Below are 72089 nucleotides of genomic sequence, written 5' to 3'. Positions count from 1 at the left end.
CTCCTGCCCTCTCTGTTGTCATGAACACATACAAAACAAGACAACAGCCGGATAAACTCCGGTGAGAAAACAATCTTAGTATAACCAACATATAAAAGGCGTTAAATAAATCATATCGACTCTATTTAAAACTCGACTCAACAAATAGAGTAAATTAACGCTTCGAATAAGAATTGATTCATATAACTTCGTGCCATCAAGATTCGTAAATGATCTTGACATGGATATCCATCTAACGAGTTCGTAAACGACTCGCAAATAAGGTTAACCGCAACCTTGGCATAGAATCGATTCAATATAGCATCATATCAACTCGAATATAAAGATCCACTACCTGAGATGGATCGATAACATCACAATCAAATCAAAAACATAAACAAGTATGTGGTTTTTGCGGGCCAACTCAAGATTAGTCGTTTTTGAGTTTCAAAGTCCCTACTTCACGATGTCGTCATTATAACTTCATTTATTTTGATTCTGAACTCTTCAAATCTGAAAGATACAACCAAAATACATATATCAACTTCATTCCAATCTATCATATCAAAATCGAGTCAAAAACAACATAAGATCATCGATCAAACTCATTTCAAACCTCAATCCAACTTCTTCAGTTCAAAGTCGTTGTCTCGAGTCATTGGCCTATAACATTCACATCATCAAGATAAGTGTTTCAGCTTAGCTATCGAATATCAAAACAGTCCAAAAACTCGATTAAACAGCGTATCGATTGAAAATCGGTAACCGACGTAATCCCGACTTCGAAACTTGTAACTCAAATTCATATATCAGCATATATCTTATAAAACTCAGTCACATAACATCATATCAGCAGCTAAACTCATCGATATACATGCTAGAAGTCATAACCAATCCATTCAATCATCCAACTTCGATCCGATAGCGCATATACAATCGATAGAATGTTAAGAACATAACAAACACATAAAATCTGATCTCTGCTCAATAATGGATTTTGAAACCCATATAAAACATCATAAAACTTTCACGAGATCGAAGCCTTCGTCGTAAGGATTCCAGAACAATTTACGGAACCAAAATCGGACAACCGGTTCAAGAGATACGAGACTTTGAAGATTGCAAATCCAAAAGAAAAGAAAGGATCTCGGCTTCTCTGTTCTTATTTTCTGAATTGAAAAAGGAATTACACGTGCACATGCTGATGAAGCAATATAATCTGATAACTTTCAATTAAAATTGCACTTTAGTTCCTCAATTTTTCAATAATTGCAATTCGGTCCTCGGCCCTTATTTTAATTCAATTTCAATCCTAAATATTTTAAGAATATTAGAATTTAAATTGAAACTCTAAATATTCCCAAATTAAATATACTCGGATTAAAATTAACTAAATTTGGATTAATATTAATTAATCCCGGGCCTTACATAGGCTCTTGAAATGGTAGACACTATCTACAAGCTTCCAAGAGCACACCTTACTCAAAATTGATTCAACACTTCAAGCCTTCGAATTAGGTCCACGACTAGACAATCTAGATCCGCTCTAAATATGCACTAGAATATTTAGAGTATTTTGCATTGAGATTTCCTTTTCCTTCTTCCTCAAAAAAATTGAAAGAAAACTTGGAGAATAAAGTTGAGAGTGTTCGGCCACTTCTCTTGGAATTGGAATTGATATGTGTGTATATATTATTCATAATAATATATTAAATGGATACAATTAAACCATGCATGGAAAAGTGCAAGACTTGCATGGAAAATTGCAACCCTTCTTCCAACCCTTCAAATTCCACCACACATATATATAACATATATATATATATATATATATAATATATACATGTTTTTGAACTTATTTAATTAAACATTAAACTTAATCCCAATTAAGTTTAAATAATAAATTAAATTTAATTTGAACTCATTCAAGTGCACTAGTATATAATTATTCAACACTATATTAATTTTGAGCTCTAAAAGACTCAATAATGTTTAATAATTCAACACTTGAATTAATTTAATTATTTGTACATTACAAAGTCTACTAGTATTAAATTAATTCAACTCTTGAATTAATTAATTAAGTTTAAAATAATAGTTTAGAAAATCAACATTTTCACAAACTAATTATTTTAATCAACTTTTAATCTTGGAACACATTCACAAATTAAAAGTTATTTTTCCATTCATTCTCCAATTTAGAAGTCAAACTTCTAATTTATTTTACTTATAAACTCCTTTATAAGTTGTTCAACACATTGAACTAATTTTAATCTCAACGGGATCTAGAAAGCTAGTACTTGTCTGACCCTCAATGGTTCATTGATACAACTAGCAATGAGTTCACATCTCCATGTGATTCGGGATCAACAAGTCCCTTATATGAGCGTACCCTAAATAACTTCATTCTTATTGATCAACTCCTTGATAATAAGAACGTCAGAAAACTCAATTCTGATAGTACCAACTAGTCATGTGAAACGTCTAGCAACATCGCTTACATGACTCTCTAGGTATCAAATGATAGTGCCTGCAAGAACCAATCAATTATGGTTAGCGTACAGTACTGTCCCTTCAACTCATATATCCCGACCGATTCGACAACAATTGGTTTATCGAAAGTTGTCATTGAATCGATAACTATATGTCATGCCGTAGTTGCATCGAAGGTGTAATTCAAGAAACCCCTTTCTTAATTACCACCTACTCTGATCAGAGATTTCAAGCTACGTATACATGAGATCACATAGGATATACATACCCGTAGGTATGTGGTGAATCCCCGACTACAATGCATCGACTCCTATATGTTTCGTCACAACATCCAACATTGCCACCTGATGACCCCAGTTGAGTCGGTAAACAAGTCAAAGTGAAGCACTAGGATATAGAGTCTCCATGTTGTCCTGGGTCATAAGTACTAATGGTGTACAACCATAAACTAGGACTTCTCCACTCGATAAGTGAGAACCACTTGAAAAGTCCTTTAGGGAGGGTTGTTCAGTGCACTCTACAAGGAGCACCTATTTGCATGCTTGGACATCTCCATGTCCCCTACCAATAAAACATGGTACTCACATCGCAAATACTAGTCTCAAGCTCGAGCGGCCTTTATCCTTCTTTATGGCGGCTGAATCGACTAGGAACATAATATTTCAAATAAAACTAATTAATTCTACTTATAAGAAGTACCTGGCCATCGTACCACCCTGTCTCTTCATCTGCCAAACGACCCACAAAAGAGAATTATATAACTAACCAAAATACAAAAACAGAGATGGAAAAAATTAAACTAAATGCGTGCAATATTCATTCCCTCACATTCAACGGTGGCGCTAACCGCTAAGCAGCCGATTCCCAACATAAGCCCAACCCAAGTACATCCTAACAACAGCAAGAATCACCACAAAAGCCCAGCCCAAGTACATCCTAGAACATATATACTTCGGCTCCTTGGCTTTTTCTACCAAAAAAAAACTAAAAAACAAACCTGTTTTCTTGCTCGAGACCTGGAAGCCGACTCTCTGTTCTTCATCAATCTGATCCTTTTCCTGTCACTCGCATTCTCATTGCCGCAGGAACTTGTTCATGGTTCACCCCAAGAAAAACTGACCTTTTCTTTCAAACGATGTCCATCACTTCCCACAGAGGTGAAGTTAATTTATTTGCTAATTATTATTATACATAGTTCTCCAGTATTTTTTTATGCAAGTGGTAACTCAACTCAAGCTTGTTGCGGGGAGGGGCACTAATGCGAGGATATTTGGGATTTCTGTCCTTCTTCAATGTCCTTGGTCGATGAAATGTAACTTTTGTTCGTATCTTCTTCGAGGTCTTCTTAAAGGTTGTTGAACCTGATTTTACAGCCTTCGAAGTTTTCAAGGTTTGAACCTTTGGGTCTGGCTTTTTCGCTTGATCAGCTGCGATAAATGCAAAGGTAAAACTATTATTAACAAAAAAAAGCCATTCTCAACACTCCACAAATTTAATATCACAATGCTCAAGACATACCATACATTTTAATTCATAACAATTGATCTTAAATAAGAAAATCACAACCAGTAAATGTTACGCAGAGACACTGAAATCAAACTGATGCAGCATATTATTTTTTCTATTGATGAATAAGCACACGAACACGAGGCGAGCATTGATATCACTTATCAGGAGCCAATATAGGTTGACGGTTTCACAAGTAAATGCACAATTTCAAGTTGGTGGCTGTTCCCCAAATACCTTAGCGGATAAAGAATCGATAAATCTTAAAGACCCAGTTCTTAGCTCCTAAAAAGACAACTTCATGGGGGATTCCCTCAACCAAATGTTAATATTCTCAATTATAATTGCAACTTTCGGGTCTTTGACAACAAATACAAATCAAAAAACAATTCTAGCATGAAATAGGTATGCGGCAAACATATTAAACGAGCATTTCAGAAATCTACTAGCTACAAATGTCTTCCAAATATTAGAATTCATTCCATACTAATAAATCCAAATAGCAACAAATTTATATGAATCTGAAACAAAGAAAAACGTTACAGTGATCCTGGTAAATATAGCGTATACAAAGATTGAAGCTTACAATGAAAAATTCATACTATAACAGAAACATTCACTCATTGAATCTGGATAGACACGTACCTTTAGTGGGAGCCATTTAGCGACGCCTTACCTGCAAAATAAATCGATGGATTAACTACAAATCGTAAATCAACGTAAAATACATGTGCAGAGCAGAAACCCTGTGTTTCCATATATACCAAAAATCGATCCCACCCTGATTTTCATCCGCAGAAGCACCTCCGTGTCCAAGCAGTTCTTTGGATCCACAAAGCCAACGACGTTTCACCCATGCTCTTGCGACAAGGGTTCGAGTAGGGCAAAAATGGGGGGAAAAAGTTTCGATTCGAGTCATATTTGAAATCTTCTATGGCTGTACTAAAAGGTATGGTGGTCGTCGGTCCTTCCCCCGCGAAGTATGACGGTTAATAAATCGTGCAGAAATGAAAGAATGTTATGCACTAGTAGTATCAATGAGAACGAACGCAGGAATATCACATAAAAGAAATGTACCAGCGATGCCATTCTCATTCTCTTTCTGAACCTGATATTGGCTAAATTCTAAAAGCTGTCCTTGAACACAAGGTCTCTGATTGGTGCTCCCAACAGATTGTCCTAATGGCCTCTGCAAAACTGAAGTCTGGGACCAAAACTAGACGCTGACCCCCCCAACAGATTGCGGACAATCTCTCTTCATGTGGCCAACTTTTCCACAATGAAAGCAAGCTCCTGCTGCACTATGGCACCTGTCAGACGGATGTCTTCCCCCACATTGCTCACACTAACTCTTCTTCTTCCCAAAATGGAAAAAACCTCCAGAACCCGAAGAAGATGCACCAGACATCTTGAAGGACTGGGGTATAGGCCCCAAAGAACAAGTTGGTCGAGAGGAAGAAAAGAACCTTTTGCGCTTGAGAATATTACCACCTGTCGACATCGATTTACTGATCCCTCCTACGACGTCGGATCATCACAGACAAAAACTCGGTCACGGATGTGAGACCTCGATTCTAAACATCTAATCTCGGATTAAACAGTAATTAAGCATACTAGATCCAAGACTAAAAGACAAAAGAAATTTTTTTTTTAAAATGGGCCTCGATCGATCGGTAAGATTCAACTGATCGAGCGAGCAACAATGTGCAAACCTTCTGCCCGGCTGAAACACCAGCACCGATCGATCGGTCAAAATCAACCGATCGAGCGGGCACCCTGAATCAAGAACAGAAACATGGTAACATGTCACTCGCTCGATCGGTCAAATCTCACCGATCGAGCGGTGACAGTACAGATGCAAAAATACAGCAAAAGACTTGATAAAACTCAATCCAAAACATTCAAATCATAATCATGCATTACAATCGCAATCTCTCCAAATAATACATGATGTTCTAGAGTTGATCAACTGCTCAAAAGGATAGAACATGCAACGACAACATTCAACCATAAAGCTCGCATATTCGATACAACATAAACAACGAAGTTCGAGATCTAAACATGTTCCAACATAAAGTAGATAGACATGTTGACACGACTTCTAAACGAGTCTCACTTCTATCTCTCACTCTTGATGCTAACCAGGTGTTCGCTGAGTTGATCATGCCCCTCCTGTTGCCAAGTACACATATAAAACAAAGCAACAGCCGGATAACTCCAGTGAGAATAATATTCCCAGTAAAAGCAACATAACAAGTAATACAAGTAACATATCAACAACATGATTTCAAGACAACATAATCAAATCAAAATGAATGATATGCATGTTTTTAAAATAGGGATATAAATTATAATAAACAAGGGATTGCTTCTCTGCTTTTGGGATCCCGAGGATGAGATCACGTAATAACTCACCGACTCTTTCAATCGAGGTGGTGCCACGTATCCCAATCCCTTAGACTTTGGTGCGACTATAAGGAGTATGCTGACAGTAGGTGAACTTCTACAACCCAGACCACTCACAACATAGCCCCCAAAACATCTAATTAAAAAGGGTTGTTCTGCCCGGTGAAATCAAAGGTTTGACTCAAGATGAATGCATAAGAAAACATAAATCATTAAGCCATATAACAAAAGCTCAATCAACAACAAAATACAAGTTCCACATGCTAGAACAAGTATTGATGCAAGTATGTGATTTTAAGGGAAAACTCAAGAACCATCTGTCTCGAGTATGCTATCTCGCTAAATGATGACTGCTTGTACCTTTCAAAGCAAGTAGCTCCAACTCTGGATACGCTAAAAAAGAGGTTATATCAAAATCTATACAACCTAAACAACAACAAGGCTCAAGGTAAACTCTTTACCGCTCTACGTCCAACTCTTCAACGATCGAATGCTTCTAACACAGGGCTCGACAAACTCCAAACAATCCGTACAGAGGCAAATAAGATCAACAACGACGATCAAAACTCAATAGCCAAAGTTCTATAACTCAAAAATGGTTCAAAATCTCAAAAACTCAAACCGGCGGCATAACGGCTATAAACTGATCAAACCGGAAATGCAGACAGCAGTACAATATCGATATCAACTCATATCAATGCTAAGACAAAAATTAAGGCTCAAAACCAACAAATCTCAAAACTAGATTTTCGAAATAGGCTTCCAAAAATCATAACAAATCCGAACGACGCTCTAATTCAAAACCAACTGAGAATAAACGATCAAAACTCTGTCAAGAACAACATAACCGAAACTCACTCGATTCTAACAACATCCAAAAATCAAAGTCTAGCTGATCGAAGAAAAACATACGATATAATGAAGCTTTCGCTGCTGTGATCGCTAAACTGCCTTCAGAAATAAATTCCAACGGACGAATCGAGCTCGGGGAGAAATTTGAAAGCTTGAAATCTCAAATGGGGCATCTACAATGGTGGAGGCATGCTTGGGGAAGGAGATGAAGGGAATAGACCAAGTCAACCAAGTGTAGATAATATATAAAATCCAATATTTGCGTTTTAGTCCCTGAAATTTCCAAAATTTGCAAAATATACCCTGATCAAAATCAAATCGGCCCTCGACTTCTGGAAACTCTGATTATCTAAAATAAGCTCAATTAAGATAAAATCGGGGCGTTACAATTCTCTCCCTCTAAAAAGAGATTTCGTCCTCGAAATCAATAAGAATCACAACTCATAAGATAGAATAAAGAACTAAACACAGTAAGAAGAACTCACCTCATCCGAATAACTCAGGAAAATGTTGTCTCATGTCGGATTCTGTCTCTCAAGTTGCTTCTTCGACTCCGTGACGGCTCCACTGCACTTTCACCAAAGGAATCAACTTGTTTCTGAGTTGTTTCTCCTTCCAATCAAGGATCTGAATCGGTCGCTCAAAGTAGCTCAGAGTCTCGTCTAACTCAGCTTCTTCAGGCTGAAGAATATGAGAAGGATCTGGATGATACTTTCGCAACATAGAGACGTGAAAAACTTCGTGAATACAAGATAAATACGGAGGAAGTGCAAGTCTGTAGGCAAGATCGCCTAACTTCTCGAGAATCTCGTACGGTCTGATGAATCTCGGAGATAACTTCCCTCTCTTACCAAATCTGATAGTGCCTTTGAAAGGAGAAATCTTAAGGAAAACTCGGTCTCCCTGCTCGAAACTCAGAGGTCTACGTCTGATATTCGTATACTTTGCCTGTCTATCTTGAGCTGACTTCATTCTCGACTGAATGATCTTTACTTGCTCTGCCATATCTCTAAGCATATCCGGTCCCAAATCAGGAGACTCAGATAAATCATCCCAAAAAAACGGAGATAGGCACTTCTGACCGTACAAAGCCTCAAAAGGCGCCATACCGATACTCTCTTGGAAACTGTTGTTGTAAGAAAACTCGACAAGAACCAAAGAATCATGCCAACTAGTGCCAAAGTCTAGCACTACTACTCGAAGCATATCCTCCAACGTCTGGATAGTCTGCTATGACTGTCCGTCGGTCTGAGGATGATAAGCTGTACTCAGATGTAGTCAAGTACCAAGTTCCTCCTGAAGACTATGCCAAAAGTGCAAAGTGAATCTAGGGTCTTGGTCTGAAACGATCGACTTCGGCACACCATGTAATCTCACAACGTTGCTAGCATAACACTCAGCCATCTGATCGTGACGATATTTCATCTTGTACGTAATAAAGAAAGAAGACTTCATCAATCTATCGATCACTACCCAAATAGCATCGCATCCTCGAACAGATCATGGGAGCTTCGTGATGAAATGCATAGAAATGTGATCCCACTTCCATTCAGGAACAGATAGACTGTGCAACAGACCACCCGGTCGCTTCCTCTCTGCTTTCACTTGCTGACAGTTCAAACATCGAGATACAAACCTCGCAACATCGCTCTTCATTATCTTCCACCAAAACTGATTCCTCAGATCGATGTACATCTTACGACCTCCAGGATGAATACTGAACCGACTGCAATGAGCCTCTCGGAGAATACGCTGCCTCATCTCCGAAATATCAGGCACAACAATACGGTTATTCACAAACAAAACATCATCTCTAACCTGGAATTCAGACTGATGCCCATATTTGACTTTCTCTACTGAAATCTGAATGCTCGGATTAGACTTATGTGCTTCTTTGATCGAAATAAAAAACTCCGGCTCGGCTTGAATAGCAAATACTCTGATGGTCTTCCTATCTGTTTCAAACTCCGAATCAAAAGTGCAACAATCGTCGATCAACTGAGAAACACCGATAGTGGAAAGAGATAAAGAACATAACTTTCGGCTCAAGACATCTGCAACTGTATTCGACTTTCCCAGATAATACTTGATCTCACAATCGAAATCCTTCAATAGATCTAACCACCTCCTCTGTCTCATATTCAGCTCTGCCTGTGAAAACAAGTACTTAAGACTCTTATGATCAGAAAAGATCTCAAAGACTCACCATACAGAAAGTGACGCCAAATCTTCAAAGCAAATACAATCGCAGCGAGTTCAAGATCATGCACTACAACAAAAATGGTCATTAAAAACGGTTGAAAGACAACGCCTTTTGTAAAAAGCGTTGTCAAAAAAATAAACACAACGCTTTTATGAGAAAGCTTTGTCTTTTTTTAAAAAAATTTATAAAAGACAACGCTTTATTTGTCAACAACAACGCTTTTTAAAAAGCGTTGTGTATGAGCGTTTTTTTCATATATACTACAACGCTTTAATTAAAAAAATATTTAAAGCTTTGTTTCAAGCGTATAATCTAAAGCTAAAACCCTGCACCGTGGAAACCCAAATACCAATCTTCTTCCCATCCAGCCCTCTTCTGCCGCCATAGTCATCCGTATGTTCTTAGATTAGATCTGCGATTTCTTTTGTTTTGACACTACAAGAAAAAAAAAAAAAGGTTATAGATCTGCGAAGCCCAATTAACCCTAAACCCAACCTATGCCTCATTCTTCCTCCCAGCCGGCAGCCGCTGGTCTAGGGATTTTGCTTCAACAGAGCCTGCAAGCGATTGTGAGAAAAACAGATCTATTGTTCTATTTTATCTATGGATTCCTCTTCTCGATGGTCTAGGGCTTCCGATATAAGTTAGGCTTCCTCTTCTCGCTGGTCTAGGGCTTCCCCTTCTTACCGAATTTGGATTCTACAACCCCTACTTGCTCCTCGACATAGCAAACGCAGTGATCTTGATACACTTAGCAGGAGCTTACCAAGTCTACTGCCAGCCACTCTTCGCATTTCTTGAAAAATAACATCCAAAAAATGGCCTGATAGTGGATTCATCACTCACGAAACAGGTATCATGGTCCCCTTTCTCAAGTGTTCATATAACCTGAACTTGTTCCAGTTAGTTTGGAGGTCTATGTTTGTGGTGATCACTACTGTTATTTCTCAATGATGTGGTTGGGATTCTCGGGGCTTTCGAGTTCTCGCCTTTGACGGTTTATTTCCCAGTTGAGATGTATATCGCGCATAAAAGGATAACCAGGTGGAGTACTTGATGGATTTGTTTGCAGATGCTGAGTTTTTCTTGTAAACCTGATTTGTGGGTCGCTAGGTAATTTCCACTTGGTAGTTTAGCTTTGTCACTTATTCTTATTTGTATGTGCTTAGATTATTATTCCATAATTTATATTTCCATGATTTAAGTTATATCATATGTTATTTTTTATAAATTCTTTCATGGAGTGTATAAATTCTTTCATGGAGAGTGAAAACTTTTGGAAGCATATGCAGGCGCATAAGCTATTTGTTCCAACAGTTATACAATATTCAGCATGTGATTGTTTAGGATTCTGATGCATTGATTATCTGTCATTGAATTGGCAACCTTAACTGTTGACAGATATTCCTTATTTTAGAGAAGTTTTTGGCATGGATTCCTCTTGCGATGCTTGTGGTTACCGTAACTCTGAGGTATGCATTTGTGATTCGTCAACTCTAGCTCTATTTTATATATCGATGTTAGTTCTCTTTATTTTATTCTCTCTAATTTATTTTTACCAATGTCAACTCTAGATCTAATTTCATGTGCTTTGCAGGTGAAGGCCGTCGGTGGACCTATTTCTGAAAAAGGTAAAAAGATTATAGTTCATGTGTAGAATGTAAGAGACCTTAGCAGGAATGCCATTAAGGTAGGCAATTTTGGTAAGTAGCTGGGTTCTCTTACAAATGTTTAATGCTTGATGACTTTTGAATCAACTGTTAATGCAATTTACTTGGATAATCAAAGTCTATAATTGTTAAATGCATCCGATCTGGCATTGTGTTGAGTGGCCTCCAGAGTTCTGGATGCCACTTACCCTACATGATGTCACTTTGAAAGTTGTGCCAGTGCTGTTCTCCATCATATTTGTTGATGTATGGAATAGGATTGATGATGTTCGAGCCATTTAACTCTTTCCACAGGAGCTCTGCTATTTTTTGCTTTGTTGGGCTTATCGAGGTGCTTCATTACTTGTTATGACAGAAGAGTTAAATGACTTGTTTTTAGCATTTAGAGCTAAATATGAAAATCCTCATTTTATGCATAATTTAGCTGAATTATTCTAAACCCATTGATCCTATCTTGCCTTTGCTCAATATAAAAGAAATATGAATTTAGTTTATTGGTGATCTTGAGATCTTGTTCGAGCATTTTACCTATCTATAAAGTTTGTTCAAGTTTTCTTGTAATTTTTGGTAGTGTTCAAATCTGTTTTGCTATGCATCAAGATTGCATTTGGGACATATTTTCTAAAGACCTGATGCTTCAGTGAGACAGAATCTAGACTTCACCCATAGATGTAAGGCCTTAATCTGGTTGATCTGGATGTGGTTATGGGTTGGGGCCAAGTGGGTAGCATTGATGATGATTGTTTTTACTAGACATAAGTTCTAATTTTTTGACTTCTCGATCCGTATGTATATTCTATAGTCTTGTGCAAATTATGCGTGTTCAATATTTATATCTCGCAGCCTTATGTGTTGTAAATATTCCTCATGTGTAAAAAAATTTAACAAGTCTCTATAATTCTTTGTTGTGTGCGCGCCTCTTCTATATACGTGAATTAAGTCAAACCAAAGATCAATGAATGAGTCAATACTAATGTTGATAATGAATGCTTAGCTCTTGGCTTGAACCGTACCTCGATGTCATTCTTTTTCATTTTACTGAATCACTGATATACGTGAGTGCTTAGGGTATGAAAGTTATTGAACTATTGCCAGATTATCTTGACATGATTATGATTATTCCAACCTCTCCTTTCCCTGGCTTAGCTTGCCTTGGACAACCTTGAAGTGCCAGTGGGGTAAGTTTCTTAAGTTGTTGTCCTTTTATACAATTTTTTGCAAGTATACTGATAAATTCAAATTCAAATTATATAAATGTCTCATTTTCTTGCATATTTGTTTGCATTTTTTGTTGTAGAGCTTATTACTCTGTTCTATTTTCATTTTCATATCTTTTTCTGCTAGGGTTACGAAACTGTTGCGATTTATGTTTGTGAGTTCAATTTGTGAGCAAGCGTATGAATCCCATGAACAAAGATGGTGGTCTGATGTATTTTTTAATAATGAAACTCAAATAAATAAGTATTTTTAAAGTAGCTATCACCTTCGATTTTTGCTATTGTTTCAGGCACTTCGAGGGTTGGAGGTGTCTTGGCAATGTCTCGTGCGTTTGGAAATCACATGCTCAATCAATTTGTAGTGGTTGAGCCTGAAGTTCAGGTACTCCCTTGAATCAGAATCGTTAAATATTTTGGTTTCTCCATACTGATGAATTCAGTTGGTCTTGCATGATTACCCGGATCTCACTGTAGTAAGAAGTCCAATGGTTTACCTTTTAAAACCCAAATATAGGTTATAGTTCGAGTATGATTCTTAATACTTTAGGTTGCATTCTTTCGGCCTTGAGGAAGTTGATGGTGTCTGCCTGCCGTGTGGAGAAGGCAGAAAGTGAGGTTATTTTAATGCATAGCCCTTCCGAACCAGTTAACATGAGGTGTATTTTTTGAAATAAAGTAATTAATAACCTTTGCTGATCTCAAAACATATTTTACGGTGACACTATTTGAAATCTAAATTTACTTGAAAACAAAGGTTGTTTATACCTCCCCATCCAAGTAGTATAAGAATATTACATTTCTTTTCCTTTTTCTCTGTGTAAAGATCGATTAGGCATGTATAGGAATGTAATGCTTTAGTTTTTTTCTACTTATATTTGTTGCAGAGTTTTGTTGATCACGGGGATTCAATAAATTAAATTAGGACCCAGCCACTGAAACCATCACTGGTGGTGTCAGCAAGCAAAGTAAGTGTACTACTAAAAACTTGTTCTTGTATATGCCAGTCCGTGGCTTCCAGAAAAAAAATATTGTATATGTTTATGATAATTAATCTGTCTCCTGTTCTATTCAAAGAAGTTAAGATTATCATACAATATCTTGCATAAAAGTTGATTAACGATAAAACATGGGCCAGGATGAATCAGTTCGGCTATGGAACATCCATAATGGAATATGTATTTTGATATTTTCTGGTGCTGGGAGACATCGTAATGAAGTTCTTAATGTGGTATGTTCTATCCAACCTTTTGTCTTCCCTCGTGTAGGACCTTTAGGTAGAACTTACTCTGAGCATCTATCCTTTCATTTGTTATGAATATTGTAGGACCTCCACCCTTCGGACATGTATCGTATTGCAAGCTGTGGAATGGATAACAATGTTAAAATCTGGTCATTGAAGGTAAGAGTAATTAAAATTTCTGCCAAGATGTAGAGAAATTTTTGCTAAAATTTCAAAATGTCTTTGTGCAAGGATCAAGCTATTGAGCCCTTAAATTTAAAAATAGAGGAATTTCATTTTATTTTAATTTATTTTATATTTTATCATAGTTTTGATACATGTCGTGCAAGGATCAAGCTATTGAGTCCTTACATAGTTTTTCTTTTCGCCCCTTTTCTCCTTTTAATTTTTTCCCTTGAATGTCAGGTAGCTGGAGTGAGTTATATTTCCCACTGATCCGAATCAACATTCTAACTTCTTGAATCTCTTTGTTGTTGAGTCTATACCTTTCACGCTAAGTTAGTTCATATTCTACTTTATTATTATTATTTTTTGTTTGACACATATTCTGAAAATGATTTTCGGTACCGAAAGGTTCATAATTTACCAAAAGTGTTGTCTTGGTTATGATTATGAGAAACCAGTACAAGTAAGATTTCCTGATATTTTTAAAATGGTCGACTGTTTTGGCACTTGAACACCACAAAAACTGATTCATTTTGAGATTTGAGCAGATTAGAGGAGATGTTCGAATAATTTTCTATGAAAAACTAATTGGAGGGCGTCTCTTCTATGCTTGCTTCAACACAGCTTTCATTACTAGCAGTTTGTTGCAGGTACCTTCTTCACCTGTACATCTTACATTCCCAACAGACTCTAATATTTACAGATTTATACACATCATAACTGCTGCTATGAGTTTTTATTTTTGAATAAATAGTTCATTTGGTGCCATTTTTGTCCACTGATTGTTGTTTGGTATAGGTCACGATTGTTGTTGTTGCGGTTCTTGGAGGGCTTCCATTGGCAGTAACCTTGACGTAAGTGTGTCATTAAGTTCTCTGTTATCAGGCACCTACCATTTTACCATCTCCAATCTTGTTATTCATGAGCTTGATTTCTCTTTAATTTCCTACAGTTTAGTGTACTCATGAAGAAAATGATGGCTGACATGGCCTTGGTATGTCATTAATTATGGTTCTTTGTCAGGCTTTGTTCAATGTTGATATTGTATTCTTCAAGAAATTGCTGATACAAATTGATCTACAGGTGCGTAGAATTTCAGCTTGTGAAACTATGGGATCAGCAACTACCATTTACAGTGATAAGACAAGAACTTTGACATGGCCGAGATGAACATGAAGAATTCGATTATTTGTTATATTTGAATGATTTTTGTTATATTTGAATAATTTATAATATTGAAATATTGTATATTAGATTTAATTTTTAAAAATTTTGAATATTGAGTGATAATATTGAAAATTTGTGAATTAAATTTTTTTTTTTGTTTTTTATTTGAGAAAAGACAACGCTTTTTAAACGTTGTCGTAAGTGGAAAAAGCGTTGTCGTTACTAAAAAAGACAACGCTTAAAAAGCGTTGTCTTTTTCAAATATCACAACGTTTTTTATGCGTTGTCTTTGCTCAAAACGACAACGCTTTTTAAGCGTTGTCTTTGACCGCGGCCTTTCACAATACTGGCTACGACAACGCTTTTTTGTGACAAAGACAATGTGGAAAAAGCGTTGTTGTTTTTAGATACGACAACACTTAAAAAAGTGTTGTCTTTTCCAAAAACGACAACGCTTTTTCCGCGTTGTCTTTGAGCGTGGTCTTTTACAACACTGGCTACGACAACGCTTTTTTGGGGACATTAACAACGCGGAAAAAGCGTTGTCTTTGGCCGTTTTTCTTGTAGTGATGAACCGGATAACGAGTCTCGTGCGGCTTTAGCTGCCTCGATGCATACGCTATCACATGCTTATGCTGCATAAGAACACATCCCAAGCCTCGGTTAGAAGCATCACAATAGACTATGAAACCTCCAGTACCTTTTGGAATAGAAAGAATCGGAACACTGGTCAGTCTCCTCTTCAGATCAACAAAGCTAGCCTCACAATCTGCAGTCCAGATAAAAGGCGCATTCTTCTGAGTCAGCTGGGTAATCGGCTTGGCAATAGACGAGAATATTTCGATGAATCGGTGATAATAACCAGCTAAACCCATAAAGCTTCGGATCTCAGGTACTGATGTCGGTCTAGGCCAATTCATAACCGCTTCAATCTTGCTGGGATCGAGAGAAATCCCATCTCCAGAAATAATATGACCGAGGAAGACAACTCGGTCCAACCAGAATTCACACTTAGAAAACTTGGCAAACAACTACTCAACTCAAAAAATCTGCCAGACGGTCCTCAAATGCTCTGCATGGTCAGTACGGTTCTTCGAGTAGATAAGAATATCATCGATGAAGATAATAACAAACTCATCTAAATAATGCTGAAAGATACGGTTCATCAAACCCATAAAAACCACTGGAGCGTTAGTCAAACCGAACGACATGATTATAAACTCGAAATGACCATACCTCGTTTTGAATATGGTCTTAGGAACATCTTTCTCACACACTCTCAGCTGATGATAACCCGACCTCAGATCAATCTTTGAATAGACAGAAGAACCCTGTAACTGATCAAAAAGATCATCTATTCGGGGTAAAGGATACCCGTTCTTTACTGTAGCCTGATTCAGTTGACGGTAGTCAATACAGAGCCGCCTAGAACCATCCTTCTTTCGAACAAACAGAACAGGAGCACCCCAAGGCAACACACTAGGTCTGATGTATCCCTTGGCAATCAAATCCTCAAGTTTCTCCTTCAATTCTCTCAATTCGATCGGTGCCATACGATGTGGATATTTGGAAGTAGGTTAAGTACCTGACAATAAATCGATGCTGAATTCGATCTCTCGAATAGGCGGCAATCCAGGAATTTCTTTTGGAAACACATCATCAAATTCTCTAACCACTGGTATATCAACCAATTTAGGGCTATATTTCAGTACATCAACTGCATAAACCAAAAATCCCTCTGCACCTTTCTGTAACAAACGAGTCATAGATAACACTGAAATTAAAGGAATTCTAGATCGAGAACCCTTACCAAAGAATTTCCACTCATCTGCCATTTCAGGTCTGAATCTGACAACCTTCAGAAAACAATCGACGATTGCCCTGTACTTGGTTAAAGCATCTATACCAACAATACAGTCAAAATCTGACAACCCAAGTACAATACAGTCGAACTCTAACAAAATTCCCTCAAAACAGATTTCACAGTTCCTAACTAATCTGACAGAAACAATTCCTCCACCCAAAGGTGAAGTAACCACTACTACAGTAGGCAACAACTTAGTTTGCAAAGCATGCATCAACACAAATTTTTCAGAGATAAAGGAATGAAAAGCACCTGTATCTATTAATACATGAGCAGAATAACCAAAAATCGAACAGTTACCTGCTATAATATCGTCTGGTGCTGCCTGAGCCTGATCCTTTGTCAAAGCAAAGACTCGTGCCTGCTGTCTCGGAGGCTGGTTCGCATTCGGGTTACCTCCATGTCTGTTCTACTACTGAGGCTAGAATGAGTGAACTGCAGAAAACTGTCTCTAAGGCTGATCTATAGTCTAGATGAACTCACACTCTGAGCTCGATCTCTACTACGCTGAAGGCATACCTTAGAAAAGTGTCCCGGTTGCTGACAGGTATTGCAGTTCCCAAAGACTCCTACACACTGATCCGGTGAGTTTCTACCGCCGCACTTGTTGCAAAACAAAGATGAAGATCCATAACTCTGTCCTGAACCAAACTGCTTGGAACCACTGGCACTAGAAGAACTGTTCCCATGCTTCTTAAATTGTTTCCCTTTTGCTTTGTAATGATCCTTTCTGTTACCGATACTTCTTCCTCCATACCTCTGAGGTTGGTTATGATACTGTGGTGGCTGATTCTGATACTGAGACGGTTGGTTCTGAGACTGTCTCGGCTGCTGAGGTACCATCTGATTTCCTCTCTGTCTCCAAAAACCTGCTTCAGTTCCCTTTGCATGATTCATGGCATCCGCAAATTTATCAGGCCTAGCAGTATTTACCAACGTGAAGATGTCGGGGTTCAGACCATTGATGAACTGATCGGCTTTTGCTTCTTCATTGTCGGCGATATGCGGTGCAAAATGCAACAGACTATCGAATTTGGCAACATACTCCTCAATGTTCAAATTTCCTTGTCTCAGATCAGCAAACTCGGCTCCCTTGTCCTTTCGGTACGAAATAGGGAAAAACTGCTTATAAAACTCAGATTTGAAAAGAGTCAATTTAACAACTGTAACTCGATTCTCCATGGATCTCTTTGTCGTGATCCACCAGTTCTTAGCAATACCTCGAAGCTGATGAATGACTAACCTGGTTCGGCGGTCGTTAGAGTAATCAAAGGAATCAAACAACTGATCAATGTCATCCAACCAGCTCTCACAGTCAGCCGGATTCTCTGTACCTAGAAACAAAGGCGGATTAAACGGCTGAAACCTCTTCGGCAAAATTCCATAGGCATCGTTGTAGCATCCATTTGAACAGTTTCAGTACTAGCTTGCTCATTCGGTGGAGTAACTGGCGGTGGGTTTCTGTTAATAACTCGAAGAGGACCAATCTGATAATCAAAGGTTAGGACACAAGATATCTCAATCGCTACAATGCGGTGCCCTTTCAACCTCTCAGAATATCGGATAACAGTCGATAACAAAAACAGTTATATCTCAAGTAGTCCATGCTTTATAAATTAAATCACATAATCATGTAATTAAAATAATTCTCAAATAATAAAGCATACTGGCATGGAATTAAATAAATAGTTAAATAACTCAATCACATGCGAGGAGCCAATACATGCGGACTCGAACTACACCGCTCACTCTAGTTCAACCAAGAATCTTATCGCTTTGATACCACTTAATGTGAGACCTAGGTTCTAAGCATCTAATCCCGGATTAAACACTAATTAAGCATACTAGAACCAAGACTAAAAGACAAAAGAATTTTTTTTAAAATGGGCCTCGCTCGATCGATAAGATTCAACTGATCGAGCGAGCAACAATGTGCAAACCTTCTGCCCGGCTGAAACACCAGCACCGCTCGATCGGTCAAAATCAACCGATCGAGCGGGCACCCTGAATCAAGAACAGAAACATGGTAACATGTCACTCGCTCAATCGGTCAAATCTCACCAATCGAGCGGTGACAGTACAGATGCAAAAATACAGCAGAAGACTTGATAAAACTCAATCCAAAACATTCAAATCATAATCATACATTACAATCGCAATCTCTCCAAATAATACATGAAGTTCTAGAGTTGATCAACTGCTCAAAAGGATAGAACATGCAACGACAACACTCAACCAAAAAGCTCGCATATTCGATACAACATAAACAACGAAGTTCGAGATCTAAACATGTTCCAACATAAATTAGATAGACATGTTGACATGACTTCTAAACCGAGTCTCAATTCTATCTCTCACTCTTGATGCTAACCACGTCTTCGCTGACTTGATCTTGACCCTCCTGTTGCCAAGTACACATACAAAACAAAGCAACAGCCGGATAACTCCGGTGAGAATGATATTCCTAGTAAAAGCAACATAACAAGTAATACAAGTAACATATCAACAACATGCTTTCAAGACAACATAATCAAATCAAAACGAATGATATGCATGTCTTTAAAATAGGGATATCAATTCTGATAAACAAGGGATTGCTGCTCTGCTTTTGGGATCCCGAGGATGAGATCACGTAACAACTCACCGACTCTCCCAATCGAGGTGGTGCCACGTATCCCAATTCCCTAGACTTTGGTGCAACTATGAGGAGTATGCTGACACTAGGTGAACTTCTACAACCCAGGCCACTCACAACATAGCACCCATAACATCTAATTAAAAAGGGTTGTTCTGCCTGCTGAAATCAAAGGTTTGTCTCAAGATGAATGCATAAGAAAACATAAAGCATTAAGTCATATAACAAAAGCTCAATCAACAACAAAATACAAGTTCCACATGCTAGAACAAGTATTGATGCAAGTATGTGATTTTAAGGGAAAACTCAAGAACCAACTGTCTCGAGTATGCTATCCCGCTAAACGATGACTGCTTGTACCTTTCAAAGCAAGTAGCTCCAACTTTGGATACGCTACAAAATAGGTTATATCAAAATCTATATAACCTAAACAACAACAACAAGGCTCACGGTAAACTCTTTACCGCTATACGTCCAACTCTTCGACGATCGAATGCTGCTAACACAGGGCTCGACAAACTCCAAATGATATGTATGGAGGCAAAGATGATCAACAACGACGATCAAAACTCAATAGCCAAAGTTCTATAACTCAAAAACGGTTCAAAATCTAAAAAACTCAAAACGGCGGCATAACAGCTATAAACTGATCAAACCGGAAATGCAGACAGCAGTACAATATCGATATCAACTCATATCAATGCTAAGACAAAAATAAATGCTCAAACCCAATAAATCTCAAAACTAGATTTTCGAAATAGGCTTCCAAAAATCATAACAAATCCGAACGACACTCTAATTCAAAACCGACTGAGAATAAACGATCAAAACTCTGTCAAGAACAACATAACCGAAACTCACTCGATTCTAACAACATCCGAAAATCAAATTCTAGCTGATCGAAGAAAAACTTACGATATAATGAAGCTCTCACTGCTGTGATTGCTAAACTGCCTTCAGAAATAAATTCCAACGGACGGATCGAGCTTGGGGAGAAATCTGAAAGCTTGAAATCTCAAATGGGGCATCTACAATTGTGGAGGCATTCTTGGGGAAGGAAATAAATGGAATAGATCAAGTCAACCAAGTGACAACAAGCCCTTTCTCAATATACATTCCAATTGGGATGTTGTATGAACAATATAAGGCTGAGTACTTGCAGCCTATATTGATTCAGGAGCAGGAATTTGTACAGCAAAAAGAGGAGTCTTCCCTACGGACTATGAAGAAGATTTGCCAAAAATTGCTGGACGAGATTTTCGAAAAGAATTCTATTTCTTGGTGAAGGAATAAAACAAGCAGAAATCCTTATGGGAGGAGCAAGTCAGACTCCTTGGTACAAGGTTCAGACATAGCCAATATATTTTCATGATACAGGAGCTGATATCTTGTTGGAAAATAATTTTTTACAAATGTTTAAAAAGTATACACAAGATAATGAGTTAAGACGACTTATGTTCACCACCATTTGTGATCATAAGATAATCGTTCAAAGACTCAAGGTTGCTTTTTATCGACAAATGCCGATAATGTTCCGCAGCCAGCGTGGTGATAAAGGACAACTTTTTTTATCCAAAAATGAAAGATTCCAGGAGATTTGGAGAAACAATGTTAAAAATAACAAGAGAACAAGAACTCCAAATAGAAGATATGGATCTTCTCAAGGTAACTCTAATCCACAGAGATATAGAGTTGGAAAACAAGGTATCCCTTGAAGATGTCAAAAAGAGGCTAAAAGAAAGTTATAACGAGCACCCTCTGGCATGGTGGGATAGAAATCAACTCAAAGCCAACCTTACTTTAAAAGAAGGAAAAAAGTATGAATTCGTCAGATATAAGCCTATCCCGATGAACATAACAGATCAAAGGGATATGAGAATAACTATCAAGGAACATTTGAACCTTGGTTTAATTGAAGAAGGAGTTTCACCATATAGCAGCCCAGATTTCCTGGTGAGAAATCATGGTGAAATAAAAAGAGGAAAACTCAGGCTAGTTATTAACTACCAAAGTATTAATAAAATTATGGAGTTTAATGGGTACTTTATTCCCTGTAGAGAACATTTAATAAGTTGCGTATGAAATGCTAAAGTGTTCTCAAAATTTGATTGTAAGTCTGGGTTTTACCAAATTCGAATGGAAGAAGGCAGTAAAAAATTCACAGCCTTTTCTCCTCCACAAGGACACTATATTTGGAAAGTTATGCCTATGGGATTGCCTAATACACCCCAGATATTTCAAAGAAAGATGGATAATCTGTTTAATGATTATTTCAACTTTATGTTTGTTTATATTGATGATATTCTTATAGCATCAAAAAACATATACAAACATGTTAAACACTTAGAGATTTTATCTATGATTTGTAAACAAGGACTGGTTTTATCTGAAAAGAAAGCAGCCATAGCAACAAGGAAAATCGAATTCTTTGGCATTGAGATTGATGAATCTGGAATTATTCTACAGCCCAATATTGTGGGAAAGGTACAGAATTTTTCAAATAAACTCAAAGAAATCAAACAACTCCAAAGTTTTCTCGGAGTGATTATGAAACGACTAAGTAAAAACCCCTAATCTAATTATTTATTTTAATAAAGAAAATACGAGATTTTTCAAAAAAATTTGCCATGACCCGTTTGAAACTATTACATAAACAACCTGTCACAGACAGCAATTCAGCAAAAGAAATAGACACCTGAGAAATTTAATCCAAATACGGTAAATCATAAAATCTAGAAAGGGGAAGTTTATCCCACACAGTTGCGGAATATAAATGTTAAGTTTACATGCCGAAAGTTTAAAAGCAGGAAAAACACCTCCTGCTAACGACAGACTGCGAGAAAATAATCCACTCATAAATAAAAAGGCAACATCAGAGTTTGCAGAACAACTAAAGCACGTCGGTCAAGGGCCTGCACCACCGGCGACCTCGCTCTGGGGATCCTGCCCCTCAGCCTCTAAATAATAGTCATCACCTGAAAACAAATAAGTGGAGTGAGTCGAAAGACTCAGCAAGAATTTTGGGGGGGGGGGGGGGGGGATAACGAGTACTACATAAATACAAACACAGGCAGATTAAAAAATTGTAATAAAATAATTTTGTGCCCTTAAACTTAAAAAGATGATTTCTGAGTAAATGACATGAATATGAATATAACATATGCATGGCTAAGTCAAACATGAAATATGAAACTGAATATACCGCGCTGAACATGTACATAAATGACTTGAATTGAAATTGAGAACTTAGATCCTTGAATTGTGACTCTGTGGGTTTCGATCATGATCATGGCTGCAGTGTACTATGCCGCAAGGAAGTCAGGATAACACCCAACCCGTCTTGCCCTATAGTTGGTATGGGAAGTCAGGATTTCTCCTAACCCGTCCATACACATGAATTTCGGTAAGGGAAGCTAAGACGTCTCCCAGCCCGTCCAAACACATGAATTTTATTGTAGTCACAATCAACTCACCTCGTTCGTAACAAAAAAATATTTTCTTTTATCCATAATTACAAGACTTAGCATGCATATGTAAATGTGATGTACATGAAAAAATATTGATCGATAATCATGCATATGACTCACGCAAGAGAGACCGGGATGGTGATTTAGGAACTAACCAAAGGATGGAAAAATTTCAACCCAACGATAGCACTTACGACAAGGTTGAGCGATTTACCCGTAAAATTTATATCTTACTCGATTCCTATCCAAAAAGGATTCCGCTTGAAACCACGACTCCACGACACTTACGACTAAGTAAAAAAATTATCCTCTGAATTTATTTCTTAAGCTATCATTTTTCAAAAGGTTGATTTCCGGGCAGCATCCCCTTAGTGTTCAACAAATTTCTGCACCTTAACATTTAAAAATCTAAAACTCGACCCAAACTTAACCGATTTGATTCTCGCTTGAAACAACAATTTCCCAACATCCTAGACTATTTCCGAACCCGAGCCCTTAACCAAAAACCCATGTTTAGACCCTGTTTTAACTACGGCTTCCGGACAGCCCATACACTCTCAAAATCTGCTCATGCCTCACTATCATTCTCAACCAAAAACTTAGGTGTTTGTCTCCAAACTCCAGCCCCTATCCTAGTATCATGATCGTCATTTAAGCTTACCCAAAGCTCCATTAAAACTCACTCTTAACAGCCCAATCCCAGCTCAACATGGCAATCAAACCGAGCCCCTAGATTCTAGCCATTCGAAGGTTCCTCAAAGCCCACTCGCAAGCTAACAACATCCCATCTTAACGCTACCATGTGAACTTCATATCATCCACGGTAACTCTAAATCACCATCCAAATCGACACCGCAAAATACCAAGTGATCGAACTCAAGAACATGTATATAATCTGGAAATCTTAAAATCGAACCACAAGGCAGCAAAAATTTGAGAGTTCGATCACTTGTCATGAGGTCTAAAATTCTGTAAATGATAATATTTGGCATAACTCCACACACATGCATTTTAAGACCATAAATACACCATATTTGCACCAGCATTTCGAATTCACCAGAACACAAGGAAGAACATCTCGGCTGGACAGAAAATAAAAGAAACGTTTGAGCAGGGCACACGTATTTACATACATTTCAAATATTTCATGGAATGCACACTAAATATAATATACTTATCTATAAGGGGGACAAGGAAACCAAATCCTTGCCTTACAACAGAAAAATCGAAAAGAATAAAAGCCCGGGGCCGAAATGTTGCAGCAGCACAAATGGATAGCTCGAACTGGAGGGAGCTAAAATCGAGCTCAAGAATCACGTCTAGCTCGCCCAGGAGTGATTTTCCGGAGAAGAAATGAGGATTAAAGGTTTAGGGAGGAAGAAATGAAGAAGCCGATATCTCCCATTGAAGAATAGGGCAAGGATCGGCTATTGGGTGTTTGAGTGTGTGAGTGCGTGAGTTTTGTGTGAGAGTGAGTGTGAGTGTGTGGATGTGTGGCTAGGATTGAATCTTGAATTCAAGTGTACATGTAGGTAAACCCTAAAAAAAGGGAAGTGTTGTGAAATATAGGGAAAAAAATGTTATACACTAAAAAAAAATGTCAAACCAATAAAGAAATTAGGACTACAATTTAAATCGCACTAAATGAATAATAAAAAAAAATTAAAAAAATATCAGCTTAAAAATCCTAATTTAAAAATATTAAATTTGATCTTACTAGTTCGGAAATTAAAATACTAATTTTTTCGCAAAAGTCAAAAATGATATATTCTAATGCGCGGAAGAATATAATATTTAGCCAATTAATCACAGAAAATTAAAATAATTAAAATAACAAATATTAAAGACTAATTTAGGCATGAAAATTAATTTAAGAAATTTTTGGCATCACAATTCCTCCCTCCCTAATATGGAATTTCGTCCTCGAAATTAAGACTTACCAAAGAGCTCTGGATAACGAGTCCTGATATCTGCCTCTGCTTCCCAAGTGGCCTCTTCCTCTGAATGGTTCTGCCATCTCACTTTGATCATAGGAATCGACTTGTTACGGAGTCTCCTCTTCTGTCTATCCAAAATCTGGATGGTTATCTCCTCATACGTCATGTGAGGAGATAACTGAAGAGGTTCCACGCTAAGCACATGGGACGGATTCGAGACGTACTTCCTCAGCATTGATATATGGAAGACGTTATGAACTCCATCAAGCTTAGGAGGCAAGGCCACCCTATAAGCCAATGCCCCTACTCTGTCCAAAATCTCAAAGGGTCCTATGAATCTCGGTGCTAATTTCCCTTTCTTCCCAAATCTCATTACACCCTTCATAGGAGCTACTCGGACAAACACATGATCTCCCACCGAGAACTCCAAGTCTCTCCTCCTATGGTCAGCATAACTCTTCTGCCTACTCTGTGCAGTCCTCATCCTATCGCGGATCATGGCTACAACCTTGGCAGTCTGCTGAACAATCTCGGGTCCCAACTCTGATCTCTCACCAATCTTGGTCCATAACACCGGTGATCTGCACGGTCTCCCATAGAGTGCCTCGTAAGGCGCCATACCAATGGTGGCCTGATAGCTGTTGTTATATGAAAATTCCACAAATGGTAACCTCGACTCCCAACTATCATGGAAGTCAATAACACAGGCTCTCAGAAGGTCCTCTAGAATCTGAATCACCCTCTCGGACTATCCATCCGTCTGTGGGTGAAAGGGAGTGCTAAACATAAGCTTCGTCCCCAAAGCTGAGTAGAGACTTTTCCAAAAAGACGAAGTAAACCGCGGATCTCTATCAGACACTATGGAAACAGGGATACCATGTAGTCTGACTATCTCTCGGATATACAACTCTGCATACTGAGTCATAGAGAAATTCGTCTTTACCGGCAAAAAGTGCTCCGACTTAGTGAGACGGTCGACAATAACCCAAATAGCATTCGAACCTCTCACTGCCCTCAGCAAGCCAACAACGAAATCCATGGTAATATTCTCCCATTTCCATTCGGGAATAGGGAGTGGCTTAAGCAATTCTGCAGGTCTCTGATGTTTTGCTTTGACCTGCTGGAATGTCAGACACTCTGACACAAATCGGCCGATATCATGCTTCATGCCCGGCCACCAATACAACTGCTGAAGGTCTCTATACATCTTGGTACTGCCAGGGTGGATAGAGTACGGTGATGTATGTGCCTCTGCCAATGTAGTAACTCGCAGAGAATCACCTGAGGGCACCCAAAGTCTATCTCTGAACCTCACAATCCCATCTACTACCGAATACAGATCACTGCCTCTCTCGTCGGCTCTCTGTCTCCACTTACTCAACTTCTCATCAACTGCTTGAGCAACTCTGATACGATCAAATAAAGTATTCTGCACCATCAAAGCTGACAATCTTGGAGCTCTACCCTTGGCATAGAACTCCAGCCCAAATCTCTAAATCTCATCCTACAATGGTCTAGACACCGTCAAAGAGGCAATCACTACTGTCTTTCTACTCAATGCATTGGCAACGACATTAGCCTTACCCGGATGATAACTAATGTCGCAATCATAGTCTTTCACCAACTCTAACCATCTCCGTTGCCTCATGTTCAACTCCTTCTGGGTGAAGAAGTATTTAAGGCTTTTATGGTCGGTGAATATCTTACACTTCTCTCCATAGAGGTAGTGTCTCCAAATCTTGAGTGAAAAAACCACAGCTGCTAACTCCAAATCATGAGTAGGGTAGTTCTTCTCATGCTCCTTCAAATGTCTAGAAGCATAAGCAATGACCCTATCTTGCTGCATAAGCACTTCCCCAAGTCCCAACTTGGAAGCATCAGTGTAAACCACAAAATTTCCTTGCCCCGATGGCATGGCTAACACTGGTGCTGTCGTAAGAGCTTCCTTCAATACATCAAAGCTCTTTTGACACTTGGAACTCCAAATGAACTTGGCATTCTTCTTGGTCAATGCTGTCAAGGGCACAACAATTGACGAAAATCCCTTGATAAATTTCCTATAGTAACCTGCCAATCCGAGAAAACTGCGAATCTCCGATGCGTTCCTAGGTATAGACCACTCCTTCACTGCTTCAACCTTGGAAGGATCCACTTCTACTCCACTTTTGGAAATAATATGGCCTAAGAATGCTACTATGTCCAACCAAAACTCGCATTTTTCAAACTTGGCAAACAACTTTTGCTCTCGGAGTACCTCAAGAACTGTCTTCAAATGCTGCGAATTCTCCTCTCTATCCTTCGAGTAAATAAGAATGTATTCAATGAAAACGATGACAAACTGGTCCAAGTACGGCTGGAACACGTGGTTCATAAGATCCATGAAGACCGCGGGCGCGTTCGTCATTCCGAACAGCATCCCAAGGAATTCGTAGTGGCCATAACGAGTCCTAAATGCTGTCTTGAACACATCTGACTCCTTCACCTTCAACTGGTGGTAACCGGAATGAAGATCAATCTTCGAAAATACAGAGGCTCCTCGCAACTGATCAAAGAGATCCTCAATTCTAGGAAGCGGGTACTTGTTCTTCACCGTCACTCCATTCAGCCCTCGGTAATCAATGCAAAACCTTAGGCTTCCGTCCTTCTTTTTCACAAAGAGTACTGGTGCTCCCCACGGGGAGAAACTAGGGCGTATGAATCCCTTATCAAGAAACTCTTGAATCTGCTCTTTCAGTTCTTTCATTTCCGTAGGAGCCAATCTATACGGTGCCTTGGAGATTGGCACAGTATCCGGTACCAAGTCAATAGAGAACTCGACTTCTCTATCAGGCGGAATGCCTGCAACATCGCTTGGAAAAGCATCCTCAAAGTCCCTGACAACGTCCACATCTGAAATGTCTGGATGTACGGGCAACTCTGTCAAAGATAAACTGGCTAAGAATGCTTCACATCCATCATGCACCAACTGCTTAGCTTGCATGAAAAATATAATCTGAGTCCTCCTCGAACCCATAGTATCCTCAAACCAAAACGGTTCTTCTCCCTCTGGTCTGACCAACATTGATCTCTGCTGAAAGTCGATCATCACGGCATTCTTTGTCATCCAGTCCATCCCTAGTATCATGTCGAACTCAGGCATGGGCAGTACTATCAAATGTGCACTCACCAGTTGCCCTTACAACAAGAGCTCAAGATTCTTCACTATATTCCTCGTGGACAGCTCTTCCCCTGATGGTATGGTCACTGTGAATCCTCCAAACAGCTCTTCATACTCAATACCCCGCTTGCGGGTAAAATCCTCTGAAATGAAGGAATGTGTAGCCCCCGAGTATAACAAGGCTCTAGTGGCCACACCGGATACTAAAATTCTGCCTGCATTAATGGTGATTACTACCACAAAAATATTGAAAACAAACAAGACTACTCCTACTTAGATTCATTCTAAGTCATCAAATTCCCAAAAATCAAAATTATTCATGCCAATACAGATGACTAACACGAAGCATGCTACCTAATAAGTTCACATTACCAATAAGAAAATCTCATAATCGAAAATTGCATCTACAAGTCAATTAAATCACCCTTAATCAAAAGCTCTAAATATTACCTGTGATGAGCGTGGTATCAGGATCACCCTCCTCGGCCTGCATCACATAGACTCTCCCCTGAGTCGGCGTCTTGCGCAACGGACAATCTGAAACCACGTGTCCTAGCTTCTTGCACCGATAACAGACTCCGGCACCTGCCAAACACTGCCCATTGTGGGCACGCTTGCAATCCGGGCAAAAAGGATTCTCCCCCGTCTTGGGAGGAGCGGGTCTCTGGGCTTGGTTCCCCTGAGGTCTCTGAGCATGGTGCCCCTGGGGCCTATGGGCTAGATGCCCCAGTGGTCTAAATGGTCCCTGCTTCCTCTGTGGTCCAGTAAATGGCCTCTTGCCCTGCTGCTGCTGGTGACCCTGATGAGTGAAGGTCCTCTTGCCATGAACCTCGGCACTGATGTCCTTCAAGGACTGCTCGGACCTCATTGCTTTCCTGACGGCAGCTGCATAATCCACTGGCTCAGCCATTATCACATCCCTACGAATAGTAGGCCTCAGACAAGCAACAAAATGCTCCAACTTCTCCGCCTCATCATTCCCTATCAATGGCACAAAGTGGCAGCCCCTCTTGAATTTGCGCACAAACTCGGATACAGACAGATCTTTCTGCCGGAGACTCATGAACTCTTTCTTCAACTGCACTCTCACCTCAGCTGTATAGTACTTCTCATAGAAGAGAGTCTTGCTTCCCAAGTCAGGGTGGTGACATCCACAGTCTTCTCCACACCCTCAAACCACAAGGCGGCGTCATCCTTGAGAAAAAAAGTCATACAGCGAACCCGGTCTCCATCTCCCAACTCCATGTAGCGGAAAATTGCCTCAAGCGAGCGAATCCAGCCCTCGGCTACCATCCGATCCGTAGTACCAGAGAAGTCCTTAGGAACCATCTTCCTGAACTGCTCATAGATCGCGCTAGGTCTAGCCCTCGGGGCCTCGGCATGCTGCTCTAAGATACGAACCAGGCCGGCTAGCAACTGAGTCCCAACATCAAATAGTGGAGGGGGCGGAGGAGGTGGCGGCGGTGGAGGTGCAAGGGTATCACATCGAGGTGTCATCTGTGCGCAAGTTCAAATTCCAAAAATTTAAATTTCATGCCTTAAGAAAATATTTTATCCAAACTTAAACATGCTCAAACAATTTAGGAAGCTAATGCTACTAATCTGAACAAATAATCAATAAATGAAACATAAATCTTACAGACTTTGAGGCTAGATCCCTTGAGTTTCGGCAACCGGTAGTAGGCACAGCCCAAACCAAGACCGTGCTCTGATACCAACTGAAACGACTAAGTAAAAACCCCTAATCTAATTATTTATTTTAATAAAGAAAATACGGGATTTTTCAAAAAAATTTCCATGACCCGTTTGAAACTATTACATAGCCAACCTGTCACAGACAGCAATTCAGCAAAAGAAATAGACGCCTGATAAATTTAATCCAAATACGGTAAATCATAAAATCTAGAAAGGGGAAGTTTATCCCACACAGTTGCGGAATATAAATGTTAAATTTACATGCCAAAAGTTTAAAAGCAGGGAAAACACCTCCTGCTAACGACAGATTGCGAGAAATAATCCACTCATAAATAAAAAGGCAACATCAGAGTTTGCGGAACAACTAAAGCACGTCGGTCAAGGGCCTGCACCACCGGCGACCTCGCTCTGGGGATCCTGCCCCTCAGCCTCTAAATGATAGTCATCACCTGAAAACAAATAAGTGGAGTTAGTCGAAAGACTCAGCAAGAATATGGGTGGGGGGAATAACGAGTACTACATAAATACAAACACAGGCAGATTAAAAATAGCTTGTAATAAAATAATTTTGTGCCCTTAAACTTAAAAAGATGATTTCTGAGTAAATGAAATGAATATGAATATAACATATGCATGGCTAAGTCAAACATAAAATATGAAACTGAATATACTGCGCTGAACATGTACATAAATGACTTGAACTAAAACTGATAACTTAGATCCTTGAATTGTGACTCTGTGGGTTTTGATCATGATCATGGCTACAGTGCACTATGCCGCAAGGAAGTCAGGATAACACCCAACACGTCTTGCCCTATGGTTGGTATGGGAAGTCATGATTTCTCCTAACCCGTCCATACACATGAATTTCGGTAAGAGAAGCTAAGACGTCTCCCTGCCCGTCCAAACACATGAATTTTACTGTAGTCACAATCAACTCACCTTGTTCGTAACAAAAAAATATTTTCTTTTATCCATAATTACAAGACTTAGCATGCATATGTAAATTTGATGTACATGCAAAAATATTGATCGATAATCATGCATATGACTCATGCAAGAGAGACCGGGATGGTGATTTAGGAACTAACCAAAGGATGGAAAAATTTCAACCCAACGATAGCACTTACGACAAGGTTGAGCGATTTACCCGTAAAATTTATATCTTACTCGATTCCTATCCAAAAAGGATTCCTCTTGAAACCACGACTCCACGACACTTAGAACTAAGTAAAGAAGTCATCCTCTGAATTTATTTCCTAAGCTATCATTTTTCAAAAGGTTGATTTCCGGGCAGCAGCCCCTTAGTGTTCAACAAATTTCTGCACCTTAACATTTAAAAATCTAAAACTCGACCCAAACTTAACCGATTTGATTCCCGCTTGAAACAACAATTTCCCAACATCCTATACTATTTCCGAACCCGAGCCCTTAACCAAAAACCCGTGTTTAGACCCTGTTTTAACTACGGCTTCCGTACAGCCCATACACTCTCAAAATCTGCTCATGCCTCACTATCATTCTCAACCAAAAACTTAGGTGTTTGTCTCCAAACTCCAGCCCCTATCCTAGTATCATGATCGCCATTTAAGCTTACCCAAAGCTCCATTAAAACTCACTCTTAACAGCCCAATCCTAGCTCTACATGGCAATCAAACCGAGCCCCTAGACTCTAGCCATTCGAAGGTTCCTCAAAGCCCACTCGCAAGCTAACAACATCTCATCTTAACGCTATCATGTGAACTTCATATCATCCACGGTAGCTCTAAATCACCATCCGAATCGACACCACAAAATACCAAGTGCTCGAACTCAAGAACATGTACATAATCTGGAAATCTTAAAATCAAACCACAAGGCAGCAAAAATTTGAGAGTTCGATCACATGTCATGAGGTCTAAAATTCTATAAATGATAATATTTGGCATAACTCCACACACATGCATTTCAAGACCATAAATACACCATATTTGCACCAGCATTTCGAATTCACCAGAACACAAGGAAGAACATCTCTGTTGGACAGAAAATAAAAGAAACGTTTGAGCAGGGCACACGTATTTACATACATTTCAAATATTTCATGGAATGCACACTCAATATAATATACCAATCTATAAGGGGAACAAGGAAACCATATCCTTGCCTTACAACAGAAAAATCAAAAGGAATAAAAGCCCGGGGCCGAAATGCTGCAGCAGCAGAAATGGATAGCTCGAACTGGAGGGAGCTAAAATCGAGCTCAAGAATCACGTCTAGCTCGCCCAGGAGTGATTTGCCGGAGAAGAAATGAGGATTAAAGGTTTAGGGAGGAAGAAATGAAGGATCCGATATCTCCCATTGAAGAACATGGAAAGGATCGGCTATTGGGTGTTTGAGTGTGTGAGTGCGTGAGTTTTGTGTGAGAGTGAGTGTGAGTGTGTGGATGTGTGGCTAGGATTGAATCTTGAATTCAAGTGTACATGTAGGTAAACCCTAAAAAAAAAAAGAAGTGTTATGAAATTTAGGGAAAAAAAATGTTATACACTAAAAAAAATGCCAAATCAATAAAGAAATTAGGACTACAATTTAAATCGCACTAAATAAATAATAAAAATAAATTAAAAAATATATCAGCTTAAAAATATTAAATTTGATCTTACTAGTCCAGAAATTAAAATACTAATTTTTTCGCAAAAGTCAAAAATGATATATTCTAATGCACGGAAGAATATAATATTTAGCCAATTAATCACAGAAAATTAAAATAATTAAAATAATAAATATTAAAAACTAATTAGGCATGAAAATTAAATTAAAAAATTTTTGGCGTCACAGGTTAATTTTGCAGGGATGTTCATAAACAATCTTGCAGGAAGGTGTTTAGTCCTTTGTTAAAAAAGGATGCTAGGTTTTTATGGACCGATGACCATACTCAAGGGGTAAACCAACTAAAGGAGATATGTAAAAAACTCACAAAAATGGCTAAACCCGTTGATGAGGATGATTTGGTATTATTTACAGATGCCAAAGACGATTGGTGGGTAGCAGTCCTTACTAAGCTCACTTCAAAAGGAAAAGTACCATGCAGATACTATAGCGGTCTTTTTACAGAATCTGGCCGTATTAGATGGCATATCAACGAAAAAGAATTTTATGCAGTTATAAAGGCTTTTGAAAAATGGTCTTTATTCTTACTTGCTAAAAAATTTATCATAAAAGTTGATAATACTCAGGTAAAAGCTTTCTTAAGGAATAAGATTGAATCTAAACCAGAGAAAGCTAGATTATTAAGATGGCAAGCTTTATGTCAAAATTATATTTTTGATATTGTTATCATTAAACCTCATGAAAATATTCTTGCAGATTTTTTAACAAGGGATGGAAGGCAGTGACGTGGATTCCATCATGAAAATGCAGAGGCATCTCAGGGAACACCTTGGGTTGCTTCAAACCGAGTTCAACCAGTTAGTCATTAATGCTGAAATGGCTGGCAGGTTATAACAAGCTGATCGGATCAAAGTATCTAATCGAATTATTGGATCTATGCAAGCTCAAACTCAACTATGGGTTGCTATTCAAGGGCCAATTGTTAAGTCTATAGAGAAAACATTGGTTTCTCATAAACAGGAAATGATAAAACAATTGGTTTTACAAGAAGAAAAAATACAGCCACTGGTTGTAGAACAAAAGGTTGGGGATTTCAAAATCCAAGAAACAAGTGCTAATCTATCATCAGCTTTTGTTGAATTGGATGAAGCAACAATTGATGAGAAAACTCATCAAGTCAACCCTTCGCCTCTGAAGTAAAAGAGGAAGAGATCAATCTTAGGCCCAACACTGACAAGAGTAAATCTAAGATTGATACTAATCCAGCTATTATTTCTCCATTCCAAGTTTATCAACAGAGGTGGGAGAAATTTAAGACAAGGAGTGAAATCAACCCGAACACTTGCAGGATTGATGTTGCAGGAATATATCCAAGGGTTTGGCTAAAAAACAATGTCAATCCTAAGGATGTAAAGCTCTGGTATGAATTTGGGGCTTTGGCCTCAGTTTATACAACGTCACCAAGATTCCCGGAGATATCACAATTACCAAATTGGATCCAGGAAGCAGTCCAAGAAACATGGGAAAATAATGATCATTTGTCCAAATGAGATATGCTAGAAATATATTTCTTCAGTGCAGCTCCAGAACCAACAGGAAAAGGATCACACGAACCCTTTCATTTCATCAAGATGAGGAGATCTGATATAACGGGTCATAAATTTATCAAGGATCCTAAAGCTGAAGAAATACCCTTGGTGTCCACTTTTGGAGAAAATAAAATCTCAACCAGAAGGATATGGGGTATTTGGGTCTGTCTCACCGAGATGGACAAAGTCAAATTTCCGTTCAAATTCTACTAGAATTCTGTGAATGGATCGTTTCTGTTAAACACAATGACAGGAAAAACTACGGCTTTAGCGGAAGAACTCTTCGAAAAGAAGAGAAACTTTTTGTGGAACAACAAGCTGTCGGGGAGTAAAGAAACTCGCCGAAAATTTTGTAACATGGCTCACATAGGAAGATGGTCAGAGGTTATCTGCCCAGAATGTCCAGATCAGAAGGAGCCAGAGTTCGAAAAAAAATTCTAACCCCAAACAGATCGAAAGGATTTTTCCGAGACTAGCAAAGGTGGACAGGGACCACCAAAGATGCGTTTTTCAAGGGGACCGCTGCAAAAGCCGAAGATGCCCCGACAACAATAAAAGAGGCATGTAGGAGAATAAAGCTAAAAGAAAAAGACAGACATGTGACTCCTCCACTAGCAAAAGATGTCATCAATAATGGCATAAAAATACAAAAAAATAGCTGTAAGATTCCTTGAAGTTTCTCGGTGAAACAAGTGGAATCACAACTATAAATACAGGTGTTTAAGGAAGCTGAGGACATCGATCATTCCCTTCAGTTTTCTTACAAATAAATTGTTTTAATATTTTTCTCTCTATTGTATTAAATTTTTTTTATATATATATTTCAAGAACAAGACTACTATGAGTAGCTAAACAAGTTGTCTTCTCCTCTTCAAAGGAGTTGATTTATTTTATAATATTATGTCTGAATAATTTCTCTATAGTCTCTTGTTCTTTCATGCTCATATTTTATAATTAAATTTATATATCATACGCTTTAAGATAGAAAACGAATTAAGGCTTTGGGTGTCGTTGAATGAACTTGTGCAGAAACCATCTGTTGCGACTACGTGGTTGGAGTGTGAGGAGCACTTCGTAAAACTCGGCAGGTATGATCCGACGACATTATGGTCAAAGAGGTATTTAAATTTGATTCACTTTACGGAAGCATGTTGGACCCTAATCTAAAGTATATCGGCTGGAAACCTTGCTCAACCAATAGTTCTTCATGACATGAACTGGTTCGATAGGTAAAACAATATCAAATATAAAAGATTAGTTAAATATTTTTTAAATCAAAATTGGAGACCACTAGAGAGTGCAAACTAAAAAATTTGAATGTAGAAAATTAAGAAAAATTTATGTTTAAATATAGGGATTTTAAAATAATTACCCCTTAAAAAATGCCTTTATTAATTAAAGAAAAAAAAAAGGACATCTTTTTACTACCTACCAATGAAAAAAGAGTGACCGATCCAGATATAGAAACGGGCCCCACACATTATTCAAACTCCCCCATTAATATAACGTCTCTTACACCACCACTAATGCAAATGCCACCCACGTCCCATTCCCCATAGTTGTCTCCGCCACCCCCGCCGCTCCTCCCTGGCCACGGCGGAGATACCAGACACCCACCCCTTTCTCCGCCGTCACGGTCAGCTATGGCAGAAGAGAATTCGGACAACATAATATACCTTCATGGAGACCTTGATCTTAGGATCCTCGAAGCCAGGTGTTTGCCCAACATGGATATGGTCTCCGAGCACCTCCGCCGGTGCTTCACCGCATTCGATGTCTGCCGGAAGCCTTTCCCCGGGACCGGCCGCGGCGGGAAATCCAAGCATCACCACAGCAGTATCATCACCAGCGATCCGTACGTCACCGTCTGTCTTGCGGGCGCACGGGTTGCACGGACTCGGGTCATTTCCAATTCGCAGAATCCCGTTTGGAATGAGAATTTCAAGATCCCCTTAGCTCACCCGGTTTCCCAGGTGGGTTTGGAGCTTGAATCATGAATGAATCGTTGTTGTCTTAATCTTTGAATTACTGTATCCCATTTATATTATAGTATAATTTCGTCTATCGTATTAAAGTAATATTTATGTTTGGAAATGCGATCTTTGTTGACCTTCCGCATTCTAAACTAAAGGATTGCTTGGATATTGATTTGATTGTTATCAAGTTGACATTTTTTTATTGCCAATTTTGCTGAGACAATTTCGAAATGTTTTCCGATCTTCCCGAATTATTAGCAAGTTCAAAGGGTTCATTTGGAATTGTACATTAATCGCGCCCCATGTTGCATTATTGTGGACCAGGTCGAATTTCAGGTGAAAGACAATGATGTTTTCGGTGCTGAGCTCATCGGAGTGGCTCTTGTGTCAGCGAAGCAGATTGCGGCTGGCGAGCCCTTTGATGAGTGGGTTCCCGTGCTTGGGGCATATGGGAAGCCCCCAAAGCCGGATACAGCCATTCGATTGCAGATGACATTCATTCCTTGTTACAAGAATCCCATTTATTACAAGGGGATTTCCGAAAATTTTGGATTGAACGAAAGCTATTTTCCACCACGCCATGGGGGGAAGGTGACGTTGTATCAGGATGCACATGTGATTGATGGGATGCTGCCAGAGATCGAGTTAGATGAGAAGAGTAATTTTGAGCACGAAAAGTGTTGGGAGGATATTTGTCATGCGATATTAGAGGCGCATCATTTGGTGTATATAGTTGGATGGTCGATTTATCACAAGGTGCGGCTTATCAGGGAGCCGACTAAGCCTTTGCCAAGAGGTGGGAATTTGAATTTGGGAGAGTTGCTTAAGTACAAGTCACAAGAAGGGGTGAGAGTGTTGTTGCTGGTTTGGGATGATAAGACTTCTCACAGCAAGTTTTTTATTAACACGGTACGGAATTTGATTCTGAATATTCACAATGTCATAGTTATACGTGGAAAATTATTTTTACATGGCTTGCTTGGAGTTTCTTTTTCATGCGATTGATGTTGATAAGGTGTATGTAGAACACAGGCAAGGTGATTGCTTGGAGAAAGGATGAGGGGGAATGTGGTAGCTGTGGCCTGTGGGCGGGATAGTCTATGCTATACCAGGAGTGTTTCTCCCCCTATTTCAATACCATTAGATCACATGAGATCCTTATATTTTTATGGAAATTGACATGTATGTTGATAATCCAATGGTTGACATTTGACCACATCATGGTGGAGAAGTACTCCAGGTGTAGCATAGAATAATCCCCTGTGGGCTGTGTATACCTGAAATCTTAATTTTGGAATGATTTTCCTGAATTCCTGCTACAATTTGTTCCCCTTTTCTTGGCATGAAACTTTTAGGCTTGACATGATTTTTTCCATCATTTCCTGCACCTGTTCCCTTCCGTGGATATGATTATCCGATGTCTTGTGATGGAATTAGAAAACATACGATTGAAAAAGTTGATGGAGAAGTTGCCAAATGTTCAGGGCAGCTAATGCTTGTCTTGATATCTAGGACAATACCCAAAAATTTGGATGATGGGATGTGCGACTCAATCTTCATCTGAAATTATAACTAACCCATTTATTTCATTTATCAGTTCTCAAGATATCGACTAATCAGCTTGATGGCATCTTTTAGTGCAGGCAGGAGTGATGCAAACTCATGATGAGGAAACCCGAAAGTTTTTCAAGCACTCTTCAGTTACTTGTGTTTTGGCCCCTCGTTATGCTAGCAGTAAACTTAGCATTTTCAAGCAACAGGTATGCTTTATTATAAATTAGAGTTTTATTTCGTCTAAATGTCTGATGTCTGTAGAAGTTTGTAGATGTCTATTCTTTGCTTCTAATTTATCATTTATGTTTCTATTTAATATTTGCAAGGGGGGAGAAAAACTTCCTCCCAGAACATTTTTGGTTATTTCAATAAAATAAGGTTCCCACAAAATAACAGCTGTGGAAACAATACTAGTGTACTTGTTCTTTTAATTTCAGACTGTACGACCAACTTGTATCTTGCACTTTCATAAAGCAGTTATTGAGTCAAACTTTCTCTTCTAATTTTGAATCAGCAACTTAAGGGTTATCGGGTAAAAATGACTAGAAAGACCAACTAAACCTTGGAGTGTTTTTTTATACTTGAGGATACCAGTTGAGACAGATTCATTTATGTGAAATCTGAAAACTGTGTGTCGTGAGGGCTGTACCTGCTTGGCTCATCCCTTCTAAACGAAATTCAATTCTTATAAAATTTTGGGCATATGTTAACAACTAGACATTGACCTATTCTTCATATTTACTTGTGTTTTTATTCAGGTTGTCGGAACTCTTTATACGCACCATCAGAAATGTGTGATAGTGGACACTCAAGGCCATGGCAACAACAGAAAGATAACTTCTTTCATTGGTGGCCTTGATCTCTGTGATGGACGCTATGATACACCTGAGCATAGAATAACTCGTAATCTCGACACTGTGTTTCAGGAGGATTATCATAATCCTACATTTCCTGTAAGCAAGGGTCCATGTACCATTATAAACCATGAAACCAACTGGGAAACATGTTTAATATTTTAACTTGCTGCCACACTATTGATCTTCCAAAAATATGGTTTTGAACTTTTCTGTCGTTTGATTAGACGGGAACAAAGGCCCCAAGACAACCATGGCATGATTTACACTGCAAAATTGAAGGCCCAGCTGCTTATGATGTGCTTACAAATTTTGAGCAACGATGGAAGAAAGCAACTAAATGGTCAGAGTTTGGACGCCGCTTTAAAAAAATATCACGTTGGCATGACGATGCTTTGATAAAGATTGAACGCATCTCATGGATAATTAGTCCTTCATCCACTGTTCCAAGTGATGACCCTTCACTATGGGTTTCCACTGAAGATGATCCCCAAAACTGGCATGTTCAGGTTAGGTTTGTCTCACTTAAAAAACCTTTTCCTTTTGATTTAAGAGGACTAAAGAGTTGAACCTGCTGGTTATTCTGATGTCTGACAGGTTTTCCGATCTATAGACTCAGGATCGTTGAAAGGATTTCCCAAAAGTGTACAGGCGGCTGAGGAGCAAGTATTGGCTTAAACATTATTCTCATTCCGTGACTTGGGTAGTGTTTGGGAGAGCTTCTAGGAAGCATTTCTCAGCTTTTCCTTAACTAAATTTTGAAATTTTGTGAAATTATGTTAAGAAAAAGCTGAGAAGTGCTTCTTAGAAGTTCTTCCAAACACTACTATAAATGTTTTGTTCTGGCTTATTATATTAATTTGGTCTGCTGGATTCCTTTCTATCACAGAACTTGGTCTGCGCTAAAAATTTGGTGATTGATAAGAGCATTCAGATGGCTTATATCAAAGCGATAAGATCTGCTCAACACTTTATATATATTGAGAATCAATATTTCCTTGGGGCATCTTATGCTTGGCCCTCATACAAAGATGCAGGTGGGGTGCTTTAAGATATTTCAGTTTATCTTGACAGCATTACTTGATTTGAACTCGATTAAGATTTTAACTCATCCACTTAAGGGTCAGATCGGATGTCGGATTTTAGTTGATTTGACGATTTCTTGTATTTTTTGAAATAAAAGTTTTCTCGAAAAAATTGTACCTGGAAGTTGATTTTTCCCTATTGAGGGGATTGCCAAAACAAAGGAATGCATTTTTAAGAATTTATTTATTACTTTCTTTCTACATCAAGGTTTTACACATTTATTACATGAAATATAGACGATCATTCTTCTTATTTAGCCCTTCCTATTCATGGTATTCTATCTTGCATTTATTTATCTCACATGTTCATGCTTCTTAGGTGCTGACAATACAATTCCAATGGAACTGGCGTTAAAGATTGTCAGCAAAATAAAGGCAAAAGAAAGATTTGCCGTTTACGTTGTTATCCCAATGTGGCCTGAAGGTGTTCCCAGTTCAGCCTCAGTACAAGAAATCCTTTATTGGCAGGTAATGCAACAAACAAGTTAATCTACGTAATGAGAAGGGTCTAGCAATCTTTTGACCGCGAACTGAGTAGAAAAGAATATTTGAAGAATTGATGAGATCATAAATGTTTGATCCTTTGCTTATGCACTATGCTTCTGGTTGTTTATTCTAGACTTATTTTATCACGCAGGGGCAGACAATGCAAATGATGTATGAAATTATTGCCCGAGAAATCAAGTCTGCTGAGCTTGAAAATGCACGGCCAACTGACTATCTGAATTTCTATTGTCTTGGCAATCGAGACGAATTGACTGATGAATCAAATGCAAATGGCCAATCCCCCTCAAATGGAAATTCAGTAATCATCATACATTTCAAACATCTTCTATTTGTAGAAATGCCACTGAATTCATGCCTCTTCCGACTCTTGCTTCAGTTAAAATAATGTGCTAATGCTTACATGAAACATACCAATAATTTGGATCGTTCTACATGGAAGCAGAATCTTCAAAGCTGAAGTTGATCCATATTGACATGGCATATTAGTCACCAATAAAAAATCTAGATGTCAAGATTGCTTGTTTGGTCTGGGGTTGTAAAACCTAAAAATGGAACAAGACTAAAAATAGACCTTGCTTACTTGTTGGAACGGTCTTGGATTTTATGATGACCACCCCTTTATTTAATTTTTATCAAACTCTTACCAGGTACCTTCGCAAAAATTCAGGCGTTTTATGATTTACGTGCATGCCAAAGGAATGGTAGTGGATGATGAGTATGTGATACTGGGTTCTGCCAACATAAACCAACGGTCTATGGCAGGGTCAAGAGATACCGAGATTGCCATGGGCGCCTATCAGCCGCATCACACCTGGGCTAAAAAGAAGGCTCATCCATATGGGCAGGTTAGCTAGCCGCGTCATAGTTTTGTCTTATTTTCCTGAGATCTTGTGAGTATAATATGCAGACATGAGTATAAGCTCATGTATGATGTATCTCTATCATCAAACTTCCTCAACATTGATGTAGTTCATGAAGTTTATATCATTGACAGATACTGAAGATCCATTTGATTAATCGTCATGCATTTGCAGGTATATGGCTACCGAATGTCGCTTTGGGCGGAGCACATGGGAAACACTGACGATTGCTTCAAGAATCCTGAGAAATTGAATTGTGTGGCGAAAGTTAATTCCATTGCTAATGATAACTGGCAGAAGTTCACGGCCGACGAGTTTACTCCACTACAAGGCCATATCCTCAAATATCCACTGCAGGTAGAAGCAGATGGAAAGATTTCTCCACTGCCCGGATATGAAAATTTTCCAGATGTTGGTGGTAAGGTGCTTGGGGCTCCAACCAGTCTTCCTGATGCTTTGACTACATAAACATGCAATAGTTTTTTCAAGTACATAGGTTACAGATATTTGTTACCCCATTAAGAGGGCATAAATAGATATATTTTACATTGCTGAACTTTAGTGTTGTTGTCATGTAATATCTGGTTTGTATTGCACATATGGTGTCTCTTGGTTTTTGTAATTTGGACATACGAATTCTTTGTGTCATTCTTTCACCATAAGCTATAAAATAACAGTATTGTATTTCATTTTCTTGTTCCATTTCAACTTTTATCAACTCACTGGAAGAGGCAGTAGCAGAGAAAAGAACCATCACCTCATACAAGATTTAGCTTCAAATATCAATTATTACAAAGGAGTTCAAAAATGAGATGACTTGCACTTTTCATTCAGGTACAAAGGATTCTCTTAATCTTTTACTTTACAGTTACTTTTCCAACCATTCCAGCTCCTTGGTGAGGGGAGCAGTAGAAAGAGTAAGTCCCTTTCTCTGTCAAAGAAACAGAGTAAGTCTCCCCTTTTGCGTTAAGTAAATCCTCCTCAGCCATTGAAATCTTGGATACATCGACCCCGGCCGGAACCGCATCCTCGTCGAAGACCACGTTGTGTGGGAATCCAGCATTGTTTATGAAGGTGATTTTCTCACCTGGTGCCACCTCAAATGTCCCCGGAAGAAAAAGCAAAGAACCATCATCACTACCAAGTTTGACATCAACGGCCAAGGCATTGCTGGCCAATATCACACTGGCGGCGGTGGCGGCAACGGCGATGCCGAAGTCCTTTAACGAGGCCTTGACAGTGAATTTCGGGACGGCCCGAGTGGCAACTGCGACCTTGGATGATGAGGCAGCAGCCTTCAGGCCAGTGAATGATGATGGTATGGCGACTGCTGCAGAGGTAATAGCTGCCATTTCTGTTATAGTGCTAGTCTTTTTTGAGCTGTAATGTGATTAGTAATCAAGGCAAGAATGGATTTTGAGGTGGAATTTAATATGTGGAGAAGAGGATGTGATTGCAGTGTGTGTGGTTTGTGTTTGATTGATCAGATAATGGATGATTGGATATCTGATTGAGATAATCTTATTGGCTTCATTGGATGCTATCCTCTGACGTGGGATTGGATGACTGTACTGATTTGTGAGGTGGGAAATTGGGCAAGTTTTCAAGCTCATTTTATGGTTGAAATTGGATAACATTTCTTTCACACATACACACACACACGTGTGTATATATATACATATATGTATATATGTATGTATGTATGTATATGCGTATGCAATGCAACTTGTTATGCTACTATTTCTTTGAACAACAAACTTTTGTCCAAGTAGAGCTCAAAAGAAGAGAGAATTCATCCTTGAAATTGGCCAAAGTAGAATTTTGATCGGATATTACTAACATGATGACGCCGATCATTGTGAACTCCGACTCGAGAACCTAGTTAGTTCCTTCTACTAAGATCGAGTTGACAAATTTGAAGATCAAAAATCAACATGGGCCAATTTCCAGGACCAATTCTTACTTTTTTTTTTTTTTTAATAAAAAAACTCAGCTACTGCCTACTAACTAATACTATTAAAAAGAGAGAGAGAAAATTTACCATGGTCGTATTTTATATATATCTATATATATATATAAATTAAACCGGAAAAATGAGAGAGATATACCGAATTAAAATTATAAATTTAAGAATATTAGGATAACGAGAACCATATTATTTGTAAATAAAAAAAAATTGAAAAGGCATTACCCTCAATTGGTAAATTATAATTTAAACTCTATCTTATTAACACTAATCCTAAATTAAATATTTTAAACTTTATAAATAATTTCCACAAGAATATAAACACAACCTAGCTATAATAATCCATTTCCACCCCCAAATTTTCAATTCCCCTTGAATAAATCATATAATAACAATAATAATTGTGAAAAAAAAAAACATATTTCAACTAAAAAAAATGTGAAGAACTTAATACCTCTAACTCTATGGTAGCATGGGACATGGAAACATGAGTGAGGAAAAATATACAAGAAATTATATATATAGATACACTTTTAGCAGTACACCAAAAAGTACATGTTGAAGATGCAGATTTTTTAGGTGATGATGGTGCAGTACAAATGGAATACAAAAGCCACCATGACTTGTAGTACAACAACTATGGAACTAAACAACCAGAAACAATATATACATTTGCACTTTGCCCCCTCTGATTTTGAAAATTGGCACTTAATTATTTTTAATTTTTGGTTAAAATTTTTTTTTATTAAAAATTATTTTATTTAATATTTTTTCATTTTTTTCACTAATAATTGGAATAAATAGATATATATATAATTTTATTCTCATTGTCATTTCATTTTAAAGTACTTAATTTCATTCCGAATTTATTCTATTTTGATATACCAATCACGATCATATATAAATTCAAGTGACCATAAAATAAATTTATAGATAATGTTTTCGGTTCAAATAATACTAATAATTTTATTAGTTAAATTTGTAAAAATAAATTTATATTTACAAATTTTATCAATGTTTTTTTAATTTCAATTGATTTATTGTTTTCATATATATGTTAAATTTAATTTCGAATACTTTTTTATATTCATATATATGTGATAGTTTTCATAAATGCTATACATATACATATATATATATATATATATATATATATATATATATATATTTGTGTGTGTGATAGTTTCTTAAAATAATAATAATAATAATAATAATAATAATAATAATAATAATAATAATAATATATGATAATTTCTCAAAGTAATAATAATAAAAAATAATAATACATCAGTTTCGGTTCAAAATTGAAAATTTTATCGGAATTTATCAATTTTTTAATTTCAATAGATTTTTTATGTTCAAGTATTTATAAATTAATTTTGATTAACTTTTTTGTGTACATGTATATTAGTATATATGATAGTTTGTATAATGCTATATACATATAAATTTAATGCTATATATACGTATATATCGAAGATCAAAGTATAAACAATAAATTTATTATACCAATAGCTACATATTCGTTATTCAATTTTTTTTTTTTGTGACGTGGGAATCTGCAGCCGCTACCTTTCGGTGCGCTTTGGGTAAACCCTCAAACTAACGCAATAGCCTGCAAACTACGCTAGTCAAATAAACCACACTGGGCAAACCATGTGCGACAGGCTAGTCCAAGAAATTGTTGGCAGGGGAAATCGAACTGCCAAGAGTTCACCTACTCCACCAACTTGGACACCCATTTGAGGGCATCCGTTATCCAATCTTATCAATATCTTAATAGACCAAGGCTCAGTTTACTTGGCTTGATAAACTTAGGATGAGTTTATTAATTCAACATTATCCCTTGTTTACTTACAAAAAAGTTAATTCTCCACAAATCTGAAAGCCCGTCATTCAACCCTCATTTCACGTGATATCTCATCCTTCATTTCTCAAGGTATAACTCATCCTGATCTATCCTAATCTACCATCCCTTGATTTGCTATTTTCATGCTTTTTTATAACTCTATCTTTGGATTTTGTTTATGGATATCAATAACATATTATGTTTATTTTCATCTAGAGAATATTCATGCTTATAGAAGTTTTTAATTGTTAAATTAATTTTTTTATGCAATTTTATGTTTCAATTAATTATAACCTTACTGTATTTATAGCTAGAAAGTTAGTTTTGTTTATTTTTTTTATGTTAGTTTTGTTTCTCGCATAGCATAATTTATGGTATTATGATGCATGTGATAAATGTTTTGAAATATATTTGATGTATCATATATCATCTTACTTTCCTTGTTCATGAGAGGAAGATTTTTTTTCTTCAATTTATCAATTTTATGTAACTATGAAAAATACATATTATTTTGTTAAATGAAAATGTCTCACATGTGAATCAATAATAATTTAAAATATTCAATAATAATCCAATCCAAATTTTATGAATACAAAAGTAAACTTAAGATTATTTATCATAGGTGGAGGGTAAAATTGTAATTCGTTCCTCAATCATTATTTCAATATCAAAATTAATAACTCAAAGTAAACATGTTACTGTTTATCAATTATTATTTCACATCCTTTAAAGTTATTTTAATAGTCATATTATGATTTATCCATATGTGATCTCATCTCACTAAGTAAACGCAACCCAAGAGATTAGCATATCCCCATTTTATCTTATCAAAAAAACCATAAATAATTGGCACATCCAAATTTAAATGTTACATGGGTTAGTCTATGCTACACCGGGAGTGTTTCTCCCCCTATTTTAATATCATTAGATCACGTGGAACCCTTATATTTTTATGGAAATTGACATGTGTGTTGATGATTCAATGGTTGTAATTTGACCACATCATGAGGGGAGAAGTACTCTAGGTATAGCATAGAATACTCCGTCATTTATATACCAACTAGGTAATTTATATAATTTCAAATAAAAAACTTACGACACAACATAAAACATTTATATATGCTATACATTTTCACAAATTCTATACATATATATATATATATATTTATATATAGAAATTTTCAGCTGCCCAACCATGTTTTCCCACTTGGTCCGCGACTACTAAAACCCGGTAGTGGGTTTTAGTGGTTTTTTTTTCGCATCACTAAAACCCACTACCGGTTTTTAGTGGTCGCAGACCTAATGGAGAAATATGATTGGACAGCTGAAAATTCCTCATATATATATAAATATGTTTGTGTGTGATAGTTTCTTAAATAATAATAATAAGATATGATAATTTCTCAAAATGATAATAATAAAAATAATATTACACCAGTTTCGGTTCAAAATTGAATAATTTTGAATTTAAATGAATTAAAATTGTGACGCCCGGGGCTGAAGAGGCAGGGAGTGATCGCCGGTGCCAAGAGGTTTCACGGACAATGAGCAGCTCCTGGTAGGCTTCTAGGCGGAGGGAGACATGAATGAACTGATCCCGTGCCGGAATGAGAGGGGATTCTGAGACTGTGTAGGTATGGGACTACATAGTTGAGGAGGGTTTAAAAGATTTCATATGTACTGCTCATATCAAGAAGGTGCATCTTCTTTTCGGAAGCTCATCACATAAGAACTCCAAAGTTAAGAGTGCTTGACTTGGGGCAATTATAGGATGTGTGACCCCCTGGGAAGTTTTCCATGGTGCGTGTGAGTGAGGACATAAGCACGCTGAAAAGACCCGTCTTGATAAAGTGGGGCGTTACAAAAATAATAATAAAAAACTTACGACACAACCTAAAACATTTATATATGATGTACATATAATTTTTAATTTTTCATAAATGTTATATATATATATATATATATATATATATATATATATATATATATATATTTGTGTGTGTGATAGTTTAATAATAAAGAGATATGATATTTCTCAAAATAAAAATAATAATACACCAGTTTCGGTTCAAAATTGAAAAATTTTGAATTTAAATATTAGCGTGTCGCCTTTTATCTTATCAAAAGAACCCTAAATAATTGGCACACCCAAATTTATATGTTATATATATCTCATATCAAATCCAATCAAATATATTTAATATACCAATAAATTTGATATTCTATCTTAACAACATACAAATTAATCTTATCAAAAATATCGTAAATAATTAACACATCAAAATTTAAATATTACATATATATATATATATATATATATATATATATATATATATATATTCGATCACATGGGCAACCACCATAGGCAACTACGTGAGCAACAGCTGACGTGACACTTTGTACATCCAATGAATGATTGTCACATCACATGTTGCTCACGTACTTACTCATAGTGGTTGTTCATGTGATCGAAACTCTATATATATATATATATGTCAAATTAATGTTATCAAAATATCTCAAATAATGAACACATCAAAATTTAAATGTATGAACTTGGTAATTTATATAATTTTAAATAAAATACTTACCACACAACCTAAAACATTTAAATCATTTTACTTTATTTTAACAGTATAATCGTTAAAACTTGAGTAAGCTTACATGATAAATGTCTAATATATAGTTTTTTTCCAGATATGATAAAATTTTAACTACTGATCATGACCATTCAACAACAGATTAAATTTTTTACATTTCGATACACACACTAATAATACTTACACAATTTTTTTTTTTGTTTTGAAAAGAATAATACTTACACAATTAGATGTTTATAATTTAAAAAAAATACTCAGAAGTTTGGATTCATGTCTACATAATCCCATAATCTATGGGATCTAGATATACAACTTATCACTTTTTAGATCCAAATAATCAATCTAATTCTAAATTTATTTTATCATGGATTTTAACAGACTGATTTCTCCTATTATAATTAACGTCCGCAAAACACTTCACTGACACCACTTCTATAAGACATATTTTTCAACATATTATATTATATATACTTCACTCATCTCTCATAACATCTGATATTCAATCTTATCAGATTAAACAAATGGCTCCATTGTTCAGACTAATCCGTGAAGTTAACACTTCAACCATGCACTAGGCGCTGAAATTATGATTGGTTCGTTCTTATGATCTACTTGCATATGAAAACAAGGGAAACCCCACATTAGAATGCATCTTTCATGACAAATTAAAGAGGTATATATTTTGGTTTATATTCTTATTCTCTAGATATTTGAAAGTAAAATTAATTTTTTTTAAAACTTTTATAGGGTTCACGTATCCATGCAACAATAAAAGATGGGGTCGCAGAAAAAGTGAAACCAATTCTCAAAGGTCATCTTTATGAGGTTAAAAACGTCATTGTTGCAAAAAACAGACTCAAATATAAGACAACAAAAAATGAATACAAAATCAATTTTTTCAATAAAACAAGTATCTCTGAGATTTTTGATGATGATTTTCCATCGATGATCTTTCAATTCAAGAGTTTAGAGATTTGAAGAGTGAGAATGTAATTGATGAGACTGAGTTTTTTGGTAAGTATTTTTTTTATATTCATGATCACTTTTACTATCATTTTTATGTTTACTCATGAGTTATTTATTAAGTTGTTTTTTTGTCCATGTTTTATGAATATATCACCTTTCATATCATTTTTTTAAAAAATGTTATTGGGAAGATGGTATCATTTATCAAGATACTCACCTCAAAATAGAGAAGTTAATGGTCGTGCTACAAAAATTATTGATTTCGTTTTAGAAGATTTGGAGTAAATACTCTTTTTCTCATATTTCTTATTCTTTTTTCTTGGTGAGTTTTTATTAAATTTTTAATATTCAATATCCTTATACTTATTGTTTGTAGGAGTAACAATTTAGCATGTACTTTGTGGGAAACTTCGTAGATGACATCATCACATTTTTGGATGCGATCGGTGAGGATCCTGTTGTGGTGGTTTTTCAAATGTGTCGTGCAAAAAGATTTCGAGGTGAAGTACGTGTTTCAAACACATTTTATATCAGTAAGATGATACTAAATTGTAACTAGAATGAAATTCTTGAATTTCAAAACAGGTATATTTATTTATTTTTGTTTAGATTATAATTTATTTTTTGTCTATTATTATATATTAATGTCTCTTTAAATTTAGGATGAATTCGGATGGCAAGACTCCAATAAATTCAATCAGCAACACAACAATGTCAAATGCCCAAACTATTGTGGAAGAGCTTACTAATGCAAATGATATTTTTAGGACCATAAAACAAATTTCAGAAAAATAGTGAGGTATAATTAAAATTATATATTATTTTTTCTGGACAATACCATTTAATGTATGTTATATATATTTTTTCTTTCAAAAAAAATATATGTTATATATATTTTTAATTATTATTTAATTTTAATACTCCAGTATGTATAATTGTTGTTGCATTATATTTTATTTTGTATATTTACAGGTTGGGAGTTTTTGGTTTTTTGCAAGAATAGTATCTGTGGAATCTCATGAAAATTGGTGGTATTTATCATGTAACAAATGTCCCAAAAAAGTCAATGTGGTGGGGGTAAAAGAACTGGTGCTCCCTAGTCAATATTTCGAGTGAAAGAGAGCTAGATCATGAGAACTTGATGAAAATATTAGTTGGAAAACAAGTGAACAAACATAGTGAACCTGCAGGTTCAAGGACCTTAACGATAAGCCCTATCAACCAGGAGGCAGCTTATATGTGTGATTCTTGATTTCTTGGCTTCATAGATTTTGAAGTCTAATATCCCGTGCACTCCGATTTGGAAAGTTTCACCTTTTTGCTAAAATAAAAAAGGATCCACATGTCATAACAAATTAGTGATTAAAAGAAAACATTAATCCAACAATTCATTTGCTCAAAGTTTAAATATATTGGTTTTTGACTTGAATTTTCAAACAAATTTATTTGACTGAGACTTCAACCCGGAGAACAAGAGAAGATACGCATGAGATGCTTATCCACAATCAGCAACCTAGGGTTCTCCTCCAAGCTCCACTCTTAAGTTGTCATAAGGGTAGACCTTCGGTGCCTGATTAAAATAAAGGAAAAATTGTGAAGCGGAGATTTTTGAAACCATTATCAGATTATTGAAACATGTGCTGAGCAATTTTTTTCTAAAATAAGGATACATATCATGCAAAGATAATCAAAATGTCATCGAGAACTAGAATCTATAAGTACAGGAACCATCCATGTTAGTTTGGCAAATTCATCTACCACTTCGAACTAAATTGTAGTTTTTCATATATAATAGCTCAATTCAGAAAGGTCAAATAAAGCGCCATAGAATGTTTATACTCATTAAGCAGCACTTCTGAAGTGAGCCCATAAGTGGGGCACGCTAACGTGCCCTGTATCTTAAGACCCCTCGGAAACAAGTATGAACATTAACACGGGACCTCTCAATCACGTAGGAATCCCCACCTCCTTATTTTAATACTTGAACCAGCCATCGCTTCTATGGCTATGTTGAGAAGTGTTTACATAGTTATCCTCGCCCTGACTTTATAGAGTGAGATTGAGATCTGTATCTGGTCCCGGCTCCTACAGCAGCACATCTCAGAGCATTTTTTGAAAAAAATTTGTTCTGACAATACATCGGAGCCAACCCTATCTAATCGAGGACAATTATTGGCAACTTCGGAGTCTTTCCACTCAAAGGCATGGGTACAGCTCTTGGTTCGCTCAGGCTCTAATGCGAGTGATGAAGCAAACAAATAGGGAACATTCAGACCTCTCTCAGACTAAGAGGGGCTGGTTACAGGTGGTATTCCTGTAAGCCTTGTAACATTAACCCAAAAACAAATCATCACTGGCTTCGGCACATTCTCTTCACCCCCTCTCCAAGGAAAAAAAACTATGCCTGTCTCAGTTTGGTTAGGCTTTCCGGAAGGTTTTCTGGTGAGCTGGTTTCGGCACATTCAAGCCTTTCTCAGTCTGGTTAGGCTTTCAAGAAGGTATTCTGGTGAGCTGTTATCAGATTGGAATGATAAGATGGATGTTATTTGAGAGCTCTATCTATCTTCAGTTTTTGATTGCAGACACATCCATCTTTAACTATTCATTCTAATTAATTGATCTAAAACTACAGATTTGATCCCTCTAAACATACAAAAAATTGTGATACGATGGATCATTTCCCCTGGAGAAATAATGAGAATAATTCAAGAATGGATTTGTAACTTGTGAGTGATTATGCGAACAACTAGGTTAGCAGAAACTAAGCAAAACTGGGTCTCAACCAGCAGCCACAAAATAAATTTGGAAGGAGCTGGAGATATTGGAAATTCAGTTATTGCTACAGCTGCAATGCAACCTAGTGACTACTGAATAGGTTGATGTCTGTCATTCAACCTCAAAGTAGTTAAAGTAATAACTAGGAGGAACTGAAGAATGCAAGATTGGCCGCTATTGCTCACTGGAGTACACTATATACCAACTCATGGGCAAGCTTTGTAGCTTCTTTTAGCTATATCAGAGAAGAAATCGCACAGAAGTTCTACATAATCGTGAAAGACGGTTTAATCACTCAATCCATGTGGGAAGGGGAGCTTGCTTCACATGAAGATGTAACATCAAATTACTGTAGAAACAGTGACTCAATAAAGAATGATATTTGGCATACTTCGTAGTGTTAAGTCAGGATTAATAATAGGAACGTTAATAATGACTTTAGGTGGAGATGCCTTTTAGGGAAGTTGGCATCTTAGTCTACTTTTTAAGTTGGAATAGGATGCCATGACCCCAACACACCCCTGCATCACAATCACTCATAGCCCAAAACTAGCAACTAGCAAATAACCAATATTTCTTTTTTACGAACAATAGCATCAAAGTCCCGGATAACTTTTAAATGCATAGAATCCCTAACACGTGGCAATATCAAGTTGTAAACAAAACAAGTGGTTTGGAAATTATTGTTCTAGCCAAATATACATTATATATTTTACATCGATAGTTAAATAAAGAGAAACCAAAAGAAGATTGTTTGAGATTTACAGTGAACTCCATAAACCTGATTTCATCAGAGATCCGACTTACCTTCACAATGCTACTAGGACAATTACTTTTTCATCAAAGAGTATAGCGACAAAAATCTTGGAAGAAAAATGCAGACTATGAGAAGTAGGATAGCTGAAAATTCAAAACCTCATGGAATAGTAACATCACACTTTATAGAAAATTCATGATAACATGCGACTGCATCCTAACTAAAGGCAAATCACAACACTTGTATTATTATCCAGCTGCAAAGTAGACAAAACGTTTGAGTGACAGAAATCTTCATCCGTTGAAGATAATACAATGAAATGGGTTCCAGTGGACAAGAAAGAATGCGCAGAATCTATTCTAAATCTTCATTCAAACATTAGCAAGTCCTATTTCTTCATTATCATAAAAAGATATATATATATACTCCAGAAAAAAATGCAAGCTTGACTTAAATAGACTATATACATTAAAACAAAAGATGGAATGAACAAGTAATGACTTACAAAAGGGATTTTAGAAGCCTTATCATTCCACACAGCTAATAATCCAAGCGATGCGAAAAAACTCAATCCTCCACACATCCAAGCTAAAGCTTCGTACTAGATGAAAAATAAAAAAAATTCACTGAACATCAAACTAAAGCTCAACATTAATTTCAAATAGAAAATTATCCGATTGAACAAAAAAAACACATCAAATAGTTCAAAATCTGACCTTTCCCACAGTATCAGCAATGCGATCAACACATGGTTCAGGAAATGGGGTTCCATTATCCCATACAAGCTCATCATTCACCGGAAGCTGCAATTCAGCAATTTACATTATTTCAGTAGCGTTCCACTAATTTCTTTTCGGCGAAAAAAAAAAGATATTAAGAGATTTACGGGTTTATCGGGGACGATGTGTTTGCCAACGGGGAGGCCCATACCCGAACGCTGGCGGAGAGAGGACGCGACGGAACGTGAAACGACACCGTTTGCACCCATGATTCGGGATGCAGCCTGGCTCAGTCTTCCTGCCATTTCGATATGTGAAATTTCTAGTGCTAATCGAAAGAGGGGAAATATATATATATATATATATATATATATATATATCAAGAAAACCAACCCTCTTACGACGTCGCATATAACAAATAGTTGCTTAATCCACTGTTGGTTTGGGTTGAATAATTCCAAATCTATAATTATAAACTAGAAACCGAGGCACATGCGATGTACACGGTGTGTGCAATGTTTTCACAAAAATACTAAGTATAGAATGTGTAATAATAAGTGTGCTATGAACTTAATTGACATAATGATTGATAACATAAAATTGTCGGAGAAACTGTATGAACCATTTAGAGCAGCGCCCCCTACTGACGCACACGCGTTGCGTGTATAAAGTGTATTTTTATATATATACATATACTTTAGTTTCATATATAAATTCACCACAATGTGTATTAACACAACAATCTGATTGTTTTTAGGTTTTTAGGAGGCAACAATTTCATGAATAAAAATGCTCTCAATGGCAAACCAAACAAAATGAAGTCAGTAGTATCCATCACAGCAAACAATATATTGCTAAATAACGTGTCGAAAAATCACATCAATATTTTTTTGCTAAAGCAAACGTTGTTTCAAGATATACAATACAACAATGAAGACAATAATTTGCCTCCTCGTGTACTTTCTCATGAGTTCCTATCGACTGTCAATGATCTGCAGTTGTAAGTCTCCTTGAAATTCGACTTCAGCTGAAATTCGACTTCTTAGCTGAAGTGAAAATCGATTCATACACCGCCTTGGTTGCATTTAAACTGTAGCCTTAAACTTATTGGACACCCCATTGCCATCTCCTTTCACTAACTCAATCCTATGTTGTCGATTGCCATGGCTTCTCCTCGTTCACATTGCTCACCTTCTTCGATTTCTTGTCATTATCGTTTTTTGCTTTCTCCTCCATCTTCTCCCACAAAGCTGCACCCTCATCTTCACTTCCATTGATTACTTTTTTATCATTTTCTGTAAAGTACTCTTTGAATACCTTGAAAATTGCAACATACAATAATAATGATGTTAATATGCTAGATCGTACACCATGAACCAAGATTCACTTTTGAACCAATATAATTTTAATTTTATGAAAGTGGTAGTTAGTGCAAAATATATGAATACAAAAGACTACAACTCACTAAAATATGATTATACTATGCAATACATACTATCCTCAACTTTATGTCCTTCAATTACAACTTTTACCAATCTCCCAAATCAAATTTCCCAAATACAGTCCAAATGCAACTTATTTGACCTTAAAATCAACTCAACAGATACACCAAATAAATATTACCAAATACAAACTAAATGATAATCCTTATTAAGAAACAATATATATCCAGAGATGCTCGAAACATAGATATTTTATTTAAATAATCATTCAATTAAACTCATTATTCTAAATATCAGGATCACTAATTCCATGTCATGAATACATCATCGTCTATTATAACCATATCTTATTGTGACATAAATTTACTCATGGTTTCGTGAATAGCGCCCATAACTGACAATGGCTCACAAAAGTATATATTAATGTTTTTTAATCTTTAACATCTGAAAAAGGTTGAAACTTCCAGCAATTTAATGTTGAAGTAATTTTAATCGAAGAATTAAACAAATGGATGATTAAGAAAATAAATATATTATTTCAAGTTTGGGTTCATCGAGCCTAGAAGAAAATATTCAAGTAATAATATATCGCACATAAGTACACAGATTTATAAATTAAAAAGTTAAATTATCATGTTCTAATATTTATGGTTTCCTACGGGCTGCAATTAATTACCTAACATGCGTTTCGTGTGTCTTTGTTGTACCATAACAGTTAGTTTATATGCCTCGGACATAATTAATAGTAATATATTCTGCTTCAAGACATGGTTAACGTTTTTTTTAGAATCACGTACTCACTTTTTTAATTCACTGACTCATTTCTACAAACATATAATATTCATTGCTTGCAAATCTCAATAGCATAATGCATTTATTGAATGAAATAAAATAAAAATAGATTCAAAGAAGGTATAGAAGCTTATCCGAATTAGTAATCAATGAAATCAACATTTATTGGGTAGGAAAAAAACATTAAAAACATATATGCATGGTGGATAGAATTTTTCTCGTTACTTAAAAAGATCACGGTTTTCATTAAAAAAAAAACAACTCACGCTACTCATCAGTACAATGGAGAAGCACTTACTTCTGTGTCTACTTTTGAGTTATTGACAGTGACTGACTTTTCTATGATAGACGGGCAGTTTGTGAGACTTCAATGTGACTTCATGATGCGAGAGGAGAATAAACATCAAATAGTTGATACCTGGCATGTCATAACTCAGTATGACCGACAATTAAATACAAACCGTAATGATATTTTTAAAATATAAAAGAATCCAAATGTTGTAAGGTAAAATGATGTCAATGTACATCTGAAAAGATGAAAACTTCAAGCAAGTTAATGTCGAAGTAATTTTATTAGAAGAAATTAACAAATGAATGATGAAGGAAATAAATATATTAATTCCAGCCCCGTATTGATCTCTATGCAGACTAACAAAAATTGTATTTTTCTATATCCCAATTGAGCAATGTCCATACGAACTGATTAATTATATTATGTTTAGATATATTCATTTGAGTTGGGTTTCTAACCGACAAAAGTGTAAAGTTTGAGTTTGTTATAACTAATCCAGAATTTCTTAACCGATAAACAAAGTTAAATCGCAAGTCGCAACCCATATCGTAGTCATAGTTACATGAAGGTTAATCGAAAACCTTGATTTAAGCATAGACAACAATATTCGGGTGCATAGAATTGATTGGCCAGTGAATGAGAATTGTGACTTAATACAAAACAATCTGGGTATGAAAGCACACGAAAAAAATTGAATGAAACATTGGTCATTAAAACAATGTGGGTTTGAAAATAATAAAAGGAAATTGATTAAACATTGATCATTAATCATTATAATTAATCATTAATTAAAATAAATTCTGAGTGTTAAGAAAATTAGAAAAGAATCAATTGTTTTTGGTACTATGTATGTATTCTTGTTTATCTTGCACTACCGAGAATGAAATTGAATTAATGAAATTGTTTCAGAAATTGACCAATATAAAATTTTATAAACAATTTTAAAACATAGAAATGCATCGGATAGAATGACTATTGCAAAATGTATTTGTGAGTAGCATTACTTGTCAGTTTTGAATAGAAAATTTAAAGTAAACGGGGGAGAAAAAATCAAAGTAAATGGGGAAGAGATTAGTAGAGGAATTTGAGAATAAAATCTGAAACTAAATTTAATAACATGAAATAAAATGATTGAAATAATTAGAAATGGAATTAGATTAAACTCACCAGAAAATTTTGAATCTCTACTATAAGGACAATATATTCAGTACATCGGATCGGAGAAGATGTCAAATCTGCAATCACCAATGTAAAATGTAAAATAGAGCAAAGTAATTTGAAGAATAGAAAGAAAACATCATACATGAATTTGATCGGTGGAACCAAGCAGCAGTATTTCATTGAAATGATTTTTGTTTCACAACATATCAAATTTACATTAACAATATAATATTTATCTTTTTAAGCACAACAATGTTATGTGAGTATGAAAGTAAGTAAATGAAATTGAATGAAACATTTGTGAATAAATTATGATGAGATAGTAAAGTGAATAAAAATTGAACTAAAAATATTTTTTACATTGGAAGACGTAAAAATCAACGGACAATGTATGCTTGCTTTTATTTTCAGTCATGTCAAACATTCTCAGATAATGAATCCAAACATAGCTCAATTATTTTGTCCATCCAAAAAGATTTACGCATGGCTATACATAGTTAAGAGTTGACCAAAAGGGTTTAAGAGCAAAAGTTGCAGCAGCAAAGAATGTATATCCCTCAAAAGGATACGATATCACATACAATTCTTATTTACAAAGAAGCTGAAACATCAAATGAATGTGGTCCATTTTAAGAAAAGTGAGAGAAATCAGCTTGTCTATATGAATGTAGTCCTATCAACTTCTGGATCTCCTATACTGAGCATGAAGGTACTAAGGTTGAACTATAGACTCCACGACAAATTTCAGTACAATCATTAGTATAGTCAATTGAACTTATAAAAATACAGTATCCCTCATCATACTGAAACTCCAAATTCTTGGGCTTAAACTTAAATCCTTTATCTGAAGAACAACACTCGACTGAAGTTTTACCGTTGGTTTGATTCTTCATTCCACTTAAATTTTTTAAAAGATTTAAGTAACCCGGAAACTTGGAAGCTGAAAACACTTAAATTTTTTAAAAGAAACAACGGAATTTACTCCCAAAAAAATCACCTTAAAGTTTTACCGTTGGTTTGATTCTTCATTCCACGACTGAAGATGAGAGCCGATTTATTTTCACGCTTCTAAAAATTTTTACCTGAAGCATTCATAAAAGATTCATCAAACACAGAAAAAGAAGCTGAAAATTTTCAATTTTTTGAAATTCAAGTACCAGGTTCATTGGAACGTGCAGGGTGTAGTCGATTTTCCAATCCCGTCGTCCTATGATTTTAGCGGCTTCGATTGAGAACGCTATGTAATTTGAAAAGAAGGGGTTGTAGCAAATAGAGGTGGTTTTGCCGAAGTGGAAGCTAGAAATCGATCCTTGTTAATAGTTTTCTTTTCATGTTAGCCACGATCTGAGAAGAGGAACTGTATGTTTGGATCATGGGAATTGGACGGGATTTGGTGGGATTTCGAATTGAAAATACCGTTTCACTATTTGACAACTTGGGATTTCAAAACGAGATTGGTATTTAGTGGGATTTGATGGGATTTCAATTAGTTATGTGAAATCTTGATAAAATTGGTCGGATTTCACGGGATTTCACGGGATTTGAGTTTATAAAATAATAAATTATTTTTAATAATAAATTCATATACTTGACTTATATATTTTAAGATTTTTTTAATAATTTTTTATAAAATATCATTTATCCAAAATTTATAATATCAAATTCCAAAATATATTTTAACTTTTTGCCAAACACAAAATGGAATTTCAATTCCATGGATTTTAAAATCCAAATCCAATTTCAAATTCCATTTTTTAGACATCCAAACACACTGGAAGGAGGTGGTTTTTTTTTTTTTTTTTTTTTTTTTTTTGAAGAAATGAAGGAGATGGTTTTGTTCTTTGCTTTAGGCCACCAGCCGTAGGTTTTATTCCTTTTTTTTATAATTTTTATTTTTTATTTTAATAGATTTATTATATTGGGTCATACCAAAGGGTGGGTCGGTACGGTATACCGTATCGAAAATTGGATACCGTATATCGTACCGAAAAAATCGGTATAAAATTTTTTCATACCGATACCGTACCGTATACCGAATATATCGAATTTTCGGTATACCGAACTTTCGGTATGGCGAAAATCTATACTGTGTACCGATACCGAATTCAAAAAAAAATTGGTATACCGAAAAATTGTCGGTATACCAAAAAACATTCGGTATACCGGCAAAAAATTTGGTATACCGAAAATTTTTATATATATATTTTTAAAAAATTATTTTTCGGTATTTCGGTATATACCGGTATACCGAAAAAAAATTTATCACACCAATACCGATACCGAACCGTACCGAAATTTTTGGTATACCGATTTTTTCGGTAATTTCAGTAATTTTTTCGGTACGGTATTTCGATATTTCGGTATTTTTTCCCACCCCTAGTCATACTTAATGTACCAAACAGTTTCTATCTTACCCTGAGCCTTTATAAAATAGAAAGAGATATATTTTTATTATTTAGAAAACTTAAACTAAAGAAATTATAAATTCAGTTATTATTACTTTCATCTTGATATCGGTTTTTTTTTTGAGTATCTGATCCAACATTGGAAAATCAAATGTATTTTTTAGTCAATGCCCCACTTACTACTTATTAATAATAATTAGGAAAAATAATATTTTTGATCATATAAATTTGTCACGTTGTGATTTTGGTCTTTTATATTACAAATTTCAATTTTAATCCTGTAATTCTTTTATTTTTGCTCATTTTTCGTTTGGAGTGCTAATGTGACAGTAAATCAGAAAAAATACTAAAATTGTCAAAAAAATATAACAAAGTAAAATTAAAATTTGATAACATAGATGATCTAAATGATAAAAAAACAAACACTCATTTCCATTTGTTCGATTGTTGTCCAAGTGTTTATTATTGTTGGATTTTCTTTGTTTAGATACTAAAGTTGCTCGAATTTAAGGTAAATCGGCCAAGCCTATATACGTGTTGAACTAATATATTCGAATTTTGGTGAATTAATTTCAGGTAAAATACTTTGGTGAATTGTTGAAATTCAGTGTTGGTCAAATAAAATCATCATAAAAAAAAAATAAGAAATCTCATAGAAATGTGTGAAAATCGGATTTTAGTGAGCAAGCGGCACTTTTGCCAGCTCTAGGAGAAAGGTGAGGGTCGTCACATATATCACGAAGATGAAAACTATTTTGATAAAAATTTTTCGAAATCTCGACCTTACCGAATCCCAACCCATTTTCACCCCGAAAATATCCCTACATGACATTTTTTTGACTCGGAATTTTTGGATTTTTCCCGTCCCGATAAAATATCGGGAGAGATTGAGTGAAAATTGTTTTCTCGACGGCAATCCCGTCTCGACCCTATTATATTAATAATATTATTATTGTTAATCAACTTCGGATCCAATGTTTAATTTCAAGTTACTCTTCATGGTTTTATACTTTCATTATCCGTTACAACAACCTTCTCTTATCATATCTCTCCTTAACTTCATCAAATATATGAATTTATCTCAACAAACAATCGTAGCTGAAAGAGTAGCTATTAGTTTAATTAAGGCTTTTAGAGCATGTTATATGATGCATGGTTAATATGAATTCTAGTGCTGCATTGTAGTCTTGGAACCTAGAACTTCTAGGACTGCATTAGAAAGGTACGTAAGTACTGACTGAAATTGCCAGCGGGTATGAATGCTGATTGCGATTATGGATGGCTCGCATGCTGATCAATTGGCTAAGGATCCATTGGAGATACCACGAGAACCAGTTACGAGAGGCCGAGTTAAAAGGTTCAAGGAAGCACTTCAATTATTGATGATAAATTCACAAGAGGGCGATGAAATACTTGACATTCAATTTGGAGGATATTACAATCTTATTGAGGTCAAAGGAGGTCAAGAAAGCGAAGAAAATGGAGGCCAAAGTCGTAGCTTTAGCGCGCCCGCGCCTCAACTTTCGCGCGCCGCGCTGTCCATTGCGAACCCAACGCGCGCCCGCGCCGCTGAATGATAAATTGACGAAGAATATGCGTGACTTTAGCGCGCCCGCGCCTTCATTTTGAGCACCCGCGCTGCCCCTGCGTGGCTTTAGCGCACCCGCGCTACGTATTTTTACATGCACCAAAGGTGTTTGTATGTATGTTCGGAAATCTAATTATTTTGGTATTATTTTGCCTTTTTTGAGTTTTTTAGTCCTATTAGGAAACTTTTTAGGAGATATTATCGTATCTTTAGATATATTTTGTGATATCTTTTATTATTTTGTAGTTGTATTATAAATACAATAAATATTCATTATTTTGAATAACAATTAAGATTTAAGATTATTGATTATTCAATACATAAAGTTCTCTCTAGAATTTTATTGAAGCTTTGTGCTTTTTTTCAAATCAAACTTGTCAAAGTTCTTCAACTTTGTGGCGTTTGTCGATTGATTATCCTCGTGGGTTGTCAGAAACAGGTTTTCTGAAGGTCCCGTTGTGATCAATTTTTTTATTCGTGGTTATCTATTGCTAGTTTCGTTGTAAGCTAGATGTGGATAATGCAAAACATTTACTTGTTTTCAAGATTGGGCAAATTTCTTGATTTTTTTTGTTATTGGATTGAGGGTACAATTTTAATATAGTCATGTTTGCCTTCCATACATTAAGAATTCATATCATTTGGTATCAAAGACAAGGTTTTGAATCAAGTAAATATCTTATCTTCTTATCTTTCGTTCATCGTGTTCTTCGTATTCTTTGTTCTTCATCTTTCGTTCTTCATCTGTGTCTATTCTATTTCAAATTTCTAAGTCGTTTCTGTTTCAATCTTGTCGCCCAAGTTTTCGTGTCTTGTGCTACAAGTTATCTGGAAAAATTAAAAAAAAAAGGAAAGATTCGAAAAATCGGTCAAAAAAATAGAAAGACCGAAAAGCTTCAAAAAAATATATAGAATAAGCAAGATAGCTTGTGGTCAACTAATTATTTTGCTCTTGTTCATCCTTGGGTGCAAGTCAGAAATTCAAGTCCATAAATTTTTTCGTCTTGTTTTTGTCAAACTTCGAGAGTCAATCTTCGAGTGTCTACAAGTTGTGAACTTGAGAGTTTGATTTACTTCTACATAAAGAAAAAAAAGCCTGCATAAATTGAGTTAAAAAAAAGTGGTTGAGTGAATTCTTTAGAGTGATTTGTGAGAATTTGTGTGAGGTAATTTTATTACTAACCGTTTCTTGCAGGTACAATGAGTAAAAATAAAGAAGGAGATGATAGTTCTAGCCAAGGGTTTTCCAAGACCCAAAAAGATTATTTGTCTAAGATGGTGAGGAAAGAAATGAGGGCCGAATTGGAGACAGTGCATGAGAGAATAAGTAACTTGAAGTTGGTGGTAGTGAGGATGATGAGAGTTTTGGTGAGAATTGGGGTAGAAATAGGCGAGATCAAGAGGGTGGAAGAAATAGAATGGAAGCAAGGCGTGGAAGATACATTGATGGGGGAAGGGAAGATGAAAATATTAGTGGAATTAAGATGAAGATTCCTTCGTTCCATGGGAAATCTGATCCGGAGGCTTACTTAGAGTGGGAGATGAGAGTGGAGTCCATATTTGACTGCCACAACTACAGTGATGCGAAAAAAAATAAAATTGGCGGTTGTTGAATGTGTGGAGTATGCTCTTATTTGGTGGGATCAGTTTGTTATTTCTAGGAGGAGGAATCGAGAGCGTCCTATTGAGACATGGGAGGAGATGAAGCAAATTTTGCGGAAGAAATTTGTGCCGAATTACTACTATCGTGACATGTTTAGGCGGCTACAAAATTTGAAGCAAGATCCAAAGAGTGTTGAAGATTATTTCAAAGAGTTGGAAGTTACTATGATCCGGGCTAATATTGAAGAGGATCGTAAAGCAACTATGGCTCGTTTCTTATGTGGTTTGAATAGGGAGATTCAAGACCAAGTGGAGCTTAGACATTGCATGGACCTTGAGGAGATGGTGAAAATTGCCATGAAAGTGGAACATCAACTCAAAATAAGAGGCATGAGTCGAAATTCTACTGTTGGAGGTTTTTCTACTCCTTCGCGTCCAAACGTTGGCAAACGAGAGGATGTCAAGCCGGTGTCCAAGCCAAAAATTGACACCAAACCAGACACACCAAAGCAAGGAGTGCAAGGTAAATCTAAAACTCTTATTAATCGTTCTAGAGATATCAAATGCTTTAGATGTCAAGGTATTGGTCATATTGCTAGTCAGTGTCCAAATAAAAAAATTATGATTATGAATTCTTGTGGTGAGTTTGAGTCGGAGAGTGAGGAGGAGAATTATGATGGTATGCCTGCGTTGGAGGATCCCGATGATGAGGGATATGATGCGGTGGTTGGAGAGTTGTTGGTGACTAAGAGAGTTTTGAATGTGCAACAAAAAGAGGAGGAAGAAAATCAAAGATAAAATTTATTTCATACTAGATGTTTTGTGAAAAATAAAGTGTGCAGTGTCATTATTGATGGGGGGAGTTGTACTAATGTGGTGAGTAGTGAGCTTGTTGAAAAATTGGGTTTGCCTACTTTAAAGCATTCTCAACCGTATAGATTGCAGTGGTTTAATGATAGTTCGGAGGTGAGAGTGACTAGGCAAGTTGTGGTACCTTTTTCCATTGGTAAGTATGAGGATGAAGTGTTGTGTGATGTTGTTCCTATGCAAGCTTGTCATATCTTGTTGGGAAGGCCGTGGCAATTTGATAGGATGGTGACACATGATGGTTTTAAAAATTGTTATTCTTTTACTATGAAAAAAGAGTCTGTTGTATTGTTGTCTATTACTCCAAAGCAAGTATTGGAGGATCATTTGAAAAAGAAAAAGAGAGAAGAGGCCGAAAAAAAGAGTGAACAAAAAAGTGAGGTGGTCTTAGAAAAAAAGAATGAAAGAAAAAAGATGAAAAAAAATTGAGAGGAAAGAGGCCGATAAAAAAAAATATATGGCCCAAAAGAGTGAGTTGCGAGAGATTTTACATGTTCATACTCCACTTGTGTTGATTTTCTATAAGGAGTTTCTCCTTAACACAAGTGATATAGCCGGAAATCTTCCGAGCAGTGTTTTTTCTCTCCTGTAGGAATTTGAAGAATTATTTTCGGAGGATCTACCTCAAGGATTACCACCTTTGAGGGGAATTGAGCATCAAATTGATCTTGTGACCGGAAGTGCATTGCCGAATCATCCAACTTATAGAAGTAACCCGAAGGAAACAAAAGAGCTACAAAGGCAGGTAAGTGAACTTCTCGATAAGGGATTTGTACGTGAGTCTATGTCTCCTTGTGTTGTGCTGTTTTGTTGGTTCCTAAGAAAGTCGGTTCATGAAGAATGTGTGTGGATTGTAGAGCCATTAATAACATTACCATCAAGTATAGGCATCCTATTCCTAGACTAGATGATATGTTGGATGAATTGCATGGTTCTAGCATCTTTAGTAAAATTGATCTTAAAAGTGGTTACCATCAAATTCGGATAAGAGAAGGTGATGAATGGAAAACTGCTTTCAAAACTAAGTATGGGTTGTATGAGTGGTTGGATATGCCATTTGGGTTAACTAATGCACCTAGTACTTTTATGAGGTTAATGAATCATGTTTTGCGTGCTTATATTGGAAAATTTGTTGTGGTATATTTTGATGATATTTTGGTGTATAGTAAGAACTTGAATGAGCATGTTGAACACTTGAGAATTATGCTAATCACACTAAAAGCTGAACATTTGTGTGATAACTTGAAAAAGTATGTGTTTTGTACAAAAAAACTTGTGTTTCTTGGTTTTGTTGTGGGTGCTCAAGGTGCCAAAGTTGATGAGGACAAGGTAAGTGCAATTCGAGATTGGCCAACGCCTACTTCTATTGGTCAAGTTCGAAGTTTTCATGGTCTTACAAGTTTTTATAGGAGATTTGTGAAGGATTTTAGCACTTTGGCGGCTCCTATGACTGCGGTGATAAAAAAGAATGTTCCATTCTATTGGGGCGAGGAGCAAGAGAAGTCTTTTGATATTATTAAGCAAAAATTAATTAATGCTCCTTTACTCGTATTGCCTGATTTTTCTAATACTTTTGAAATTGAATGTGATGCATCAGGTGTAGGAATTGGCGGTGTTTTGATGCAAGGTGGACGACCAATTGCATACTTTAGTGAGAAGCTAAGTGGAGCAGTGTTGAATTATCCTACCTACGACAAGGAATTCTATGCCTTGGTTCGTATGCTTGAAACATGGCAGTATTATTTGAGGCCAAAAGAATTTGTGATTCATAAGGATCATGAGTCTTTGAAGCATCTCAAAGGACAACAAAAGCTGAACAAGAGACATGTCAAGTGGGTGGCGTTTGTAAAGATTTTTCCCTACATTATCACTCTACTGCCGCAGAGTCAATAACGTCTATCCAACATTTTCCGATGATATATCTTACTGATCACATTCGAGACAGACATAAAAAAAAAACACGAGGAATCGGAAGAAACAGAAGGCGATGGCATGATCAAGCCAAACCTGTCAACATCCGCAGCACAATCGTGGAAGAATTGAGAGCAATCCAATCCTCCATCGCAAGTATTACACTCACACACAGGCAGCTTCCATTTCTCGGCATGATCATCTTCTTCACTCGATGTTCCATCCAAATAAGCTCTTCCATGGCCCGAGCAGTTGACCGATGCCACCGCCTCGGCTTCCGCTGCAGCCCTTTGGCTCCAACTCAAATTCTCTTCTAAATAACTTCGATCGAAACCAAAGTGGTTATGATTCCACAAAAGGGATATATTCAGAATAACTGAAGCTGAAAATAAGAGAGCTCGCAGCCACATGTTTCCAGGCTCTCACACTTTCAGCAAATTAAATGTCCTATTCTAGTTATACATATATATAAGTGTCAAAAAAAAAAATGGCTCTCTGCTTACAAGTTGGACTTTGAACATGCACCTTGATCACACACTAATTATCTAACTTTGATTTATCAAGTTTTTGGAAAAAAAAATACGTCTTTAAAGTTTTTGTTTTAATTTTAGTAGAAATACGATTTCAACCTCTAAAAAATATAACGTAACGTTGCAGTTGTATCAATTCTAATGAAAATAGAATGAAAATGAAAAAAAAAAAAGGTAATATCCATGAATTTTGACGAACAACCACGATCAAAAAATGAGAAACACGTGAATTAATTATATACCGAAAATCTAATTTAATTTATCAGACAAAATTGAAACTTCAGGCTAAAGAGTTGAAGTTTTGCCGTACCCCATGTAAGAGATATTTATGAAGTTTTGTCGCCCAAGTTTTCGTGTCTTGTGCTACAAGTTATCTGGAAAAATTAAAAAAAAAAGGAAAGATTCGAAAAATCGGTCAAAAAAAAATAGAAAGACCGAAAAGCTTCAAAAAAATATATAGAAGAAGCAAGATAGCTTGTGGTCAACTAATTATTTTTCTCTTGTTCATCCTTGGGTGCAAGTCAGAAATTCAAGTCCATAAATTTCTTCGTCTTGTTTTTGTCAAACTTCGAGAGTCAATCTTCGAGTGTCTACAAGTTGTGAACTTGAGAGTTTGATTTACTTCTACATAAAGAAAAAAAAGCCTGCATAAATTGAGTGAAAAAAAAGTGGTTGAGTGAATTCTTTGGAGTGATTTGTGAGAATTTGTGTGAGGTAATTTTATTACTAACCGTTTCTTGCAGGTACAATGAGTAAAAATAAAGAAGGAGATGATAGTTCTAGCCAAGGGTTTTCCAAGACCCAAATAGATGATTTGTCTAAGATGGTGAGGGAAGAAATGAGGGCCGAATTGGAGACAGTGCATGAGAGAATAAGTAACTTGAAGTTGGTGGTAGTGAGGATGATGAGAGTTTTGGTGAGAATTGGGGTAGAAATAGGCGAGATCAAGACGGTGGAAGAAATAGAATGGAAGCAAGGCGTGGAAGATACATTGATGGGGGAAGGGAAGATGAAAATGTTGGAAAACGGTGTTCAGATCAATCAGAATTGATACCCGGTGCAGCGGAAGTTTTAAAATTTTATATGGAACGATTCCATATCATGGGTATCAAAACTTTACGATTAAATTGTGCGTGTAAAAATTAAATAACAATTAAATTTTTACCTTGAATCTCGAAACGAGATTATGGACACCAACAGATAACTCTGCTCTTGTTGTATATCCCAGGAACTGATGGACGAACAATTCTTCAATCAGGTCCACGAACAGAATTCGAATCCCTCTGATAGATTGCACTAGAAAATCTATCAGAAGTTTCTACGATGAAAATTAACGAATTTGATCCATTAAACCAGACTGCAAATTCAAAATTCACAGACTGGATTTTCTGACAGAGAGAGGAGAGGGGAGGCGGCCACTAGAGAGAAAACCCTAGTGTTTTCGAAAATTATGAGCCTCTGTTGTGTAATTTCTGTACTGCAATAACTTATTTATAATGTGGGCTGCTAACAGCTTAGGGCCCATTAGTCATAAGTTCAAGCCTGACAAGCAAAGCCCGCATGTTCAGAAATTAATATAAAATTCATCGTGACTCAGATTGATAAACCAATTTCACCAATGTGCACAGAAACCATTTCTGCATCTTTTAAAGTCAAGATAAATTTTCTGAATCCGAATTCAGTGGTTTCCAAAAATGTCCATCACTATGTCATTTTAGGAAATCTTACTCTTCTACTCTGATATAAGAAGTCCTACTTCTTTGTTCATTAAATTTAACTCTTTAAATTTAACTATCTCAACGGGGATTAAAAATCCATTACTTGTGTGACCCTCAATGGTTCAGGGATACAGCTAGCCGTGGGCTTACAACTCCTTGTGACTCGGAACAACAATTTCCGACTTGCCCATCGAATCATGGTAAGAGCGCCTAGCAACATCGCCCCATGATTCCCTAGGTATCACTGATAGTGCCTGCAAGAACCAATAGATTTTGGTTAGCGTACAGTACGGTCCCTTCATCCATATATCCCGATCGAATCAACAACCATTGGTAAATCAAGAGTCGTTCGAGATTCGATAACTATGAAATGCATCTTAAAGATCAAATAGTGACATCACATGTGCTACTAAGAAACCATTTCTTAAAACACATCATGTACTCTGGCCAGAGATTTGTCACACTTATATCTCCTCAGATTGCATAGGATATCCACACTAGCAAGTATGTGGTGAATCCTTGACAACAAAGCATCGACTCCTATATGTGTCGTAACTGTACCCAATCCCGACACCTGATGACCCCAATAGAATCGGTAAACGAGTCAAAGTACAGTACTAGCATATAGAGTCTCAATGATGTTTCAAGTAGTAAGGACTAATGGTGTACAACCAAAACCGCGGACTTTATCCACTCGATAAGTGATAACCACTTGGAAAGTCCGGATAGGGTAGTTCGATCATTCATCGTATGAATATCCATTTGCATGCTTTGAATATCTCTATGTTCCATACCAATGAAACGTGGTACTCGGCATCGCAAATGCTAGTCTCAATCTCGAGCGATCCTTATCCTTATTAACGGACGACTCAATCGACTAGGAACTGTTTAGAATATATAGTGACTATAAGATGTGTTTCATGATAGCCATCCCCATGTGCCACCACATCTTACATACACTATAGTATATTCAAGGTCTTCATCTAAACATCTTATAGTATGTCACAACATAATATTATGATAAAAGATAAAGTAAATGCCATTATAAAAGTGTAAATTATATTAAAAAAAAGATTGTTTATACATAGAGTCATAAAAGCCCTTAGCCACAAGTTGGCTCACCGGGCACCCACTCTTTCAATCTCCCACTTGCCCTAAAGCCAACTAGTCATACTACGTAGTCCCATTGCTCCGCGATGTTTGTCAAATAATGGTCCTGGCAAGGGATTAGTAAGTGGATCAGCGATATTGTCTGCAGAGGCCACTCTCTCGACAGTGATGTCTCATCTTTCCACGATCTTCCGGATGATGTGGTATTTCCTCAGTACGTTTTTGGATCTTTGATGAGACCTTGGTTCCTTTGCCTGAGCAACAGCACCCGTGTTGTCACAGTACACCGGGACTGGACCAACAGCTTCAGGAATGACGCCCAACTCTTGGACGAAATTCCTTATCCAAACGGCCTCTTTAGCAGCAGCTGATGCCGCAATGTATTCTGCCTCAGTGGTGGAATCCGCTGTGGTGTCCTGCTTGGAACTCTTCCAAGAGACAGCACCGCCATTGAGCATGAACACAAATCCAGAGGTTGACTTCGAGTCATCCACGTCACTTTGGAAGCTAGAGTCGGTATAGCCTTCCAATTTCAGTTCTCTTCCTCCATAAACCATGAACATATTCTTAGTCCTTCGCAAGTACTTAAGAATGTCCTTCACGGCTTTTCAATGCATTTGACCGGGATTGGCTTGATATCTGCTCGTGACACTCAGAGAAAATGCTACATCCGGTCTGGTAGATATCATCCCATACATGATACTACCTATGGCTGATGCATATGGTACATGTGTCATTTTCTCAATCTCTTCATCAGTTTTGGGACACATGGACTTGGATAGAGAAACTCCATGACACATAGGTAGATGTCCTCTCTTGGACCTATCCATTGAAAACATTTTCAATATGGTTTCGATGTAAGTTGATTGAGTGAGTCCTATCATTCTTTTAGATCTATCTCTATAGATCTGAATTCCTAGAATATAGGATGCCTCACCTAAATCCTTCATCGAGAATCTACCTGATAACCATATCTTTGTTGACTGCAACATCCCTACATCATTCCCAATGAGTAAGTTGTCATCAACATAAAGTACTAAGAATGTCACAGCATCCTTAACTAATTTCTTGTACACGCACGGTTCCTCCGGGTTCTTGATGAAACCAAAATCCTTTATTGTTTCATCAAATTTTTGGTTCCAACTTCTTGATGCTTGTTTGAGACCATAGATTGATCTCTGAAGCTTGCATACCTTATGCTCGCTTCCCATGGATATGTATCCCTCAGGCTGCGTCATATAGATCTCTTCCTTAATGTTTCCATTAAGAAATGCAGTCTTTACATCCATTTGCCATATCTCATAGTCATACCATGCTGCTATGACAATAAGGATTCTTATGGACTTGAACATTGCGACTGGTGAAAAGGTTTCATCATAGTCAACTCCTTGTCTTTGAGTGTAACCTTTCGCCACCAATCGTGCCTTGTAGGTCAATACCTTACCATCAGGACCAAGCTTTCTCTTGTAGATCCATTTACAACCTATTGGAACAATTCCATCGGGAGGATCTACTAAAGACCAAACTTGGTTTGTATGCATCGAATCTATTTCCGACTGCATAGCTTCAAGCCATAAATTTGAATCCGCATCAGAAATTGCTTCCTTGAAGTTTTTTGGATCACATCCAACGTCGGGTTCATCTTGATCCCCTTCAAGATGAAGACCATATCGAATAGTAGGTCTAGAAGTCCTCTCGGATCTTCTAGGTATAGGCGTGTCCTCTGAAGATTCTTGAGGTATGGGATCATTATTTTGTATTTTGGGTTATTCTCGAATTTCTTCGAGTTCCATCATCTCGCCTTTCTTATCCAATAAAAACTCCTTCTCCAAGAAGGTGGCATTCCTTGAAACAAACACTTTTGTTTTAGTAGGATGATAGAAATAATATCCGATTGAATTCTTCGGATACCCTACAAAATAACATAAGGTGGATCGACTATCCAACTTATCTCCCACTGTCTGCTTCACGTAAGCTGGACATCCCCAAATCCTCAAGTACGAATACTTAGGAGTTTTGCCATTCCATAACTCGTATGGTGTTTTATCCACTGCTTTGGTGTGGACGTTGTTCAACAACAACACCGCCGTTTCAAGCGCGTAGCCCCAAAACGAAGGTGGAAGCTCAGTGAAGCTCATCATGGATCGAACCATGTCCAACAAAGTTCGATTACGACGCTCCGATACACCATTCAGCTGAGGTGTCATAGGAGGAGTCCACTGAGAGAGAATCCCATTCTCTTTCAGATAGTCCAAAAACTCGGTACTTAAGTATTCTCCACCTCGATCCGATCGAAGTGCTTTAATACTTTTACCTAGCTTGTTTTCTACTTCAGCCTTGAATTCTTTGAACTTTTCAAATGCTTCAAACTTATATTTCATTAAATATAAATACCCATACCTTGAATAATCATCAGTAAAGGTAATGAAGTAGGTGTGGCCAAATTGAGTACCAATTCTAAATGGACCACAAACATCTGTATGGATAAAATCCAACAGATTTTGACTACGCTCAGGTTTCCCCTTGAATGGAGATTTAGTCATTTTTCCTTTCAGGCAGGATTCACAAGTAGGTAGAGAGTTAATATCAGACATATCAAACATGCCCTCTCCCACTAGCTTGTTCATCCTCCTTGAGGAAATATGACCTAGCCTAGCATGCCAAAGGTTTGCCGGGTTTTGACTATCGATTTTCCTTTTGTTCGTTGTTACCGGTTTATCAACATAATTTATTGGAACGTCTTTTAATTTTAAGTTATATAGATCGTTTTCAAGTTGTCCATTTGCAATCAAACATTCATTCTTGTAAATATTGCAAATCCCATTCACAAAATTGCAAGAAAAACCATCTCTATCAAGCATAGAAACAGAAATAATGTTTTTAATCAAGTCTGGAACAAATAAAACATCTCTCAAAAGTAACTTAAAATCGTTCTGCAAAATTAAATAAACGTCTCCCACAGCTTTGGCTTCAACTCTAGAACCATTTCCGAGCCTCAGCTGGGTCTCACCCATTCTAAGCTTGAGACTTCTTGTCATCACATGCAAATCATTGCAAATGTGAGATCCACATCCGGTATCCAATACCCAAGAAGTAGTATTAAGTGAAACATTTATTTCAATATAAAACATACCCTTCGCAGTTCGCAACTGCTCTAGATATTCCTTGCAGTTACGTTTCCAATGACCGGGTTTCTTGCAGTGATGGCAAACATCCTTGGACTTTTCCATGTTTGAAGCCTTTGTCTTGTTCTTCTTCTCGGGTCCGGTTTTCTTGGATGGGGCAGAACGTTTCTTACCCTTTGTACTTGGCCCCTTCTTAGCAGAAGAAGAGGAGCCCACCAAGAGAACCGGTTTATCCTTCTTTAAAGTGGCTTCATAAGTTACAAGCATATTGACCATCTCTTCAAGGGAGGCCTCTATCTTGTTCATATTGAAATTCACCACAAAACCGTCAAACGATGAAGGAAGAGAGAGAAGTAATAAGTCCACATTGAGTTCATGCTCCAATACCAAATCAAGCGTTACCAACTTCTGAATGAGCCAAATCACTCGTACCCCATGGTCACGGACCGAAGTCCCTTCACGCATGCGACACGTCATTAACTCTTTTACAGTAGTGAACCTTTCAGCTCTCGATTGAGCCCCAAAAAGTTCTTTGAGTTGTACGTGAATGTCAGCAGCATTCACGGTATCCTCAAATCGCCTCTGGAGTTCATCAGACATCGAAGCTTGCATATAGCATTTGGCCTTGATATCATGGTCCCACCATTTATCAAGTTTGGCCAACTCTTCTGGACTTATATCAGCTGGTGCTTCCTTCGGAGGAGATTTTTCTAACACGTAGAGCATCTTCTCCGAGGTCAAGACAATCTTCAACTTACGGAACCATTCCGTATAGTTTGCGCCAGTCAGTTTATTTTGTTCGAGAATAGAGAATAGTGGATTGCGCGAATTCATCTTAATGAAATACTGAAAAGAAATAGACAATAATCAGTGATTGTTTAATTAATTTACTAAGACATAAAATAGGCGAAATTTATTTTATGAATCTCACTCCCACTATTTTAACGATTTCACTACCCTCTAGTGAAAACGAGAAATATTTTCTTTAGTGGGAACATGGAGTCCAATTGACAAACTATAGTCCCGAATAATATCAGCCAACCATAATTTTCAAAAGGTAGAGCCCAATTGCTTCCAAAGCAACCTCCACGTTTTTACCTCATGTCCAATAAGGGCCCAATAATATGACGCCGTTTATTGTGACACGTCAAGATGACCCATCAATATTAAGTTGTGATGAACGGTCGCCATGTGGATCCCCAATAATATGAGTAAATCCCATGGGAGTTCCACCCAACTTACAACAT

General features: G+C 36.8%; 3 protein-coding genes and 1 long non-coding RNA gene across 5 annotated transcripts; 2 read left to right on the top strand and 2 right to left on the bottom strand.

The window, feature by feature from the left end:
- The first annotated feature begins 13155 nt into the window (after nucleotides 1-13155).
- Nucleotides 13156-14593, top strand: LOC140885429 (uncharacterized). 2 transcript variants are annotated; one of them, XR_012150936.1, is made up of 5 exons: nucleotides 13156-13291; nucleotides 13462-13554; nucleotides 13651-13725; nucleotides 14280-14381; nucleotides 14530-14593. It is a non-coding gene; the product is annotated as an uncharacterized lncRNA (long non-coding RNA). The 2 variants fall into 2 exon arrangements; XR_012150935.1 differs by having other exon boundaries at nucleotides 13972-14381.
- Nucleotides 14594-35375: 20782 nt separating this feature from the next.
- On the top strand, nucleotides 35376-41266 carry LOC140879909 (phospholipase D delta-like). Its single transcript, XM_073283871.1, has 11 exons — nucleotides 35376-35804; nucleotides 36132-36716; nucleotides 37451-37567; nucleotides 38120-38314; nucleotides 38443-38724; nucleotides 38813-38881; nucleotides 39105-39252; nucleotides 39620-39768; nucleotides 39938-40105; nucleotides 40455-40652; nucleotides 40842-41266. Exons 1-11 carry the CDS (start codon nucleotides 35475-35477, stop codon nucleotides 41133-41135), a joined length of 2535 nt encoding a protein of 844 aa, XP_073139972.1. The 5' UTR covers nucleotides 35376-35474; the 3' UTR covers nucleotides 41136-41266.
- Nucleotides 41267-41402: 136 nt separating this feature from the next.
- On the bottom strand, nucleotides 41403-42077 carry LOC140879910 (plastocyanin-like). Its single transcript, XM_073283872.1, has one exon. The coding sequence runs from the start codon at nucleotides 42017-42019 to the stop codon at nucleotides 41525-41527; it is 495 nt and encodes a 164-aa protein (XP_073139973.1). The 5' UTR covers nucleotides 42020-42077; the 3' UTR covers nucleotides 41403-41524.
- Nucleotides 42078-49176: 7099 nt separating this feature from the next.
- LOC140883835 (NADH dehydrogenase [ubiquinone] 1 beta subcomplex subunit 8, mitochondrial) lies at nucleotides 49177-52646 on the bottom strand. Its single transcript, XM_073290429.1, has 4 exons — nucleotides 52467-52646; nucleotides 52297-52383; nucleotides 52086-52181; nucleotides 49177-49618 (listed from the first exon to the last, which is right to left on the bottom strand). Exons 1-4 carry the CDS (start codon nucleotides 52602-52604, stop codon nucleotides 49562-49564), a joined length of 378 nt encoding a protein of 125 aa, XP_073146530.1. The 5' UTR covers nucleotides 52605-52646; the 3' UTR covers nucleotides 49177-49561.
- Nucleotides 52647-72089: the final 19443 nt, after the last annotated feature.

Source organism: Henckelia pumila, chromosome 2 (assembly GCF_033568475.1).
Source record: "Henckelia pumila isolate YLH828 chromosome 2, ASM3356847v2, whole genome shotgun sequence".
Lineage (NCBI taxonomy): Eukaryota > Viridiplantae > Streptophyta > Magnoliopsida > Lamiales > Gesneriaceae > Henckelia > Henckelia pumila.
This window is presented reverse-complemented; position numbering and strand designations above follow the sequence as displayed.

Bases quoted from the DNA above. Each gene is read 5' to 3' on its own strand.
- LOC140879910 (XM_073283872.1), bottom strand. From the start codon at position 42,019: ATGGCAGCTATTACCTCTGCAGCAGTCGCCATACCATCATCATTCACT.
- LOC140879909 (XM_073283871.1), top strand. From the start codon at position 35,475: ATGGCAGAAGAGAATTCGGACAACATAATATACCTTCATGGAGACCTT. The intron at 36,717-37,450 runs GTACGGAATTTG...CTTTTAGTGCAG, and splicing joins GCAAGTTTTTTATTAACACG to GCAGGAGTGATGCAAACTCA. The intron at 40,106-40,454 runs GTAATCATCATA...AACTCTTACCAG, and splicing joins CCCCCTCAAATGGAAATTCA to GTACCTTCGCAAAAATTCAG.
- LOC140883835 (XM_073290429.1), bottom strand. From the start codon at position 52,604: ATGGCAGGAAGACTGAGCCAGGCTGCATCCCGAATCATGGGTGCAAAC. The intron at 52,182-52,296 runs GTCAGATTTTGA...TTTTTCATCTAG, and splicing joins TTGCTGATACTGTGGGAAAG to TACGAAGCTTTAGCTTGGAT. The intron at 49,619-52,085 runs GTAAGTCATTAC...TATTTTAATCAG, and splicing joins AGGCTTCTAAAATCCCTTTT to GCACCGAAGGTCTACCCTTA.